Source organism: Hyperoodon ampullatus (assembly GCF_949752795.1).
Source record: "Hyperoodon ampullatus genome assembly, chromosome: 14".
NCBI classification, from domain to species: Eukaryota; Metazoa; Chordata; class Mammalia; order Artiodactyla; family Ziphiidae; genus Hyperoodon; species Hyperoodon ampullatus.
The window spans coordinates 70,127,294-70,195,732 of record NC_136927.1 but is presented as its reverse complement, the minus strand read 5'-3'; the positions used below and the strand labels follow the sequence as shown (position 1 = coordinate 70,195,732).

Below are 68,439 nucleotides of genomic sequence, written 5' to 3'. Positions count from 1 at the left end.
GGCTCAAGAAAACAGATCATGGACTGCCCTGGGTGCTAAACAGCCATGCTTTAACAACTCTGCACCTCTGTTTCCTTGGACGCAGAGCCTGAACACCTAAGCTAGTCTCTGGAACTCCCTAGCACCCTCAGGCCTCTCCCTGGATTGTCTTCCTCCCCTTCCGCCTTGGACCAGGTGGACTGGGGCTAAAATATTGAGGGGGCATTCATCCGCAAATGATGGCATGGGGCTGTGGTCGTTCCCTCTATGAGTGGACCTTGATCTAGCAATGAGGATGCTCTATAGGAAATGTCTGGCTAATATTTTCAAGTGGAAATTTTGTTTTTTTAATATTTTTTCCCCAATATTTTGTGATGAAAAATTTCAAACATACAGAAAAGTTGAAAGAACTGTACAATGAACACCCACATGAAACCACCACCTGGATTCTGCCGTTGTTAATGCACTGCTGTATCTTTCCATCTATTTACTCATCAGTCAATTCAAAAGCAATCTTCAGGTGCCACTATACTATTCCCCTAAACACTATGCTTGGGTATCATTAACTAGAGTTCAATATTTGTTTTTGGTTTTCTTTGAGGTGAAATTGACATTCAATGAAATGAACAAGTCTGAAGTGTAAGATTCCAGCAAGTCTGACAAACACAAATACCTGTGTGACCCAAACCCCTATTACCATAGACAATTCACCATCAGCCCCAGAACGTTCACCACGGCCCTTCCCAGTCAAGCCCCATGCATCACTCCTCCCAGAGGCAACCACTATGCGGGTTATTCTCACCGTAGCTTAGGTGTTATGGGCTGAACTGTGTTTTCCCAAAATTCATATGTTGAAGCCCTAGCCCCACGACCTCAGAATGTGGCTGTATTTGGGGTAGGACCTTTAAAGAGGTGATGAAGGTAAAATAAGGTCATATGGGTGGGCCCTGATCCAGTATAACTGGTGTCCTTAGAAGAAGACATCAAGACACACATATGCACATCAGTGGAAGAAAGACCACGTGAGGACACAGGGAGAAGATTGCCATCTACAAGCCAAGGAGAGAGGCCTCAGAAGGAACCAGCCCTGCCAACACCTTGATCTTGGACTTCTAGCCTCCAGAACTGTAAGAAAATAAATTTTCTGTTGTTTAAGCCTCCTAGCCTGTGGCAGTCCTAGCAAGCTAATACATCAGCTTTGCCTTTTCTAGAATTTCGTACACTATGTATTCTTTTGTGTCTGCCTTATTTTTTCTTTTTTTTTTTTTTTGCGGTATGCGGGCCTCTCACTGTTGTGGCCACTCCCGTTGCAGAGCACAGGCTCCGGACGCGCAGGCCCAGCGGCCATGGCTCACGGGCCCAGCCGCTCCGCGGCATGTGGGATCTTCCCAGACCGGGGCACGAACCCGTATCCCCTGCATCGGCAGGCGGACTCTCAACCACTGCGCCACCAGGGAAGCCCGTGTCTGCCTTATTTTACCCAGCATAAGGCCTTTGGGATTCATCTATGTTGCTACATGAGTCAGTACTGTTTTCCTTTTTGTTGCTGAGTAGTACTCCATTATATAAACATCCTAGTTTGTTTAGCCAGGGCAATTTATTTTTTAATGACAGAAGAATCGTTTTATAACGTTTCTCTCTACCGTATCTTCTTTATGTCATCCCAGCAACAGAGAAGACGTTGCACTGCCAGCCCTACTCAGCAGGGAGCTTTAGAACTATATGGGAAAGTCTAATCATCCTGAAATGTATATAAAACCCATTATACTTCCTGAAGTGAAAAGTTCTTGGAGATGAGGTTAAAGAAGTAGTGCATCATTTTTATCTCAGTGAATGCAGATGAGTCCATCCAGAATGCAGTTTACCTGTTTGGTTAATGAGACTGGTTTTGGTGTCGGGAGCTTCGGGTTTGAGTCTTACTTGCTGTGTGACCTTGGGCAGATCACTGACCCTCACTTTACTCACCCAAGAAATGAGGCTAATGATCTCATCCCTAAGGGTTGCTTGAAGACTGAATGAACTAATGAGTTCAGGGTGTTCCCAGTGGCTGGAAAGAGTAAGGACTTAGGAAGTGTTCCCTGTTGTGATTTGTCCCACTCAGCAGCCGTCAGAGCCAGAACTCTCTCATGATAGGGCAGCAAAAGTAGATTTCTAGGCCACAAAGGGTAGAAAATGAGCTTCCTGCACTGACACATATAATAGCTGAGACCCAGGAGAAGGGTGGTGAAGACCATGTCAATGTCAAATCAACAAGCTGCTGAGGTCGATTAGGCTGATGCAATCACCGCAGAAGTGATGCTTTCAGAGTTTCATAAAACACACTCTGAATTCTGGGATCCAAAAAGTGTTTCCAGTCTGCGCAAGTCTTACACATGTTTGGCCATTTCTATTTCTTATTTTGTTCTGTCTGAATGGGGCAGTTCAAAAATTTGTTTCACTTGGTCATGATTTTTTCTAGGGAAGTGGAAGTTTAAATCTGATAATCTAGAAACCCATCTTTTATAATAGATTTTAATTGAATATTTTCCTTCTGACCCAGCAGGAGAAATACATAATCCAAATGGCTGTCATTTTATTTTATTTCCGAAGTTCTTTTTCCTCCTGAAAAAAAATTTATTTTTCAACTTTAAAGTCCTTAGGAATTATTTTTTTGGCGTAATTTATCCACTCTGCCTCAAGTGGTTTTGAAATGTTCATAATTCCTCTCAGATGATCTTTTATGGCTTTTAAAGACAAAGAAAATATCTATAGTTTCACTTTGAAGCTCTTGAGAAAAAATTCCTGGGAGCTTACCATGTGGTAGAGGAAGTTAAAATAAAAAAGATACATTCGGATTTGGAAACAGGGCTGTCAGTTGGACCCACTGAATACCTGCAGGATGAGAAGGATCATTTACTACAACTTCCCAGGCCCTCACGGGATCTCAGCATTGTCCGTCACCCATCACCGCTGCAGGTGTGTTAAAGAAATCCTCTTCCGGGGCCTCCCTGGTGGCGCAGTGGTTGAGAGTCCGCCTGCCGATGCAGGGGATACGGGTTCGTGCCCCGGTCTGGGAGGATCCCATATGCCGCGGAGCGGCTGGGCCCGTGAGCCATGGCTGCTGAGCCTGCGCATCCGGAGCCTGTGCTCCGCAACGGGAGAGGCCACAGCAGTGAGAGGCCCGCGTACCACAAAAAAAAAAAAAAAAAGAAATCCTCTTCCTCCTGCACGTTTCATGAGCACCCTGCTTCCAAAGGTTTGCAAAACTCTTTTGGTAGGTACATCATGCTATGCCAGAAACAGAGCTGAGAGCATCTGACAGCCTTTCCTTTCCTCACAAAACTTCACTATCACCAGACCCCAAAGATGTACAGAAAACCCCCAAACTTTCTGCTACCAGCCAGGGTTCTTGGCCTTCCCCAATCAATAGAAATTGACTAGAGGCCAGACAAGAAATTCAGGCAAGGCTTTGTTGGGGCCCCTCCTGCAGCAGATGGGAGAGCAAGCTACAGGTTCCCTTGCTTGTTCTCCTCCTGAGGGGAGGCAAGCTTATTTCTTATATGGGGTGAGGGTAGGGGTGTGTCCAGGGGTCGGGCCAGAGGGGTGGCTTAGGTGTTTTGCCCACCCCTTAGAGGGTGGTGTGTGCAGGGGGCGTGCGCAGTCCGCTGCTTTTGCTCCTGACACGCTGTTTTTGCTCCCGGGCTCTTCAAAATTGGCAGTTGGGTTTTTTGGTCTCTTTGTATCTTTTAGGTCCAGAATTTGCCCCAGCTGCTCATGCACGCAGTTATTTTTAGTCCCTTACAGCTTCTTTGTATTTTGTTGCTGGAGGAGAGGTGTGTCCAGGTGCAAGCACTGCAGCAAAGTGGCACACGTCCCAGCAAAGGGGCCCAGGTCCCAGCCTTTCTCATTTCCATACCACTCAGTTTCCACACATTCAGATGTCCTCTCATAGACCTAGTAGTGCATTTTATTCAAGTCAATTCCATTTGGTTGCTTTTTCTTTTTCTGATATATTTTTGTAACGCTGCACAAGATGATTGATCCCAGTCATCTCTTCAACAGCCATGAAACCCGAGAACCTCTCTTTTTTTTTTTTTGAGAACCTCTCTTTAATTAAACCTCCTGGATTAGGACCGCCCTCCTTCCCAACTCCAAAAGTGCTACTACAGCAGAGCTCAAGGTCAGTCAGCAGCCAGGCCTGGCCAAGAGGGCTGGCTCCCTGCAGGCTGGACAGTAGGGACCCGCAGCAGAGACAGCCTTGGGTGAGAATCAGGTCTGCTTGGTTCCAGGAGAGGGCTTGGATCCACCAGAGAGCCGGGGCCGGCAGCTTTGGGTGCTCCTGGGAGGACCTGCGGAATCCCTCCCTGTCCCTGGGGACACAGAGCACTCCCTCCTGGGGCACCACAAGGCACAGCCAGCCTATCTGTTGGACCTGAGCCCTGGGGGTGATTAGAGCTGCAACAAGGCAAGAGGATCAACTTCCCTCTTGGTACTGCATTTGCAGCATCCCGTACGTTTTGGTATGTTGTGTTTTCATTTTTGTTTGTCTCAAGATATTTTTTAAGATTCCCTTTTGATTTCCTGTTTGACCCAATAGTTGTTCAAGAGTGTGGTGTTTAGTTTCCACGTATTAGTGAATTTTTGTTTTCTTACTGTTACTGATTTCTAATTTCATTCCATTACGGTCAGAAAAGATGCTTGGGATCATTTCAGATGAATGGATAAAGAAAATGAGGTCTGTTCATACCATGGAATATTATTCAGCCTTTAAAAAGAAGGAAGTCCTGCCATTTGAGACTTGGCTGGACCTGGCGGGTATTATGCTAAGTGACACGAGCCAGACAGAGAAGGACAAATACAGTATGATCTCACTTATATGTGGAATCTAAAAATGTTGAAGTCAGTAAAGCAGAGAATAGAATGGTGGTTGCCATGGGCTGGGGGGCAGGGGGGAGATGTTGGTGGAGGGGTGCAAAATTTCAGTTATACAGGATGAATCAGTTCTGGAGATCGAATGACAGTGTATGACTATAATGAATAATACTGTATTATGTACTTGAAATTCACTAAGAGAGTTGCTCTTAAGTATTCTCACCACCACCAAGAAAACTGTGTGAGGTGATGGATGTATTAATTAGCTTGATTGTGGTAATCATTTTACAGTGTATACATACATCAAAACGTCACGCTGTATACCTTAAGTATATATAGTTTCTATCTGTCAATTATATCTCAGTAAAGCTGGGGAAAATGTGGAACTTAATAAAATTTATATTGAAGTTTGGGGAAAAAAAACAAAGACAAAGGGAAAATAGGCACCCGAAGAAAACCAACAGCCAGGAGTAAGAGCCTGCAATTTGCTCAGAATCACAGGAGTCAAACCACAACCTGCACAACAACATGAAAAAGAAAAAACAATAAGAGCATTAAAAAAAATCGGATGTGAAAGAAAATACTTTCTTGAAGTAGGAAACATGATTTTAAATTTAAAACGCATTGGAGGAGAGGATGAAGACCTGGGAAACCAAATGGAAGAGAGAAGGCAACACACAAAGCAAAAATAGCAAACAGAAATCATGCAGGGAAAACCCAGAGCCTAGGAGGAGAGAAACCCAGGAGACATCATATGGGAATAATACAAAGCCTAGAAGGAAAAAAGCAACACATGGAGGAGAAACCATAATTTTAAAACGAGAAAGAAATTTTTCCATGGTTTGAAGACAGACTTGGGTTTGAAAGGGCTCGTGGAGTTCCAGGCAGGAATGATGGAAAAAATCAGACATCCAGGCACAGCCTGGGAAGATTCCTGAATGCCATGATTAAAGGGAAAACTCTTATGAGCTTCCCGAATGAGAGAACAAGTTAAGAGAATCGGCCTGAAACCACACATTTTAAAAGTTAGAAAAGAGAAAAGCATCCTGTGCCAGCCAAGGTGCCCTTTACATACCTGGGATAGAAGAAGCTCAAAGGTCCAGAGACTCTCCCTGGACCCCGTGGAAAATGCCTGGCAAAGGAATCTAATCAGGTAATAAAGGAGTCAGTTTGGAGACGAGGTGAAGAAAAGAGGAAGCCATCCATGGTAGCTGAGAACCTACCAATTTATGTAGAGTTAGCGCCAAATGGATAATGACAGATGAGATGGCATTTGTAATATAAGCACTAAATACGTTAAAAAACAAAACAAAACAGAAGAGAGATGCGATAAGACCCATTGCTAACCTACAACGGAAGGTGCTGAATTATCTTGACAAAAGGTAGGAGCTGAGGAGGGGGGAAAGGGCCAGCAAAAGCATTTAAAATATTTCTGATCGGGTGGGGGAGAAGGAAGAAGGAAAAAAGAGACCCTGGGTGGGAGGAATTGATCGGTACTTTGTTGACGTATAATAGAAAGTGTTTTTTTGTTGTTGGTTGGTTGGTTTGTATTTTATGAAAACCAGAAAAGGAAAGGTCAGTACCGTGGAAGGCAACATACAGTACAGCTTCCAAAATGAGAAAGCAAAAGAGGAAAGACCAGCATCTATTGTCAATTGTTCCATCTGTTCCTTTTTTTTTTAATTAAAAAAAAATATATTTTATTATGGAAACTTCTAAACACACAATACAAGAGAGAGAGAATAAGACAAGGACTCTCCATGGACCCACTCCAGGGTTCAATACTCATTTTTTTTTTAAGCTGGGGAAATTTGATTATCACAAACCCTGTACCATTTCAGTTTTTAATTTTCCCAGCAGTTTATTTAGAATTTGCACACTTTTGTAGAAACTGGCACTCCTCCTCACTGATCGAAAGATTTCTTCTCCTTTAGTTCTTATTCTGATCTCCAAGAACTCCAAAAATACACCGTCAGAAAAAGACAAGGGGGGCTTCCCTGGTGGCGCAGTGGTTGAGAGTCTGCCTGCCGATGCAGGGGACATGGGTTCGTGCCCCGGCCCGGGAAGATCCCACATGCCGCGGAGCGGCTGGGCCCGTGAGCCATGGCCGCTGAGCCTGCGCGTCCGGAGCCTGTGCTCCGCAACAGGAGAGGCCACAGCAGTGAGAGGCCCGCGTACCGCAAAAAAAAAAAAAAAAAAAAAAAAACGAAAAAGAAAAAGACAAGGCACGGTCTTTTCCTGGTAAACATTTTAGCTTCTTTAAGATTGACTTTTTTATGACAGAAAACTGGCAAACACAAAATGCTAAATCTTTCTGATTTCCAAGATTTAAAAATCCTGAAGTTTGCACAAAACTTGTGGATTTTTTTGACAGGCTATATTAACCAGCGTTTACCTTCACTAAGTAAGTGACACTTGGCTTGGAATGGTATCAGTCACTCGATTTTGGTGCTAGGTGTTAATGATTCTGGAAAACTCTGTACCGTCACTTAACTCCCTGGATAGCCTCTAGATCCTTGGTGGAAAATGACAACAGACTGCACTTAAAATAATTACAATTACTAAGAAAGAAACCACAGCCAACGTTGGTTAAGATGTCAAAAACTGAAGAAGAATGAAAAATGTTTGCAAGCACAGAGATAGGCAGGCCAGGCGGGTGGGCAGGCTGATGACACCAGCCAGGTAGCAAGGGCCACGGAAATGCCAGCACCAGTTGGGTTGTTCCCAAACATTCATATTTTCCTTTGTTTTTTCTTTTCTTTCAAGTTGAAAACCTGTGGGGTTTTTTTGTTTTATTTTACATTGTCACAAAACATATAGCAAAGCCGTGTTTAATAATTTACACACCTGGTTTCAGGTACTTTTTGAAGTCGCTGTCATGTTTCTGCTGATTCTAAATGTATTTTCCTCTGGGAACCTGGGTGAGGGAGCACCCAACCTTTAGGCCCTCAGGTCCCCCCTCCCCAGATCTGCACTCACAGCCTGGGATAAGCCCTATAAGCCTTGGTTTGGGCCCCGCCCTCCAGCTGTGGAGGGCTGTGGTCAGTGGAAAGTCACTGGGGCCTGGCGGCCACTGCACACCCTGTGATCCAGACTCTCCAGGGCCCTTTCCTTGCCACGCTTCCTCAAACCTGCACTTCTCGTTGGCCCTGCCTAAACATCCCTCTATCCTCACCCCAAATCCAGGGGGAGAACCTCACCTGCCATTTAAAACAAGGAGCCCCTCCGCCTCTCTCCGCTGCACCTGCAGGTGCCCTGCTTCCCGCACCCTCCTGGCCCTCCTCCTCTTCCATCCTCTTCCCTTGGGCCTGGGTCCTGTCCCTTTGGGGGCCTCGCTTCCCTTCCTCTGGGCCTCCAACCTCTCCCTCTCCCTGGCTCCTTCCCCTCACTAGAAACACGCCTAGTTCCTCCTGCTCAGAAGCCCCAGCGGCCTCTGGACCTTCTCTGGACTCATTCGTTCATCTGCCTTTGTCTCCCCGCACCCTCCTTCCCCCACAGGCACCGTCTCCACTCCTCACCCCTTCATCCTGTTTCAGCCCAGCTTGGTCCAGTCCAAGGGCCCCACTGCCCTCTCATTTGGTCAGGAAATCCAAGCCCTCACCTGCTGCTATTCTGAGTCTCCTGAAAATGTCTCCCCTCCTGGTCTCAGCTGGCATCTCTCCCCACTCCCCACTTCCAAGTTCCTTCTTCTCCTCTGACCTCATCTTTCTTATCTCCTTCACTGACTCTTGTTCCTCGGTTTTTACCGTAAACGTCCCAGCTTTCTTTTCACCCACACAGACTCCTGTGGAAAGCGATCTCTTCATTCCCATGGTCTTAACTTTTGCCAATAGTTAACTTCTCTCCAGTTTCGGACAAACCAGATCAGGCAGGTTATGAACCTTCAATTTGTTTTTGTTATGAAAACTTTTTCGTGGTGGCGGGGGGGGAGTCTTCATTTCCCCCTGTATTAGGAGCCATCAGCCCCTTCCGGGGAGGGTGCCCCTCCCCAGGACAGAGTGTAGCCATCTCCTACCTCCTCCTGGGAATGCCACCCGCCTGGACCTTGGGTGTCTAAAGTCAGAGCCCTCCAAGTGGGGGAAACCACTTTTTCTGTTGCTGACAATTTGGCTTCTGGATATGATGGGCAATCATGGCTCTTCCTTATTATGGGAAAAGGAGAAGGAAGTTTGGGGAGGAGAGAGGGAGGGAGAGACTGGAGGGAGGGGGGGAGAGGGGAAAGGATGGGGACACAGCGACCCGAAGCAGAAGGGGTGGCTGGTGATAGAGCCCTGGCCTGGGAGGTGCCAGCTCAGTGGAGCAAAGGGCGGCTCGGGGCCTCAGCCAGCTGCCCAGGTAGAAGGAACCCTCACGACCTCTGACCTGGTGCCCTCCCCCCCAGCATCTGGGAGGAGTGAGGTCCCCAGGACCACTAACTGGCCACCATCCGTGTGGGATGGTGTTCATGGGGGGGCAGCTCTGATCTTGCCCTAGGGGCACGCAGCCCCCCACCTCAGCTGGGAAGGAGCAATGGACAGACAGGACACCCAATTCCTCCAGGGCACCTGCAGGCACCTCCAAGCCAACGTGACTGCCCTCCACACTTCTGTCTCCTCTCTTCCCTTGTCCCGGCAAAACAGACCCCCAAGCTGGAAAACTGGAGCCCTCCTGGAGCCCCTCAGAAGTCACTGAGGCTCCCTGTCCTCCTCATCCTCCCGGACGCCTTCCACTCCCCTCCATCCCTTTTTTTTTTTTTTTTTTTAATTTATTTTTTTGCGTTGGGTCTTCATTGCTGTGCGTGGGCTTTCTCTAGTTGTGGCGAGCGGGGGCGACTCTTCATTGAGGTGCGCGGGCTTCTCGTTGCGGTGGCTTCTCGTTACAGAGCACGGGCTTTAGGCGCGCGGGCTCAGTAGCTGTGGCTCGCGGGCTCTCAAGCGCAGACTCAGTAGTTGTGGCTCACAGGCTTAGCTGCTCCGCGGCATGTGGGATCTTCCCCGACCGGGGATTGAACCCGTGTCCCCTGCATTGGCAGGCGGATTCTTAACCACGGCGCCACCAGGGAGGTCCCTCCCTTCCACCCTTGACTGCATGCAGCAGTTCCGGCCTGCCCCCTCCCTCCCATCACCCACCCGGGGACTCCCTGGCCGGTAGCTGAGGGGGACAGAGGGAGGCATGGGAGGAGGAGGTGTGAGGGAAGGGGCCTGCCGTTGCAGACGCCCTCAGTAGTGGTTGGACCACATGGGCAGTGATGAGACGCAGCAGGGGAGGAGGGTGCCCTAATCCCAGCACAGCCCCCGGGCGGGGGAGGGGAGGGAGGGATAAAGTCCCACCGTGGGAGCCTCCTGCCTGGCCTTTCCCAAAGGAACTGGGGCTGCCGGCCAACAGCAGTGCAGCCAGGAATGTGGGAGCCCCTGGCTGCGGAGGCTCAACCTGGGGAAGGCCCCATTGTCACATGGTGGGTGGCAAGAGCAGGTGTGTGGGCCGCTCTGGCTGGGGGTCAGAGAGGTCAGACCCTGGCTGGAAGCCCTTTGAATAGTTGCCAGATGTACTGTCTAGCACTAAGTGTGAAACGGGCAGGGAGACAGAGCCTGGGACCTCGCAGGGGTGCTGGCCCATGACTCTGACCTTGGCCCTGACCCAGCTCTCCAGCCAGCTCTTGGAAGCCTGGTAACTCTCCCTCCAAATGCCTGTCCTCTCTTATCCTCAGCATCTCTTGCCTGGACCACCACCTTCCCCAGTGTACCCTCCTCATGGCTACAGGGGGACCCACAGTTCATCCACTCAGCAAACACAGGCAGGAGGTGGCGCCTGCATCATGGACTGTCTCTTGGGAGGGCAGCTCGATGCAGAAAGACAATGACCGTGGCACACGGGAAGTGGCAGGCGAGTTGGATTCACAGGGTGAAGACCAAGCATCTCTGTGCACCACCCCCAAGTCCTCAGCCTGAAAACGGCCCTCCCCATCCCAGAAACATCCCCTCCAGAGAGCCCCACTCTCACTGGAGCCCACGCCCCACCAGGGATTCTCTTGCCCCTCCCCCTCCCCAGGTCCCTCTCCTGACCTCCCCGCCAACCCCAGGCTTCTCCCGACTCTGAGCCACCTCTGCCTCTCAATCCCAGGTGCCTTGAGCACAGAGCCTGGGGCCCACCTGTCTGTGCTTGCAGCAGGGAGCCGGTGCGCAGCAGAGGTCCCCGAGCATTAGGAATTAAGGCAGAGCAGGTCTGAGATCAGGGCAGTGTCTGGGTAGAGGTCAGGTTCTGCCTACCCAAGCGTGAGTCTTCCATGGCAACGACCACCCCTTCCTCCCCGGCCTGGCTCAGCTGCTCTGCACCCGCCCATGCCATGCCTGCCTCCTCTGTAAGCAGTGGTAATCCCGTGTGGTTTTTACTCTGGTGTCCATGAATAGGAGAGAGAGGAAAGCAGGCGAGTCTTCCCAGGGCCTTGCATCCGCCCCTCCAGCGGGAGCAGCTCCCGGGCCGCCTGCTGGAAGCAGGCCAGCTTGCCATCCACTCCCATCGGCGTCCGCCTTCACCGAGGCCTCCTGCTTCGGACGGCCTGGCCGTGGCTGCCCTGTGGCCGCACGGGGAATGCAGACCCCTGCCCCGTACGGCTCAGGACACCCTCCTCTCTCCCCACGCTTGACCACACGTGGTCACCCAGCCCCACCCTAATGTGCTGTCTGACGTTTGGTCTGCCTGGCACCTTCCAGAATCCTCCCCACACCCACAGACTGCTACCAAGGCCTGTCAGCTCTCTGTCCTGAAAGCCTTTGGGATTCACCCCGTTCCCCCCGCCCAATCCCCCTCCCCATCCCTGTCAGCCTGGTGGTTGAATGTTGCAGGCGCTGCCCTGGCACCCTGCCTGCTCAGAGCAGTGGTAGCCAAGGGACATTTTTGGAGGCAGTTCTGTATGTGTCGTTCCCCTGCCGTAAAGTCCAGACTCTTCAGGGGGGATTCAAGGCCCCTCTTTTCTGGCGCCTGCCAGTCTCTCTTGGGGCCAGGCCCCCCCACTGGAGCTCTGCCAGGCTCCCCAAACCCACAGGCTGTCTCCTGCCGCCAGGCCTTGCACATGCTGCGCCCGCCACCTGGATGCTTTCTCCCCACAGTTGATCTCTAGTGGTGGCTGTCTGTGGAGAGGTCTCTGATCCTTTCTCCCAACTCTGGTCACTTCTTCCTCTGCGATCCCATACCTCCCTGTGGTCCTTGACATAATGAGTATCACATTCGTTATCCCCCTCTGATTGCAGGGCTGTCTCCCTGTCTTGGGTTGGGTTTCCCAGAAGCACAGCTGGAAATAGGGTTTCAGGAACAGGAGATTTATGAAGGGAGGCCTCCCAGGAGAAACGCATATGGGAGGGAGGGAGGGAGGGAGGGAAGCAGGAGAGGGAAGGGGCGGAGCGAGAATGGGATCCCAGGTGGAGTCTAGATGTGGCCTGATGGGGGGGCAGGGGTGCTCTGGGATATAACCACACGGCTGGACTGTCCCCTTGAGGTGAGGAGGCCAGCCCGTCATATCCCTGTATCAGCCAGTCGCTGGCCGTGGGATGGGAGGGTCTGGAACTTCCCAGGGGAGGCAGCTCTCATTAGCCAACAGCAATCCACAGGAGGGGCAGCTGTGGGCATTAGGCGTTAGCAGTGGGGGTGGGGGGTGGGGATCGTGAGTGCTCTGGCCAGGGACAGGGGGTCTGGCAGGGTACCACCAGCATCCACCACCACCCCTGTCAAGTGGGACCTCTGACAGATTCTGAATGAACGAGGAGTATGTGGATTCTTGACCCGTCCAACCCTGACCTTCCCCAAGCCCACAGCTGCGATGTTGTCCTTGGAGGTCCTGCATTTCAGTGAGTGAAAGGTGTCTCTTATGTGCCTGGCTGTGCAGATGGGGCCTTTAGCCAATGTTCTCAATTAGTCCTCGTAGTCGACCATTTTACAGATGAGAAGACAGAGGCTCAGAGGGGTGAAGTGCCTCCGTGAAGGTCACGGGGCCTGCGATTGGAGGTCTGATCGACTCCCCGTCTGGTTCCTTCCGTAAGTGTGTGAAAGGCCTCAGAGCTGAGCCCCTGTTGCCCACCGTAAGAGACTAGTCCTGGGTCATCTCTCAGCCCCACAGCCTGGCTCAGCTAAACCCAGGATCCCCAAGGGCCACATCTGGCATTTGCAATGGTCGGGAGGCCCACACATGTATTTTGCATATTATTTGCATAATGATCGCATCTGGTTTGCATGTGTCCATGCTGAGGACCCGTCAGCGCTGCACAATGTTTTTTTTTTTTAAAAGAAGATGTTGGGGGTAGGAGTTTAGTAATGTATGTATTTATTTTTGCTGTGTTGGGTCTTCGTTTCTGTGCGAGGGCTTTCTCTAGTTGTGGCAAGCGGGGACCACTCTTCACTATCGCGGCCTCTCTAGTTGCGGAGCACAGGCTCCAGACGTGCAGGCTCAGTAGTTGTGGCTCACGGGCCTAGTTGCTCCGCGGCATATGGGATCCTCCCAGACCAGGGCTCGAACCCGTGTCCCCTGCAGTAGCAGGCAGATTCTCAACCACTGCGCCACCAGGGAAGCCCAGCTGCACAATTTTTAAGTTGCTTCTAAGCAACTCTTATAAGTCCATCACCCGGGCTTTACCGAGTCCAATTTCCCTGATTTCTGGACTCTCTCTCAGGCCCTCACCTTGGGGCTGCGTAACTACCCACTCCAGGTCCCAGAGAGGCCATGCTTCTGCCCAGCTGGAAGGGGCCACTCCAAACCCCTGCTCTGAAACGCATGTGGATTTGACAGTAACCTCTTTTGAAGGTGTGGGTGTAATCAAAATGCCAGCTGGGCTTTGAGCACGCTAATGTTTATGTTGAGGAGAGAGTGGGCCCGGGTAGAGCCTTGCTACACAGCACTTGCAAAGGTGCCTCAGGTGCAGGAAGGCTGAGCTGCACAGGTGGCTTGGGGAAGGAGGAGGTGTGCTTCTCCCAGTGGCAGGGGCTCATCTGCGATGGGAAGGGCTTGTGCCAGAAAGTCAGCAGTTGCAGTGCTATTTCTGTCTCTTTCAGGGGAGCTACATTCCAGAAAATTTTGTGAGGCTCTCAGTGATCTTCTGTGGTGGGGCCTCAGTGAAAAAGGAGAGCACATCCTGGAGCAGGTGGATGGAGCCCGGAGAGGGGAGAGGAACCGCCTCGGATTCTGAGAAGTGCGTGGAGGCAGGCAATGGGATGCCAGGCTCCACAGGAGCTATGTGTGAACTCACCATCTGTCTCACTGCAGCTTCCTGGGATCCAGTCTCTCGTCTTCTCTGCTCTTAGGACACAGTTCTTCCTTCTGCCCCAGGGAGCCTGTGGAAAAAGGAAGGAAGCTCCAGAGTCTGGCAGAGGTGCCCACTTATGATCCCCCCCACGAAGCCTAAATGCAAGACTACACTCATTCCTGTCCAGGTTTATCTTGTCATCCTGATGGCATCCTCCATTTTTTCCTGAAGAGAGAGGTGGCACATCTGTCACCGGTGGCTAATGAAAGTTGGGAAAATCTGCTTCTGCACGTGTCTGGAAGTGGACTGGGGTAGACAGGATGTGTCTGGATATGGCTGTGCACATCCTTGGGAACAGCCTGATCCTGTGTGTGGCCCCTCAGCCCACCTCCATCCAGGTGCGGAAACTCCAGCCCGAGTGACCATCTGTCTTCCTCCCTTGCCTCTGGCCTCCCTAGGTTTCCTGTCTGGCAGATGCAATGTAGCCTCATCATCTGTGGGGGGGTGGGGGGGGACCTCAGCCGCCGGCTGGATACAGCCAAGACCCCGAGTATCTCCTCCACACATGTCCTCCTCCCCTACCAGGATGTGGCCCCAGTGCTGGCTCCCAAAACTGTTCCAGTTAGAGAGGGAGCATGGTGTTTGATGTCAACCACCTGGGGAAGGGGGAAGCAGGGTCCATCTGTCCTTTCGGCCCTTTATTATGTGGGCTTTTCCAAGTTCAGACAAGGCCCAGCCTCCTCCCTCTGAGTTGTGGGTCCCACATCTGGGTTGAGGAAGGGAGTGAGAGGAAGGGGTGGGACCCCTTGGAGAAGGATCAGAGCTCTGGAGCAGGGAGGTGGGGAGTTTTTTCCAGAGCCGGATGGGCAGTGCTGCCAGGCAGTCAGAACCCAGCCTAGGGGGAAGAGCCAGGCTCCGCTCATCTTCCACTCAGATGTCTCTCACTTTCTGAGAAGTAGAAATTCAGTGGCTACAAGATCAAGATCATGTTATGGATACTGTGTATCTTGCCCAGTGAGATGGACATCTTTGTTAAAGTCTGGAGCACATTGGGTGGATTTGTGGTGGAGGATGAAGGCTGTCTTAGGCATCATTTGCTGGGATCAGAAACCCACTGGAGCTGGCTCAAGTGAAGTGGGTTATTGGAAGCAGACAGAGGAAGCCAGTCACTAAATGGCAACTCACTGTACTTCTCCCTGAGTACATAGCCCCTCCACTCTGCCCTGTTCTCCTCCTGCGAGCTCTCTTCCTCAGCTTCCCCATAACTCCCGCGGAGCTATGGCTACAGGGTGCCCTGGCTTGTCCTCTCACTACCCCTCAGGGACCCTGTAGTGGGTTGAATGGCGTTCCCGCAAAATTCATGTCCACCTAGAGCCTTAGAATAGGACCTTATTTGGAAATAGGGTCTCTGAAGATGTAATTACTTAAGATGAGGTCAAACTGGATTAGACTGGGACCTAAATTCAATGACAGGTGACCTCGTAGGAGGAGAGGGCCCAGAGACACAGAGAGACGAGGGCCTTGTGAAGAAGACCATGTAGAGACAAGAGAGAAGGCCACGTAAAGACAGAAACAGACACTGGGAGATGCAGCTACAAGCCAAAGAGTGCCAAGGATGCCAGAAGCCACCAGAAGCTGCAAGAGGCCAGGAAGGAATCTTCCCTGTGGCCCTGCTGACACCTTGATTTCAGACTTCTAACCTCTAGGATTGTGGAAGAATAAATTTCTGTTGTTTGAAGCCACTGTATTTGTAGTAATTTGTTACAGCAGCCCTAGGAAACAAATAGAGTCTCCACCTGGAAGCCGGATCGCCCTCAGCCTCTGCGTTTCAATTTCAAAACCCAGGAGAGAGAACAATTGGCCTGCTTGGCTCAGGTGTGTGCCGGCTCCACCCCTGCTCCAAGACCCGCAAGCCAGCATGGCTGGGAGAGGGCAGGGGTGCAGATGTGGGCTTCAGACCTGCCCTAGTCCAGCACCTCTGATAGCATCACTTTCCCCAAAGGGTGTGAATTCACATCTCAAAGTCCGGTTGGAGAGAGGCCTCTCCAGGTGTGCCTCAGAGTTCTCTGCCTTCTGCACACCTGTCTTTACTTGGGGCAAGACACAGGTGGCTGTGATCACCTGTGTGGATGAGATCACGCCAGGAAGAAGCGGCTATCTGTTGGAGGACAAAGCAGGATTCAAAAGGCTTTTTGCAGCTTAGAAAGCCAACAAGATGACATTGAATGAGGATGGCTGTAAAGGTCAACTCTTGGGTTCCAAGAGTCAGTTTCACAAGGGAAATACGGAGGAAGCCCGACTTAACAGCAACTCCTTGTGAGAAAGACCTAAAGGTTTTCTTTGACCAGACACTGAAAATGGGCCAGTGCTGCAGTCCAGCCTGCTAAGAGCTTTAGTTGCACAAAGAGAGGCAGAGCATCTTTGGCTGGGCTGGAGGGGCGACGGGCGTTCAGGACTCCGTGCAGCCAGAGACCTGAGAGAGGCAGAGGTAAGACGCACTCCACCAGGAAACCAGGACAGCCTGGCCACCAGACTGGGTTGCGGAGGGTTCGCGAGCAGAGAGGGGTTAAGTTGTCCGGGGAGGCGTAGGCAGAGTTATCAGATGTCCTGGGCACCCCGGGACAATGACGCTGCGGGGAGGCAGAGCTAGCCAACAGGGACCATCTGGGGCCTATTCCAAGGAAGTGACTGCGAAGGTGTTGCTGGCGCGTCCCCAAACACGGTCATCTCAGCTTCAGAGCCCTGGACCGCGGTCCCCGGGCACACACGGGTTTTTAAGAGCAGCGTGTCCCGCGGGTGGGCGTTCTTAGACGGCCCCGCGTCCAGGCCGGCCCCAGGGTTCTGGCTCTGCTTCTCGTCCGGGTGCACGCGGGAGACAGTGGCGGATGGGTGATGGGTGTGTTTGGGGGGCCTCCCGGGGCGCGACGGCCTGCGCCCCTGCCACCCCGGGGCTGCTGTCTTCTTAACCTCTCGCTCGCGGGAGGCCCCTCGGGCGTCAGCTCGGAGCTGGGGCGGGGGGCCGGCGGCGGAGAGGGGGCCGGCGGAGGAGAGCGACGCGGCCCCAAGTTTATGCTAATCCGCGCAGAGCCCGCCTCCCGCCTCCCCTCGGCGGCCCCAGGCGCGAGCAGCGCCGGCCACTCGGCGGGACGCAGCCGCCGCGAAGCGCCAGGCGGCCGGGCCAGCGAGCTCCGGGGGCCGCGACCGGCGGCGGGACCCGGGCGGGCGAGCGGCGGGGCGGCGGGCGCACACCCGGCGGGGACCCGCGCGGGGCCAGGTGGAGACCCGGGGGCCGCGATGGGTCGCCGCCGCCTGCCGGTTTGGCTGTGCGCCGTCGCGGCGCTTCTCTCTGGGGCGCAGGCCAAGGGCACCCCGCTCCTCGCGCGGCCCGCGCCGCCCGGTGCCTCCCGCTACAGCCTCTACACGACGGGATGGCGCCCGCGGCTGCGCCCGGGGCCGCACAAGTAAGCGCGGGCCGCGCCGCGGGCGGGAAGCGGGAGGGATGGGCCCGGGCGGTGCTCCCACCTGCCCCGGGCGCGCGCGGGGGCCCCGGGCACCCCAGGATGAGCCCCCGCCCGGGCGGGCGCCCCACGCTCCGGGGGGCTGCGGGGCTGGCGAAGGAAAAGAAGCCGAGGGGGCCTGGCGCGGCGGCTGGGGTACTGGCAGTGCCCGCGGAAACCTTTCCAGCGAAGTAACATTTTCCAGCTGCGCTGTGTGCAGACTCCGGGCGCAGTGGACCAGGTGGAGGGAGAGGAGGGAGGGCGGGCGGTCCGCGACGCGGAGCACGCGGGGCCACCCCCATCCCGTGCCAGGGCCTCTCATCTCTCCCCTGCCCCGCCAGGTAGGAGATGGAGGCCGTGCGCCCGGCGGCTCGACCCCTCCCATGCTCAGCCTGGACCCCTGCGACCCTTTGGGAGGCCCAACGTGGCTGGGCCGCAGAGCTGGTGGGGGCTTCTGGGTCCTGGGCCCGTGTTGTGGCTCCAGAGCCCAATAGCAGTCCACAGGTGGTCGGCTTATGCCAGGCAGCAGCCTCCCTAGCCCTTGTGTCCTCCCCTGCCTCAGCTTCTGGTCTTTAGTAGCTTCAGGTGAGTTAGGGCCTCTGCCTGGGGTGCTAGCTGAATGTGAACTCTAGCTGAGTTTGAGAGGTATTATAGGAGGAGTGTACCCAGCCCATGGCTGACACTCAATAGGCCTGGGCACATCAGAGCAGGCTTCCTGGAGGAGGTGGTACAAAAAGTGATCTGAGAGGGAGGAACCAGAAGCAAAAGCAGGGGTCGGAAAACTGCAGGGTGGGATGTATTTCCCCAGGAGTCAGTCGGGAGGAAAGATGAGAAGTGTGGTCTCAAAGGCAGTATGTTGGGATCTCAGAAGCTTCAATGCCGAGACGAGGAGTTGAAAGCCAGTGAAGGAGTTGGAGGAGGGTGGGGAGTGTGGCAGGGCTCTTGAGGGGGATCCAGGGTGGGCCTCTTCCCCAGGCAGGGAGGCAGCCGCACTGGGCTCCTGGTTTAGCACAGCACTTACTTAGCCCAGTGACCAGCCCACCGGCGAGGCTGGGATTGGAGAGACCCGCAGTGGGGCAGGACCCCAGGCCAAGGGCCCTGGATCCCAGGAACAAGAAGGGGCAGGGGAGAGATGGGAGTCTGGTCTCCTTCCTAGGCCCGCAGCTGGGCGAGGGGAGGAGTAGAAGCCTCAGTGGGCCTGGCACAGGCCAGATGTTCCAAGGATGCCATTTCCCCCTGCAGGGCCCTCTGTGCCTACATTGTACACAGGAATGTGACCTGTGTCCTACAGGAGGGAGCGGATAACTACATAAAGGCTGAATACCGGCAGTGTGGATGGGGGCCCAAGTGCCCCGGGACAGTCACGTGAGTGCACCCCCATCCCACCGACTCAGGATCCCTGGGCATAAGCCCCAGGCCTGCCTTCAGCTGAGGGTAGCAGCCAGCTCCACAGGGTTATAACTCCTTGGACTCCAAAGAGCCTACCCCTGCCCCAACACAGGCCATTTGGAGGGGGCCGGGGGTGGGGGAGCCAGGTCAGGCTTGGTTGGAGCCCCCAAGGGGACCCAGGGGAGGGCTCCCAGGGGAGAAGCAGTGCAAGGCAAGGAAGAAGCAGCAGAGGCAAAGGGGGGTGGCCGGGGACAGGGGAGAGCAGAGGGTAACACCAGCAATGGTTGATCCCTGGGTAGACCCAGGGGGGGTTGTGGTGACCGTGGAGAAGGCAGGCCAAGGGTGAGAGGAGGGAGGCCAGATTTCTGGGGCTTCAGCCAGACAGGTGGGCTGTGAGGACGTGTTGCATGCAGGTGTGATGCACAGGTCTGTACTTGGAGACGTTCAAACATGTGTCTGAAAACAGACCTGTTTATTCCCATGTGTCAGTGGGTAAACAGGTACACGGCTGAACAGGGGAGAGAGTACACATGGCGAGCTCTGCCCTGCACCCCTGAGCGTTCCCCGCTGTGCTCAAAATCAGAGGTGCCATTCCGCCAGCTTCCAGGACCAGAGCTGAATTCCCAGAGTAGGTTAGGAAGGAGGGGAAAGAACTAAGTGGCCCCCAGGTAGGGAGTGGCCCCCAGGCAGTGTGAAGGGCTGCCTGCCCCAGCTCCAGTGCTGTACCCCTCATCCACCCAGAGGGAGGGGCTGGGGTTTTGTCAAAAGTTTTCAAGGTACCCCCAAAGCCAGAGTGGAATTTCTGATGGCAGTATGAGCCACAGGGTGTCCAAGTGGTCTTGGGGGTCTTGAGGCTAAATTCCCACTAGCCTTTCCCCAAGCAAACAAGATGGGGCAGGGCTGCTACCCGCCCCCTCCCCTAACGCATCTCTGAGCCTCTGCAAGGCCTGCTTCCACCCCACCGCCTGTCACCTTAAGCACAGAAGAAGGAAAAATGCTGGTGTTGTAGTGAAGCTGGGAGACATCTAGACCTTCTGCCAGTGTCTGGAGTGGCCCTGGACCCCAGCCAGGGGGCAAGGTCACTAGCCAGGAGGCAGGAGCCTCAACCCACAGGTACAGAGCCCTGCCCTCTGCCCACCCCTGGCCCAGGTACCGCACAGTGCTCAGACCCAAATACAAGGTGGGCTACAAGACAGTGACGGACCTCGCCTGGCGTTGCTGCCCCGGCCTCGCTGGAGAAGGCTGCCCCGAGCATCTCACGGACCACGCGGCCACCCCACCTCAGCCGGAGCCTGAGCCCCAGGTTCCCTCGGGGCAGGTGGGCCCAGGCCCCAGGCCCCTTCCTTCTAGCAGAGCAGCCTCCAGCCCCCACGGTGAGTCTGCCCATGGAGACCCTCGCCAAGGTGATTGGTTTCTGGGGACTGACACAAGCTGGCTGAGCCCGATCAGGGCTGGGGAGGGTGCATCTCGTGCTGGATGTGAGGGTGAGCCCCCAGAGCCCCCTCCCACAGCTGGGGGAACCATACCCAGCAAGGTTGGCTCAGACCAGAAAACCTCTCGGGTGGCCCGGCAACAGGACAAGCTGAGAGAGCCAGGCCAGTGACGACCCTGGGGTTCTCTCCTCCTCTTTCCCAGGAAGGATAGGCCCAGGGCTGTTTGGTGAACGGCTGGAACGCCTGGAGGGTGATGTCCAGCGCCTGGCACAAGCATATGGTACCCTCAGTGGCCTGGTGGCCAGCCACGAAGACCCCAACAGGGTGACTGGTGGCCCCAACGCTCCTGCTGCCCCTGTGGGCTTCGGGGTCATCCCCGAGGGGTTTGTGAACCCCAGAGACAGAGCTGGAGGACCACTCACTCCTCCTCTGGATGAGATCCTGAGCAAGGTGACAGAGGTGAGCAACACACTCCGGACCAAGGTGCAACTGCTGGACGAGGTGCATGGACTGGCCCTCGGCCACGAGGCTCACCTGCAGCGGCTACGGGAGGCCCCCCCATCCCCGCTCACCTCCCTGGCGCTGCTGGACGAGTATGTGGACCGACGGCTGCACCGACTCTGGGGGAGCCTGCTGGATGGCTTCGAGCAGAAGCTGCAGGGTGTCCAGAATGCGTGCGACCTACGGGTGCAGGAGGTGCAGCAGCAGTTTGAGGAGGGCCAGGCGGCCAGCCGGAGGCTGCACCAGAGCCTGGATGGCCGGGAGCTGGCCCTGCGCCGGGAGCTCTCACAGCTGGGTACCCAGCTGCAGGGCTTGGGCGTGGCTGGCAGGGGCAGCTGCTGTGGCCAGCTGGCCTTGATCAGTACCCGCGTGGACAGCCTTGAGAGGAAGCTGCAGTCATTGACCGAAGCCCCAAGGGGCCACAGCCCCCCCGATGGGAATGACCTCACGCGGCTCTCTGCTGCCATGCTCGAGGGGGGCGTGGATGGGCTGCTGGAGGGCTTGGAGACCGTCAACGGCACAGAGGGTGGAGCCAGGGGCTGCTGTCTGGGGATGGAGGAGGGGGGCTGGGGTGTGCGTGGCTTCCACACCACGCTGGAAGAGCGCGTGCAGAGGCTGGAGGAACGCCTGCTGACGCTGGCTGGGGAGCCGAGCCACGATAGCGCTCCTGCAGGCAGATCGGCTCGGCCCCTCGTGCAGACGGAGCTGGCCGTGCTGGAACAACGGCTGGTTTCACTGGAGGCCTCGTGTACCCCTAGGACCACCTTAGCCATCCTGGACAATCTTGTAGCCGAAGTGAAGGCCTGGCAGAGCCGGAGCGAGGCCCTCCTACGCCAGGTTGCCAGCCATGCGGCCCTGCTCCAGCAGCTCAATGGCACCGTGGCTGAGGTCCAGGGGCAGCTGGCAGAAGCAACGGGCAGCTCCCTCCAAGGCGAGATCACCCTGCTCAAGGTCAATCTGAACTCTGTGAGCAAGTCGCTCACGGGCCTCAGTGACTCTGTCAGCGAGTATTCTGATGCCCTCTTGGCCGCCAACACGTCCCTGGATGAGCGGGAACGCAAGGTGGAGGCTCAGGTCCACGCCATCCAGGAGCAGGTCAGCAGCCAAGGCTCGTGGCTTCGGGCCGGCCACAGGCAGGTCCTGAGCCTGCGGGGGCAGCTGGAGCAACTCAAGGCCGGCGTGGCCAGTGTGGCTGGCGGGCTGAGCCGCTGCCAGGACACAGCCCAGGAACTGCAGCTCGCGGTGGGTCACTTCGACCAGAGGGTGGCGCAAGTGGAAGGTACCTGTGGGAGGCTGGGCCTGTTGGCTGCGGGCCTGGACAGCTTGGCGGCTGAGTCCCTTGGGCCCAGGGAGGGCCTGTGGGACCACATGGACCAGCTGAACCGCACGCTGGCCCAGCACGCAAAGGACATTGCCCGCCTCCGGGATGACCTGCTGGACTGCCGGGCCCAGCTGGCCGAGCAGGTCCAGGCAGGGCAGGCCGACTAGGTGGGCTGGACAGGCCAACCCCCAGATCCCGCCAGCCCTGGGGACCCTCCCCCAGAGCCCAGCCTTGCCTAGCAGTGCCTCCCAGCCTCCCCTGGCCAGCGTGGATGCCATTTCAGAGGGCCCTGAAGGAACAGTGTTGGTCCAGCTCCACCTGACTGCCCAGGCACCAATATCCACGCTTGGTGCTGCACCAACTGGGCAATTCAGGACGGCGGTCAAGGCCAGTACGTCATGCCTGAAGGCCGGGGTGGCCCCAAGAGACCACCATCCACGGCCTGCAAATTGCTCTTCTGCAGACACACCAGTTAGCATCTGCGCAGACCTTCAGGTCCCTTCTCAGACAGCAGTCTCTCCGCATCTCCCTTTGACCATGGACAACAGCTCCAAGCCCTTAGAGGCTTCTGGTCCCCCTGTCCCCTTGGCTTCTCAGCCACCTGGGCTTGGTTTCTTCGGGAAGGTAGTGCCCACTGGCACTGTCCTCCCACCTGGCAGCTTCAAGGATGCTGTTTCTGAACTAAGGACCAGAGGTTTCCACCACCCTACAGGTCCTTCAGGACAGAACGGAAACACAAGGACTCAGTGGAGAGCTCTCTTTATTCCTTTTGATTCCCTCCCAAGGTGAGGGTTTAGGCAGCCGTGGATTCCCGGAGGAAAGGATGGGGTCCAAGTGATCTGTTTGGAGACGCCTCCCACTGTAATTTATCCTTTTCCTTCCCCTCCCCAAAGATGTTTTTGGGGGTACTCTGGTCCCCACATGATCCTCTCCTTCCCACTTGGGGGAGAATCTCCCCCCACCCCAGGTTAGGGCCTCTCTCCAAAGGGCGGCCCTCAGATACATCATGGCCTGAATGAGGCCAGACCCTGGGCAGGAGGCCACAGCTGGAGGGAAAGGGCGCCAGGCCTAGTTTCCAACATCCTTGGAAAACCCCAGCCCTGCCCGGATGTTCACCAGGTGGTGAGAAATTCAGGTATGAAAACACGAGGACACGAGCGTTCGTCTGGCCTGCGTACGCCCCAGAGGCCCATCCCTCCTGAGGCTCCCAGCCTCAGTTTCCCCACAGCAGCTCGGGCCCTTCCGTGCTGTTTTGCAGGTCCCTGCAGCCCCACCTTCTGGGTTCCTGATATTTCGTGTTCTGCCCCCCACTTTGGTGCTGTTGGGGGAGGGCAGGCCTGGATTAAAGCTTTTAGCCTGTCTAAAGGAGCTTTCTTCCCCAAAGGCAGTAGGCGGGAAGGCTGCAGTCGGGTGTCAGCCCTGCTGCCCACAGCTCCTTGGGCAGGAGCTCACTCAGCAGCTGTGCGGGCAGTGAAATGACTGGCAAAGGCTGGGGGAGGCCAGGCACCTGCCCTGGCAGGGTTTGGGGCTGTGTCCTCAGCAGAGGTGTGGGGAGGGGCAGGGATGGCAGCTGGGTGTGTACTAAGCCAGGTGGGAGCCACACCCCCTCAGCCCTGGCACTGCCCTGGGATCCCCCCTTCCCAGATGTTGGAGGGGCCCTAGAGTATCTGGGGTTGGGATGTGCTGAGATAATCAGGGCACCAGTGTGGGAGAGCAGTGATGTCTGGCTCCAGAGCTATGGGAAGGGGCCAGGGCTATGTAGGGTCTAGCTTCAGAGGGTACAGTCCAGGCTCCCCGAAGTGGGTCGGGGGAAAATTTCTTCCCTGATTGTTGGCTGCCACCAACCCTTTCCTGGGCTTACAGGTCTCAAGCCTCATAGGGGCTTCCCCCTCGTCTCTGTCCTATCAGGAGTTGAGGCAGGGTCCCAGGGTGACAGGGACAGATATCAAGGGTATGGAGAACGCTGCAAGGACCCAGTCACTTAATGGCTACAGGGCAGGGCCACGCCGAGGCCTGTGGCACGGCTCAGCTGGCAAAGGCAGGGGACAGGAGAGGCCACAACTAGCCCGCAGCCCCCTTCTTCCCTTCCGTGGGTTGGCCCTGCAGCATCCAACTTCCAACCCCATGCCCTGGGACACACAGTTCTGGGGAGCAGCCAGGGCTCGTTCAGGCCAAGGTGTCGAGGTCCAAAGGGGCCAGTGGCTCCCGCCAGTAGCAGAAGTTGCTGTATTCAGGGCTGGCCAAGTCTGTGCTGGGGCCACGGGCCACAGGTGGGAAGAGGAGTTCAGCCACCTCACCGAGCCGTTCGTACCTACGGGCAGGACGCGCTGGAGTGAGCCTCAGCTGCTGCCGGGCTTTGGCCCCATCACAGCAGGTGGAGACCTTGCATCCTGCCCGGGAGCCCTGGACCGGGGCGGGGGTCCCTGGCAGGGGCGGGGTGGCGTGGCACTGGGTCCCAGGGAGAGGCTGGGCTGTGGAGGCACGTGGCAGCGTTTGGACTCACGTGGACTTGTGATTCTTCATGAGCTCCTGGCTGAGCTCTCCCCGGGGGTTGACTGTGAAGATGCGGGATGTAGGCAGGCCGACCTGCCGGTACGCAGTGACATCCTACAGGAGACAAGGAGGGGTCGGTGGGCTGGGAGGTGTGGAGAAGGTGGCTCAGGCCCCCCGCCCCCGCCGTGGAGGGGACACTCACATTGGGCCTGTTCCCAAAGGCGGCATAGAAGGGCTGTTTCTGGGGCAGAAAGAGCTGCTGGATGTCACTCAGGCAGGCAATCTTGAACACCTCCGGCTTCTTCTCAATCACCTCCCTGTGGCAGTCGGGGCCATGGGCAGGGAAGGGGTTAGCGACCAGAGGATGGCAGGGTGAGGTGACAGTGCTGGTGACAGGGTCTGACCCAGTGGACACCTGAGCGATGTCTGATGCTGGGCAGGGCTGGCAGTGGGCCTGTGCAACCCGCTGCTGGGCTGTGGGCTCACATCCCGTGGTGGGGGGTTACCTGTGCAGGGCGGTTACCTGTGCAGGGCGGAGAAGAGGCTGCTGGGAGACAGCAGGATGGGGCCCTCAGGGAGGCCACAGCCCCGCTCGCTCACCCACTGCAGGTACCCCTTGGTGAGGTCAGCCATGCCGATGGCCCGTGCCGAGCAGTACAGGAACTTGTACCCATTTCTGGGGGCGGGACAAAGGGGTAGCACAGAGCTGTCAGAGACCAGCCATCCTCATCTCACCTTCTGGGCTTCGGCCAGCTCAGCCCAACCCTGGAGCCTCTGCAAGGAGGGAACTTAAGAGCTGAGCCAGGGCTGAGAGGTAGAAGAAGCGTGCAGAGTCCTGAGGCCCAGGTGGACCAGGGTAGGTGAGGACTCGGGCAAGTCTGTAGGCTTTGCCTACGGCAGGGAGGCCAGCAGGTAGACTCAGAGCCCGACCACAGCCCCAAGAGACAAGTCTTTCGCAGGAGAACTGAGGACCAGTAGGTCTCAGCATGCCAGGGACCTGCCCTGGTCTCCCTCCCTGTGGGTCCCCAAGCCTGGCTTCCCGGGGCTGAGGCCAGGCCATTCTAAGACATCTTGTCACTCCCTCCCTCCCTGGGGTCCCACCCCAGCCCAGTCCAGGCACTCACAGGTGGATTTTGTGGTAGAGACTAGTGATGCCCTGATGTGTCCAGTCTTTCCCCAGGTGGGGCAGAATGTGGCCCAGGGCATCCGACCTAGACCCACAGAGTGATGGTCACGCCAAGGCAGCCCCACGGGGCCCTCCTGCTCTGTGGGTGTGGCCCCGCCCCCGTCCCAGGATGGCCCATTGGGAGGCGAGGGCCTCTCTCCCTGTCTCCCCTCCCCCAGCACAGAGGGAGGCGAGTCCCCAGGCCCTCCCTCTCCCCGTCCACAGCCGACCGGGTCTCACTTGGTGATGGTGCCATCAATGTCTGAGATGATCACCCTGTCGTCCCATTTCCACAGGTAGATGGTGGCCCTACAGCGGCAGGTGCCCTGGTACTGGGTGGTCACGCTGAAGACCACCTTGTTGGCACCTTCTTGCAGGTTCAGGCGCCGCTGAGGCCAGGCAAGGGGGGAACTGTGAGCTGCCGCAGCTGGACGCTGTCCGCCCACCGCTGCCACTCCCCCCAGAACTGTGGCCTTCCACCTCCACGGGCCTCTCTTTCTCCTGTTCCTCCCAACTCAAGAACCTTCCTGAGTTCATCAGAGACAGAGACAGCCATGTGGGCAGAAGGTGGCTGCAAGGAGGAAGTGAGGGGTGCTGGTGGGGCCTGCAAAGCTCCAGGCACAGGAGCTTTGAGATGAGGCTCACGGACCAAGCCTGGCCCATGACCCCGTCCAGGTTTCTCAGGTCAGCCTTGGGGCCAGCACTGCTCTGGGCAGAGGGACACCCCACTCCACAGAGGGGGCCCTGTGGGGATCTTCACAGGCAGCCTCCTGCCTGGGGCTAGGATACCTGGGACATCCCCCCCAAAGAGAGACCTAGCCCTGTCCTTGGTCCAAAGATAAGGATCAGGGCAGCTCTTAGCCACAGCCTGTGACCTGGCTGACCCCGAGTCGGGTGTGAGCCCCAGGGAACCACACAGAGGGCAGCCACTCTGTACCAGGTGCGCCAGACTCTCCTGGGCACCTCTCTGACCACAGAGTTCCACTCAGGAAGAAGACATGACAGGAGCCACAGTTACTCAAAGGTGTGACTTGGGGGCCTGGGGTTGCCAGAATCTGAGAGGCTGTCATCGGCCGTTTGGTTCCTGTAGCTCCCAAAGGCAGGCCCAGAGCCAGCCAACCCACAGCAGGTAGGTTGTTTTTTTTTTTTTTTTTGCGGTATGCGGGCCTCTCACTGTTGTGGCCTCTCCCGTTGCGGAGCACAGGCTCCGGACGCGCAGGCTCAGCGGCCATGGCTCAAGGGCCTAGCCGCTCCGCGGCATGTGGGATCTTCCCGGACCAGGGCATGAACCCGCGTCCCCTGCATCGGCAGGCGGCCTCTCAACCACTGCACCACCAGGGAAGTCCCGCAGGTAGGTATTTTAAGATGACATAAGAGGGGGCTTTTCTAGCGAGAACATCCAACAGAGAATGGGCTGGCACGTGAAGAAGCGGCACAGAAAGCTGTCCCCGGATGACGCAAGCAGAGGCCGGCAGGCGGCTGCCACAGGGATGGATTCTGGGCTTTGCTGAACACAAGCCGTTCCTCAGCCGGGCCCTGAGGGCCTCGGGAACACCATCATCTCAGGCCCGCCACTCCCACACCTGCACACACTTACAATCTGATTGGAGGAGAGGCGGAGGGACTTCCTGTAGGTAGGAGTGCGGGCTGGAGGCGAGCGGGGCGGGGAGGGGGCATCGTCCTCACTGCTCGGGGCTTCGGTCTTCTCCCTGCGGGCCGCCCGGCGCTTGAGCCACTGCCCCCAGCCAAGGCCTTCAAGGAGCCCCATGCCCACCCCTTACCCAGGCCGCAAGGAGCCTGCTGCTCGTCCCTGCCCCTCTAAGGACCCCTCCCTCTCGGTGCCACCCATTTTGGGGGTGGCAGCAGACATCAGGATACAGGCCAGTAGTCTATACCCAGAACGGTGACTGCAGAGCTGGAGCAGAGACCTGGGGCGCCCAGGCCCCAGGCCGCTCTCCACAGCCAGGATGCTGGTACCTGCTTTGGGGATGTGTACCAGAAAAATCTAGAATTGCATCGTGGCCAATCCCACCTGCTGTGGGAGGCAGTCAGCCCGTCCTTGATCACCCCCCACCCAGCCTTGGACATTCTGGGTCACTTCAGACGTGAAAAAAGGAAGCAAGGTCAGCTGGCCCCTGGTGGAGAGAGGAAGCCCTTCTCCGCCTTCGTATGGTAGCCCTTTGTCTGGGCCGGGAGTCTGGGTACCCATTCCAGCCCTGCCACTTCCCGGCTGCGAGAACTTTGGTGTATCTAGGCTTTCCCATCTGTGACATGGGGACATGTCCCAGGAGAAAGAAGAGGTGTAGAAGTGATTGCAGAGTGACAAAGACATGCCATGGCAGGGGAGGGGTTCTGGCTCCACCCCCGTTCCCACAGTGATCTTTCCCAGGCTGAGCTCCAGCTGCAGAGCCCCAGGCAGGAGATCCAGCTCACCCCAGCTGCTGCTGCCGCTCTGTGGTTTTCTCCCTCTGGGCACTGCACTGTGGGGAGAATATCCAACTAGTGAACCCCGCCTCCTCCCTGTGCCCCGCACTGTGGACATGACTACCTACCTCCTTGGCCGGAAAGTCCCTGCATCGCCAGGAAAACCACCACCGCCCTCCCTTCCGGGGCATCTTTTCCTTCTCCAGCTTGTCCACGGTGCTCTGTGGGCAGACGAAGGCCATGGCATTTTTTCCTGTACCACACAAACCCACCTTACGTTGCCCTTGGGGCCCCCATGGGCCCAGAGTCGGGGGCTGACCCTACAGCAAGGTGCTACCAACGTCTGGAGGCTAAAGAAGCATACTCACCCCCATCTTGGGATTCCGAGCACTGATTCAAGGAGGTAAGCATGCGAGAACAAGGGCCACTTCTGCCTGCCTCCACTCCACCCCAGCCCTGACCCACCCCCCAGCTCTAGCCCAGCCTTGGCCTGGCCTCCACATCTTGTGGATCAGTCTCCCTACTCCAGGAGCTAAAGGCAGCGCTTTGGGAGATGATCTCAAGATCTGGGTCTCCCTGCAAGATGCCACCAACTGGTGGCAGGGACAGTCTCTAGTCAGTACCACCCTCAACCTCCAAGACCAACATGGGCAATTCCTAAGGTCAGTGATCTATCCCATGAACAGCCTCCCTCTCTGCTTGTTACCGTCATTGTCTGGTGGGGACAACCTGACCCTGTGAAAAATTCTGATTAGGTTTGTGCTAGATAAATCCAGGGAGGGCCCAGGCCCACCTAGGAGACATATCAGCTTCCTGCAAACACAGAATGGAGCACCCAAGTCGAGGAAAACAGCCTGGGTGTCCACTGGGGCTGGGAACAGGCTGGGAGAATTTCCCCTAGGTGGTGGGTCTCTCTGGGTAAGGTGAGGAAAGCCAAGCATGGGGGGGACCCTCTCTCTTCCCACAAGCTCTGGGTCCTTGCTCAAACCCAGAGCCAGCCAGAGGACAGAGCTGAGCATCACCAAAGGGAGGCACCGGCTGTCAACATCAGGTGAGTGATGTTCTTTGGGCAAGCCAAGCCAATAATGATGGGCCAGACCGGGGTGGGGCACTGGATGGCTCCCAGAGGGGCAGAAGGGGCAGGTGCAGGCCAGCCCTGCACAGGATGGAGGTTCTGGGAGGGACTATAGAGGCTGGGCCTTCCCGCCTCTGAGCATCTGCACATGCTGTTCCCCACCCCTTGCCTACTCATCTTTCAGACCTCTACCCGGTGGGCACTTGCTCAGCAAACCCCCTGTTGGAGGCTCTCAAAGCACCCCAGACCTCTCCTTCCCAGTACTCACAGTTGAATTTGATATTCATTTGGCTGAGTCTTTGATTAACTTGTCTTCCTATGAGGGCATGACTTTCCCCAGTCTGGGCCTGGCACACAGTAGGTACTCAACAACTGTGTGCTGATAAAGCAAGCCCCTGCAGCCCAGCCTGGAGAGGGTCTCAGAGGAAAGTGAGGGGTAGGACCTCCATCTCCCAAGACTTGTCTCGCAGATCCAAAAACCTCCTATTGAAGGCATGTCCCTGTCGCCTCTGGTTTGTCCTGAATTCCTTTGAAGTAAAGTCTAAATCCAATCCAAATGGATTCAGCCATGCCAGGAAACCAGGGAAGCGGGGGGTGCTTCCTCCACACAGCCTGGGGCAAGGCTTCAGAGGGCCTGGGTCTCTTCTCTCAGAGTGGGTCCTGCAGCCCCAGGCCCATCTCTGCCCACCCTCCACTTCCTTGCCAAGGGCCCCCGACCCCAAGGCTATGGCCACGTCCCCCAGGAGGCCCAGGGGTGCTATAACCATTACCTTGGGCAAGTTTTTCTGGAAGGCTTGCAGGGAGAGGATCATGGAGGCAGCTACAGCCCAGTTATAATGCCTGGAGAGACAGATAGGGTGTTAGGGCCGTGGAGGGCAGGGCGATCCAGCAGCCCAGCCCCGGTACCCACTTCTCGTTGATCTTCACCACCAGGTTCGGGTCGTCCAGGAGGCCGGGGTTTTGGGCGAGGTCCTGGTAGGAGACGATGTGCTGGTTGAACTTCTCTGGGCACAGAGGCAGAGAGCGAGGGGTGAGGCCAGCACGTCCCATGTGACCCGTTGCCCCCGCCCCTCCCGGCTGCCCCACCTATGCTGCTCAGGCCTCCTGCAACTTGGGTCTTCGACCTAGCAGGGCTTCTTGCTACCTGGGGTTTTGGCACCTGATGGTCCCACCCCAGGCACTTGCCATCCTGGATTCACAGGATAAGTCACAGCTTAGCATGACTTAGCATTTGCTTCACGGGGTCTTGGAGATGCCCAGCGCTTGCTGGCCAAGGGTGGGCTCCACAAACCCCAGAGTCGTGCACACCTCTGCTACCCCCCCACCCCGGGGTCTTCCCTCTCTTCTCCCGTCCCCTGGGCTCAGTGACAGTCCTTGGAGGGGTGGGGGGCCACAGTTCAGCATACCCACAGAGATGTCTCCGCTGTCAGCCAGCCCCCCAGAGAGGGACAGCACTACTGTGTCCGTGGTGTCCGGAGTGGGCTCTGGCTCCTGCTTAGGGTTGCAGTCCCCCAGAGACTTTTGGCTTCCGGCTTCACTCCACTTCCTGGCCCCCAGCCCACAGTCGCTGGGGACAAAGGGGCCAATAGTGACATGAATACAAGGAGGCTGGGAGGAGGGGCTGGAGCCCTCCCAGGCCCCTGATAGTCGACTCCTAGCCCCACAGGCCCCAATCCCAGGACACCCTGGCGTCCAGAACCCAGGCACCTCTGGGGGAAGTAAAGGGCTGCATTCTCAGAATCCAGGGAGGGCAAGTCATCCAGGTAGATTTCACTGGGGCCCAGGTGCTGGCTTCTCTTCAGGGGGCCTGAGAGCAGAGGAGGGGACATCTGTAGACCTAACCCGTGAGGACTACTATTGTGATCAGTGTGCGTCCCCCGCCTTTGAATGCCTTAAGGTGGCACTGTCCAGTAGAACTTTCTGCAATGCTAGAAAAGTCCTATGTCTGCACTGTCCAGTGGGGTAGCTGCTGGCCATAGAAGGCTATTGGGCATACTTAAAATGTGGTGTGATGGAAAAATAGAATTTTAAGTGTTATTTAATTCTTTTTTTTCTTTTCGCCATGCCGTGTGGCATATGGGATCTTAGTTCCCCAGCAAGGAATCACACCCACATCCCTTGCAGTGGAGGTACGGAGTCTTAACCACTGGACCGCCAGGGAAGTCCTCCAAGTATTATTTAATTTTAATTAATTTAAGTTTAATTTTAAATAGCCACATATAGCCAGTAACTACCCATCTGGATAGCACAGGTGCCAGCTTCCCCTCCCAACCCTCTCCCTGGCCTCGCTCAAGACACATCAGCTGCCTCAGTTCCTAGACACGAAACCTCTCTCCCTCCTCATGGCCTTGATGTTCTCTCTGCCTAGAATTCTCTTTCCCTGGTCCTCACTTGGCTGGATCTTTATGGCCCACGTCTCAGCTCAGGCATCACCCACGCAGAGAGGCCATCCCTGGCCACATGATTTAAATAGTCCCCGTCCCAACCAATGATTCTGTCCTGCGTCCTGCCCCCCCGCAACATCATGCTCTTCCTGTTATGCGTCTGTCATCTGTCTGCCCCTCTGGACTGTGAGTCCCATGAGGGCCGGGGCCAGAAACTGCTCGGAACACAGTAGGTGCTCAAACATGCTTGAAATTCCAGAGTCCACCCAGGGGATAACGTGAGGCCAGGGAAGCAGTGGGAGGGGTCCAGCTATCACTCACCGTTCCTCCTGGAGATCCCCTCCGGCTGCCCTGTGCAAGCGGGGGCCTCCAAAGCAGCACAGCTCCACGGCTTAGAGGGAGGAGGGAGGCCCACATCCCCGGAACTCTGAGTCTTGGTTTCCTCTCTCTCAGGGGGTTGGAGAGGGGGACCCACCAGAGCAGGCACCTCCGTGTCAGGGTGAAGAAGGTGGGTGCCAGGCCCTGTTTGCAGGATTGGAATTCCCGAAGGGTCCACGCCAACCACAGAGGCAGAGGGGGTGCTGGGCGCCCCCTGAGGCGGAGAGGCTGTCTTGGAGCTGCCATCAGGGACCACTGAGGGCGCGGGCCACTCAGCTTTGCCCACCTTCAATCAAACAAATGGGGGAAGACAGGGGCGGTGCAGGGCCCGCCCCCCACACCCCACAAGGCCTCAGGGAGGTGGCCCAAGTCTCAAGTCACTCCAGTCCTGACACGCAGGGGCCACGGAGCCGCTGAAAGGTAAGGATGGAGGGTTGACACAGGGGAACTCACCTTAGGCAGCCTCCCCCAGGCCCACTGCATATGGGACTCAGCTCTCAGGGGGGTGGGTTCGGGGGTCCGCAGCTCTAGCTCCGAGTCACTCTTGGGGGATGTTAGCTCACCCTTTGAGAGGCTGCAGGAAGCAAGAACTCAGAGGCGCTCAAGCCAGCCTGCCACCCCCTGCCGCCCTCCTTGGCCTGGGAAAATTTTTTCTGCAACACGTATTTATGCCTGTGTAAGGAACTCCTATAAATCAACAATAAGAAGGCAATCCAGTAGAAAAAGCAAAACAAAACAAAACGAAACAATGGGCAAGGCTGTGACTTCTTAATGGGTGTAGGGTTTCCACTAAGGGTGGTGAAAAAGTGGTGGAGTTGGATAAGGGGTGATGGTTGTACAACATTGTGAATAGACTGAATGCCACTGAATGGTGCCCTTTCAAATGGTAAATTTTATGTTATGTGTATTCTACCACATTAAAAAAAATGGGCAAAAGACTTGAATGTCAACACTTTACTGAAAAGACATACAAATGGCTGGTAAACACAATAAATACGTTCTATGTCATTATTCATCAGAAAAATGTAAATGGAGAGCCCTCTGAGACCTTGGCTTTGAGTCTCTGCCTGTAGCCCACCTGGACTCTCACCTGGCCTGGGGGGGCCACTCCCCATCGGAGTAGGGGTAGATGTCTTTCCGCTGCGGTGAGGACTCTCCTTCTGGCTGGACACTGCTGCGGGACCACAGGGAAATAAATGGTCACTGATAGGACAGGCAACCTGGGCAGGGCATGGAAGCCTGGACATCAGGGGCTTGATGAAGCAAAGCAACTAAAGGCCAGAGAGGTCAAGGACCTTGCCCAGGGTCACACAGCATCAGCAGAGGACACTGTGCTTGAACCCCAAGTGGCATTCCTACACCCTCAACCCCCTACATACCCCGGGGGCTCCGGCCTCGGCTTTTCCAGCAGGGATAGCTCACTCCCAGTGCCTGCCTCCAGCTCCTCCGAACTAGAATCGGCTGCCACCGTGTCCTCCTTCCGCCTGGGTTTCCTCCTGCGACGCTTCTTCTTCCAACCCGTAGAGGCTGTGCCCGCGATGCTGGCCTCAGGCTCGCTGGCTGTGCCCAGCTGGGAGTCCGAAGGGAACCCAGACAGGCCCCCCCAAGGGATGGGTGATGTGCACAGGCTGGGAGGCATGTCTTCCTGTGGAGCAGATCAGGGGCAGGGTTGAGGGGTCTGCAGCTTGGGGGCAGGGGGCAGGAAAACAGGCCTGGAGGCTGGACAGAGCCAGTGGTAGCATGGCCTTGTAACTGTTGCTGGCCTCAAAGTTCCCTAACAGAGATAAAGCGGCCCCAAACCCAGGGATGCCTACACCTCTGGCAGCCTACAGCAACCACACGGTCCAGACAGAAACCTGGGCATCAGCCTCTCATCTCCCCTGCCCACATCTACCACAGCAGACACCTACTTCCCCTTTTAAGACTCAGCCAGGTGTCACCTCCTCCAGGAAGCTTGCCCTGACTTTTTTCAGCCTCAGTTCCAACCCCCTTCGCTGCAATAACCAAATAGTTCTTTCATCTGTTGTTTACATGTCTGTCTCCCAGGCTAGTCTGGGAACCTTCTTTTTTGGCAGGGGTCACCCCTCATCCAGGTCTACTGCGGTTTCTGGCCTACAGTACAGTAGGGGCTCAATTAAAGTTTGTCAAAACTTTAAACACCTCTGCTGGCTTCTGCTGGGCCCTGCCTCCCTTCTGCAAACACCCCTCTGCTCCTCCCCCGCTCCCACACTCCCATGTTCCAGCTGCCCTGAGCCGGCACCAGATCCACAACAAGCCATCTTATGCTTCCAGTCCCGGCCATTGCTCGGCACCCTCCTCCTCTCCACGCTGCCCAGGGAGGGCCTCCTTTTCCCCCTTCAGGGGCTCAGCTCAAGTGTCCTCTTCTGAGAAAACTTCCCCAAAAGAAGCGCCAGCCCGTCCTGCCCCCATCCCCCCCATCCCTCCCCAGGGTCCACCAGCACATCCTGATGCCTCTGCCTCAGACCCTCGCCGATGGGGTCCTCCCCACGGTGGGGACGGTGACAAATCCCCAGGCCCCGCCTGGAGGGAGCACTAGTGAAGAGACAGGGCCAGGCAGGCCCAGAGGCACTTACCACATCGCTCTCCAGCTCCTGGATGAAGAAGGCCTCCCCGCTGTCCCCCAGCTTCATGTGCAAGTCCACTGGCTCCCCATTGATCTCGATGTCTACCTGTAATGGGGCGGGGTGGGATGGGGGTCCCCTCCGTCGGATCTTACTCCCATGCTTCAGTTCTCTGGACTCCCAGCTGGTCCTGGAGACACAGGCTCCCTGCTGCCCCAGAGCACTGCACTTTCTGGAACTCTCTCCCCCTAGACCTCGGGGAGCCCCCCGCTCCCCACTCTGAGGGTCTCTACTCACCATCTCAGTATTCTTGTTTATGCCTTGGTTTCTGTGTTCCTCTCTCCCACAGCCCATAAGAACAAGAACACGATCCACTCTTGTCACTGTGTGTCCCCAACCCGCAGAAGAGTGCCCGAACATTCGTGGGTAACGCAAACAACAGTAAGAATGACCCTTTCCTGGGCACTTCGTCCAGTGTGTTACATAGACCATCTTATTTAGTCTTCACAGCAACCCCTGGCAGTACCTTCCATCATTATCCCCACTTTATAGACGAGGAAACTGAGGCTCAGAGGGGTTAAGTAGTTCTCTGGGAATTACTATGAACCCAGAAGGTCTGCATCCACAACGCAAGCTCTTAACCACTTAGCTATACTGTCTCCCTCAAGGTTACACTCTCCCATTAGGGTTCTGGAAGATTCACAGTCACCCCAGCGTGAAGGGGGTTTGGGCCCACCAAACCTCTATTCACACACCAGAACTCAGTGCTAACAAAAATTTGTCACGTTCACCTGAGCCCCATGAAGATGGTGCCGGTCTCCTAAGAGTGAGGAGGTAATTTTTGAGTATCACCCCCATGCCTCGCCCTGGGACAGTGTTATCACCTCTTATTTAATCACCAGGTAATGAGAGTGTATCAGTTCGTTCAGGTGAGGTGACTTACCAGGAATACACAGGTAAGGTCTCAGGAAGCTGGAGCCAGGTCTGATGGCCCCAGTACAGAAGGCTGCCCCGCTGTGCTGCTTCCAGGGGAAAATAGGGGCCCTCCTGGACCAAATCCCCAAAACCAACCCAAAACCTTCCAAGAAAATACAAAAGAAGGGAAGCCTGTCCAGAGGACACATCCCTGCCCCCAGGGAGGTTTGGTTCGCGACCTGGGACTGCAGTGACTACCCCGGCTTCCTGAGCGCGCCCTGCAGAGGTCCCCCTACCGCCATCACTCACCACCTTCTCCCGAGAGCGCAGGACGCCCAGCTTGCCGAAGCGCACGTGGAAGGGTGAGCACCGGAAGGAGCCGTCCGCCTGCCTCACCACCAGCACATCGATGCCCCCGCTCAGCGTGGCCGGGTTCAGGCCCCGGTACAGCCCCTTCACCGTCCCAAACACCGTCTCCGCCAGCTGCCCCACGTAGTTCATGGCTGTGCTGGTAAAGGGAGGTGGCGCTGGGACCAAGGCCTGGCCCACCGGCCTCCGTACGGGGCTCCGCAGCCTGACCCCTGGGACCCCAGGCTTACAGCTCGTGGCCCTCGGGGCGCCTCTGCAGGTGAGCAGCAGTGATGGGGTGGGAGGTGCGCCTGAAGACGTGGGCTCTAATCCCCACCGGCCGTGGGGCTCTTGGATGGCCACCTCCCTTCTCCAAGGGCTGCTGCACACATCTGTCAAATCAGGGCACCGGGCAAGGCCATCCGGGGCGCTGTGAGCCTCAAATGCCATGAGTAATGATAATGACCGCAGCTCATTTCATCTTTACACCAACCTGCCAGGCTGGCCGAGCAGGTTTCATTATACCTGTTTACAGACAGGCCAGCCCAGGCTCAGAGAGGTGGAGTGACTTGCCCACGGCCTCACCACTAGTCAGGAGAGGAGCCAGGGTTCGCATACAGGCCTGTGTGATTGCAGAGCCCTCGGTGTGAACCACTGGGATGGCCCAACTGTGGGGACAGGCACCCTCCCTGGGGTGCAAAAAGGGGGAGCCTCATGATAGATCAGGCCCAGGGCCCTGCTGGGTAACAGGTGACAGTCCTGAAGGCTGATCTCTTTCCAGGAAGTGGGGAGGAGGGAGCCTGAGTTTTCCCATCTGAGAAATGGGTTCAGCTGTCTTGCTGCCTCCTGGTCCTAGGAGTTGGAAGGGACCTTGCTGGGCTATTGTGGCTAATTTGTGGGGGACCAGGGGTGGGGGTACCCCAGGTACCTAAGGCTCTGCCCAGTTCTCAGATGCTTGCAGTAGGGTACCCCCTGTAGCTGGGCCCAAACTACAAAATTTAAGGCCCAAGCTCCAAAATTCTTCCCAGTCTCCCTGGGACATGTGGGAAGCCCGTCCATGGCCAGAACCTGACCCCAGTGTCTCTAGGACATAGTTCTCAGCACTCGACCCCTACTCCTCAGACCCACATTCAGGCCTTGGGCTGGCCCCTGGCCCACCAAAGCTGTTCCTTCTTCCCCCAGCCAGACTGGTCCCTCCAGCTCTCCCACACCAGGCAGAGCTGGGTGAGCCAGAGGCAGGAGCTGTAGCAGCTGTGGAGAAGAGCCAGGGCCATGATGAAAGCCACCTCTACCCTGGCATGGTGCCCGCCCCGCCAGCTTCAGCTCGTCGCCCCTTCCCTGCTGGCCTCGCCAGTGGCCTATGCCCTTCTGGCTGCCAGGACCCCAAACCATCCCAGCTCCACAGGGCACTTCCCTCTGACCTTGCATCAGAACCCCGGGAGCTCCGCCTGCCACGCAAGATCACCCTTCAAAAAAGTCAAGTGACTTATCCAAACCTTATGAAGCTAATAGGCCATAGATGGGGGGAGGGAGTGATGACTCATATCCTTGTTTCCTGATTCCATACCATGGTTCCTTCCCCTCCATGGTCCCCAAACCACACCACCATTGTCTGCAGAGAGGGCCGCCCAGCCCCCAGCCCACCTCTGCACAGCCCTATGATGCCTCGCCACTCAGAATGTGGTCCAGGGCCCAGCATCACCTAGGAGCTGGTTAGAAACGGAGAGCTTCACAAACATAAGGTCCTGTGAGATTTGCTAAAGTGAAAATTTGGGATAAAAAAATGAAACTTTTTGGACCCGAAAACGTCGCTCAAATTGAATACATCTTTTTTTTTTGCGGTACGCGGGTCTCTCACTGTTGTGGCCTCTCCCGTTGCAGAGCACAGGCTCTGGACGCGCAGGCCCAGCGGCCAGGGCTCACGGGCCCAGCCGGTCCGCGGCATGTGGGATCCTCCCAGACCGGGGCACGAACCCGTATCCCCTGCATTGGCAGGCGGACTCTCAACCACTGCGCCATCAGGGAAGCCCTGAATACATCTTTTATCTGCAAGGCACCCGCTATGTGATAGGTGAACACTCCCACTTTGGTTTCTCTGTCCCTAACACCAAAGTCTGAATATGGGTCTGGGGAGACATACTGTCTGACAAGGAGAGACATGTGGTAGGCAGGGCTCTAGACCACTGTGCCCAGGAAAAGCAGAGAAGACTCCAGAAGCTTCTAGGAATATAAAGAAGCGCGCATGGGAGGGGCACACTGGGAGTGGGGGCAAAGTTCTGCCCAGCTGGCAGCCCAAGTCTGAGCTATCTGCTCTGCGGGGAGCCAAAGAGCAGGCGGTGGGTGGGTGGATGGGGAGGGGGCAGAGGAGACAGGCTCGGCTCCACCTACTACTGAGCTGCTCAACTTCGCCACCCCTGATGCTTGGGGCTGGGTCCTTCTTTTTTTTTTTTGTGCGGTACGCGGGTCTCTCACTGCTGTGGCCTCTCCCGTTGCGGAGCACAGGCTCCGGAGGCGCAGGCTCAGCGGCCATGGCTCACGGGCCCAGCCGCTCCGCAGCATGTGGGATCTTCCCGGACCGGGGCACGAACCCGTGTCCCCTGCATCGACAGGCGGACTCTCCACCACTGCGCCACCAGGGAAGCCCTGGATCATTGTTTGTTGCAGGGTTGGCGGGAGTGTTGTAAGATGTTTAGCAGCATTCCTAGTCTGCCCGCTAGATGCCAGGTAGCACCCTACCTCCAGCTGTGACAACCAAATTGTCTCTAAACTTTGTCCAATGTCCCCTGCTGGACAAATTTGCCCCCAGTTGAGAGCCACTGAAATAGCAGAAGGAGCTGAGTGGCAAAGGGGGCACCTGGGGGCACCTGGGGGCACCTGGGTCCTACTCTGATCCACCCACGGAGTATTCTCGGGCAAGTAACTTGCTGGCCTCAGTTTGCCCTTCTATGAAACGAGGCCTGGATTTCTTAGACCTTCTCAGCTCTAATGTCATGGGAGCCTAGAAGTCATTCCTCTCCTGTTCCTCCCGCCCCCACGAGTGGATGCCTCCATCTCTGCCTGCTTAGCATTGTGGAGAGTGAGGGGACTCCTGTGAGCCAGGCCCCGGGCTCCTCTCTGCTACCTGCACCCATCCCTGAAGGCATGTCCTGCCCCCAGGACCAGCTCTGCCTCCTTGGTCTGCTCCAGGTGGAGGAGAGCTCCTCTTGGCTCCCCTATACCACCCTTCACCCCCAAACTAACATGTCTAAAACCAAACACTTCATCTTCCCCTGGGGAACCTGGTCAGCTGAATTCCTCTCAGGACTCATGGGTACCCCTCCCTCCCAAGCCCTCTGAGTCCTACTCCCCAATTTCCTGCTCATCTGGACCCTCCTTCCTCCCCCAGGTGCCTAGGTCAAGGCTTTATGACCAATGCCCAGATCCTGGGTGACAGCAGGCACTGTGGTTAAGGCATGAGACTGTCTGGATTCTAATCCCCTCCCTGACGCTTACTAGTTGTGACCTTGTGCAAGTCACTTCACCTCTCTGAGCCTCATGTTCAGCCTCTGGAATGGGGATAACATAAGGGATGCATGAGGAATTAATGACATAATTCGTTTAAAGCAGTAGCATGCAGTAAATGCCCACCCACGCCACCTAGCAGCAGAAGCATCGTTTTTGGAATCGTGACAGCCCCACTCACCCGGGCTGGTCCCGAGGGCACGACAGGTCAGACTCCAAGCACTGCCCCTGCCCTGAGTTGAGAGTTTAGTCTTCTTAACTTGGCATTCAAGGCCCTGCATGATGGTGGCCCCGCTGTTTGCTCCAGGAGGGCCTCAAGGGGTGCCCAGGCCTCTGAGCCTACTCTGGGAACATCCACATGCCTCCCAGGCCTGCACACAATCCCACCACAGGAAAGCCAGAACAAGGTGCCCTGGCTGTCAGCCCTCAGCCATTCTGGGCTCCCAGATTCAGGGAGGGGTGGGGATGTGGCTCTCTGTGTAGGAGCAGACGCAGCAGGAGAATCAGCACTGCTATTGCCCTGGAAGGGAGACAGCTCCGCCCAGGATCCCCAGTAGGCTTCACAGCTACTTCATCTGACCTGCCCAGTCTCAGGGCAGGTGGGCAAGGGTCAGATCCTGTTTTGCAACTGAGGACACTCAGTACCAGAGAGGGTGGGTGTCTTCCCCAAGGTGACACAGTTAGTCTGGAGTGAAGTTGGGGTGAAACTTTTCCCCTGAGAGGTTTTTACATCTCATTCTCTCTCGATCCCACATTCTGGATGTCCGGGGGGGCCCCGCAGCCCCTGGATCGGGGAGAGGGATGAAGTGAAGCCGGCCCCTCAGGCCCGGGAACGGGAAGGAATGAGGGTCAGATGGCAGGACAGATGGGCGGGGCAGGGTGGGGCAGGGGAGGGGTACCTCATCTCTGGCTCTAGTTGGGCCCTACCTGAGGAGCTGCCCACTGGACTCCGGGCCCCGGAGCTGCCGCTTCTACCTGAGTGCACAGATCAGCAGGTGTCTTCGGCCCGCACTCACTAGGCACTTCCGGCTCCTCTAGGAGTGGGTGAGATCCCGGTTCCGCCCCTTCCACGAGCCAAGGGCGGCCTCTGCAAGTCCCAATCCGTCTAGACTCCACCCCCCAAAGAGACCCCGCCCCCGCCCAGTCCCCACGCCCAAGGGCGTTCTTTCACCTTATAGAGTGCGGGGCTAGGCCGGGCTCCAGGCTCCGCCCACTCCGGCTCCAGCCCGTCCTGCCCCGCGCCCTAGCGTTCCTCGAAGGAACATCCCAGTGGCGCGCCACCAGCCCCACCTCCAGGAGCGGCGGAAAAGCAGACTTTCCAATCGAGCCGACCTAAACCTTCCTGGCTTTGCTCCTAGCTCGCTGTGTGACTTTGGTAAATTCTTTCCCCAATCTGACTCCATTTTTCTACTTTGTCAAAGGGGGTGGTAGCCACCTTGCAGGATTTTCGAGATTACCTGAAATGACCTTGTGAGGCACCTGGCGCTCAAAAGTCCCCTCTCGGGGGCAGCTTTGACTCCCACCCCCACCCCCACCCCCAAGGCTGGACCGGACCCTCGTATTATACACTCACAGAGACCACAGCTGTAATTTCATATTCGCTTGAATAACTATTTGTGTCAGCCCCTGAATTTGAATTCCGTGAGAACAGGTCGCGTTCATCCTTACACCCCAGTGTCCAGTTTAGTCCTGCCATACAGCAGGAGCTCAATAAATGCCCACTCTCCATTCCATCCAGTTGATGCCCTGGTGGAGCGGAAGCGGGGTCAATACCTCCATTGGCCAGCAGAGGACAGGCGATGACCAGCCTTCTCGCCCAGTTGCGCATCCTCTCCGCCCGCAGGCGCCACGAGGGAAACAGGTAAGCCCGGGTGCGCGAAGATTTGAAGGATCGAGGCTTGGGCCAGGGAATGGTTTTATCCTTTGGATCTGTGGTTGGTGGCTTGTCCTTTCCAAAGACGTCTCCCACAACCTGTGAGGAGGGACGGCCCCTGCTAAGAAGGTGCTCCGAGAAAGGTCAGGAGGTGAGGGAGTTTGCTATAAAGAGGGCGGGAACCCAGGAAAAGCTCGGAGGGGTGGGGCACAATGGCAGAGTCAGGCTTAGAAAGTAGTGGGCGGTGGGGAGTGAGAAGTGTCCGCTATTGTTCTGACTCAAGATGACACGACCTTTCTGGAAGTGACTGGCCTCAGTTGTCCTTGCTTTAGCAAGTCATTTGGTGTCAGTCCTGAAACCAGGCTGTGTCTGGCTGGTATCTCAGAAGAGCTCTGAGGGGTGCAGAGCTATTTTAAGGTGGCCAGAGGGCAGAGCCATGCCACAAGCATGTCTGTGGAAGCATTGTATATAGCTACTGTATTCAACAGTGAAAAACTGGAAACATCAGGAATCCTTCAAGGGAGGCTGGGAGGGAAGGAAGGACAGATCAGGGGTTATGGCTACAGATGCCACAGTAATGCTACCTCTTTGAGCCTCAATTTCCTCATCTGCAAGATGGAGACAACATCTACCTTGCAGGATTGTGTTGTGGGGATTAAACAGGATGAACTAAATCAGTGGTTCTCCACCTTGGCTGCACACTGAAGTCACTAGGCCCTTGTCAAATACTGATGCCTGGGGTGTGGAAATTAAAAAAAAAACAAACAAACTCTCCAGGTGATTGTAATGTGCAGCCAAGGCTGAGAACTACAGAGCTAAATAAAATGCTGCACACAGCGCAGGGCAAACACTAGGTGTTCAACAGTGTTTATCACATTTAAAAAAAAAAAAAAGGAGTACACATTGTTTTCATTGTTCCTTCTTAGAGAAAAAAAAAAAGTTGACTTAAAGGTCGTTGCAGAAATTGGATTTCCGACAGGCTTGTTTCCAGAACAATGAATCATCTGGGATTTGATGCTTACGGTGGTGGGGAAGACAGGTAGCCTCTAGTATGACTTGTCCTAACACCCAACTGAAATGTACGAGGCAGGGACCACCCTGTTCTAGCCTGCGGTTTACATCACCATTTCCAAGGCGTCCTTGGAGCGTGCAAGCAGCATGAGCGCTTGTGTATGCCCATTTCTTGTGTTAAGGATAGAGGCAATTTTCTCCTCTCCCTCACCGGTTGTGGGCAGGGCGGTGGGGCTTACACCACTGTTTTGTTTTTTGAGTAACCCATCAGTGTAGGGGGCATTGCCTTCTTCATAGAACTTGGTGGCCCTATGTTCTTTAAGTCTCAGACCCAATGATTATGTATTGAGCCCCACTGCTTTCTTGCTGGGTGAACCTGGCATGAAGTGGGAGGACACATTCACTCAGGCGTGCAGCTGTGGCCACTTGTCATGGGCAGCAAGACTGGCTGCAGGAGTGTCTCCTCAACCACTCCTGGTGGCCCCGTTGAAGGTGGGAAGGGAACCTGCACGGGCTCCCTGCAGGAGGCAGACTCGTAGGTTGGGCGGCAGGCAGTTGATGTCTGGCCAGGATGGTCAGATTTAACAAATAAAAATAAAGGATGCCCAGTTAACTTTGAATTTCAGATAAATAACAAAAGATTTTTTAGTGTAAGTATGTCCCATGCAATATTTGGGACATACTTATACTAAAAAAATATTCATTGGCATCTGAAATTCAAATTTCATGGGATAGCCTTTATTTTTACTGGTTGAATCTGGCACCCCTATGACTGGTCAAACAGCCAAGGAGTACTCGGCACATGGGGTTTGCAACGGCCTCCTGCTTAATGTTGCCACATACAGCTTCCACCTGTCACTGCCCTGCTCCAGAACTATGTGTGGCTCCCAGCTGCTTCCACAGAGCAACCAGGGCTCCCTGGCTGCTATGCTGGGCCTTGCGCTCTGCCAGGCCAGCTGCCCTGCTTGGGCCCTTTCCCACCTCTGCTCCTTCTCATGGTTTCCCTGCCTGGCGTTTCTCCTGCCCATTCCCTGTAGTAATTGCAAACACTTATTGAGCACCTACTGGGTGCAGGCAACATGCTGAGTTTTTCATTTGCATTGTCTCATTTGATTGTCACAAAACCTAGTACAGGAGGGACAGTAGTTATCCTATTTTGCCAGTGAAGAAACTGATGCTCTAAAATGTGATTCTTTTTATTTTATTTTATTTTATTTTAATTTTTATTTTTTTATTAGTTTCTGCTTTATAACAAAGTGAATCAGTCATGCATATACATCTGTTCCCACATCCCTTCCCTCATGCATCTCCCTCCCTCCCACCCATTCTTTTTTTTTTAAATTGAAGTATAGTTGATTTACAATATTGTGTGAGTTTCAAGTGTACGGCAAAGTGATTTGGTTTTATATATATATATATATATATATATATATATATATATTCTTTTTCAGATTCTTTTCCATTACAAGTTCTTACAAGATATTGAATATAGTTCCGTGTGCTATACAGTAATCCTTGTTGCTTATCTATTATATATGTAGTCGTGTGTATCTGTTAATCCTATACGCCTAATTTATCCCTCTCCTCCTTTCCCCTTTGGTAATCATAAGTTTGTTTTCTATGTCTGTGAGTCTGTTTCTGTTTTGTAAATAACTTCATTTGTATTATTTTTTAGATTCCACATATAAGTGATATATAATATTTGTCCTTCTCTGTCTGACTAACTTCACTTAGCATGATAATCTCTAGGTCCATCCATGTTGCTGCAATTGGCAATATTTCATTCTTTTTTATGGCTGAGTATACCACTTCTTTATCCATTCATCTGTTAATGGACAGTTAGGTTGGTTCCATGTCTTGGCTATTGTAAATAGTGCTGCTGTGAACATTGGGGTGCCTGTATCTTTTTGAATTAGAGTTTTCATCTTTTCTAGATATATGCACAGGAGTGGAATTGCAGGATCATATGGTAGCTCTATTTTTAGTTTTTTAAGGAACCTCTATACTGTTTTTCATAGTGGCGGCATGAATTTACATTCCCACCAACAGTGTAGGAGGGTTCCCTTTTCTCCAACCCTCACCAGCATTTATTTGGCCATCTGTATGATTCTTTGAAGAAATGTCTATTTAGGTCTTTGGCCCATTTTTTGATTGGGTTGTTTGTTTTTTTGATATTGAGTTGTATGAGCTGTTTCTATACTTTGGAAATTAAGCCCTGTGTCATTTGCAAATAACTTCTCCTAGTCTGTAGGTCGTAAGACGTGATTCTTTTTTCTTTTTTTAAAAATAAATTTATTTATTTTATTTATTTTATTTCTGGCTGTGTTGGGTCTTTGTTGTTGCGTGCGGGCTTTCTCTAGTTGTGGCGAGCAGGGTTGTTGCAGTGCGCAGGGTTCTCATTGTGGTGGCTTCTCTTGTTGCGGAGCATGGGCTCTAGGCACGTGGGCTCAGTAGTTGCGGTGCGTAGGCTCAGTAGTTGTGGCGCACAGGCTTAATTGCTCCGCGGCATGTGCGATCTTCCCAGACCAGGGCTCGAACCTGTGACCCCTGCATTGGCAGGCAGATTCTTTTTTTTTTTTTTTTTTATAAATTTATTTATTTATTTATTTTTGGCTGTGTTGGGTCTTCGTTTCTGTGCGAGGGCTTTCTCTAGTTGTGGCAAGCGGGGGCCACTCTTCATCGCGGTGCGCGGGCCTCTCACTGTTGCGGCCTCTCTTGTTGAGGAGCACAGGCTCCAGACGCGCAGGCTCAGTAGTTGTGGCTCACGGGCCTAGTTGCTCCGCGGCATGTGGGATCCTCCCAGACCAGGGCTCGAACCCGTGTCCCCTGCATTAGCAGGCAGATTCTCAACCACTGCGCCACCAGGGAAGCCCTGGCAGGCAGATTCTTAACCACTGTACCACCACTGAAGTCCCAGACATGATTCTTAAAGTGTGGTCCCTGGGCCAGCAGCTGCAACACCACCTGGGAACTTGTTAGAAATGCATACTCTCAGGCCCTACTCCAGACCTACTGAATCAGAAACTCTGAGGGTGGGGCCCAGCAATCTGTATTTGAATAAACTCCCTTCCCCCACACCAAAGGGTTTCTAGTTTGCGACCTGCTGTTCTAAGACATGAAGTAACTGCAGGAACCTCCCATCCAGGCAGAGGTATAGAGGGTATAGAGGTGCAGAGGACCGCCAGGCAGGGCATTTATGATCATTCTGAGCTCCATGCCTGGGTGAGGCACTGGAGATGCTGCAGCGACGGCACAGTCTTGGTGGGGGGGAGGGAGAAGGGAAAGAAGAAGAACAGACAGGCAGTCAGGCAATTGTGATGTAAGGTAGCAGGATGGGAGGGTCCAGGAAAGCTTTCCCGAGTAGATATCTATCTAAGCCTGAAAAATACATTGGAATTAGTTAGATGAGGAAGGGTGGGAACGGTGTTACAAGTGTACTGACTAGTTTGTACAGAGGCCGGGCAGAGCTACCTGGGGATAGTTCAGTCTTTTTTAAAAAAATTATTATTTATTTATTTTTTGGCTGCGTTGGGTCTTCGTTGCTGCGCGCAGGCTTTGTCTAGTTGCGGTGAGCGGGGACTGCTCTTCGGTGCGGTGCACAGGCTTCTCATTGCGGTGGCTTCTCTTGTTGTGGAGCACGGGCTCTAGGCCCGCGGGCTTCAGTAGTTGTGGCCCTCGGACTCAGTAGTTGTGGCTCACGGGCTCTAGGGCGCAGGCTCAGTAGTTGTGGCGCACGGGCTTAGTTGCTCCGCGGCATGTGGGATCTTCCCGGACCAGGGATCAAACCCGTGTCCCCTGCATTGGCAAGCGGATTCTTAACCACTGGACCACCAGGGAAGTCCCAGTAGTTCATGACGGAAGCTGTGACAGTGTGAGTAGGGGGCGGGGGGAGGAATCAGATAGCGTGTTTGTTGGGGGAGGGAGTGCGGGGTCCTCTGCCCTCAAAGCAAAGGAAGAAGCTTTAATGGGTATTGAGAAAAAGCCCTCCGGCTTCCATGTGGAGCGGGCACTAGGGAAGATAGTAGGGGAGGGGAGGGCGGCGAGGAGAGACCCAGGGGGTGTCAGGCCTTCCGTCGCCCCTAGATCCAGCCTGCTTCTGACCTCCAAGGCAGCTGCAGAGACTCAGCCCCCAATAACAGCTTTGGGCAGGTGGAGTTGCAGCAACCAAGGCCGGCTCCTTCCGGGGCTACGGGGTGGGGCTGGGGAAGCAGCCCCACCAGACCCCGCCCACCACTACCGGCCCGCCCCCCATGGTCCGCCCCCACCGCCGGCCTCGCCCCCAGACTCAGCCCCTCCTGCAGCTGCTGGCTGGAGGAAGCCAGATTCTGGGCTGCAATCTGGGTTGCTTTTCCCTTCCTTGTTCTCTTTCCCTGCCGATGTGGCTAAGGCTGCGGTGCCACTGGGGCCTCTTCTCCCAGGCCCTTCAGGGACAGGCTGTGGGTGCGGTCAGGGATCCCTAGGCTGGAGGGCAGGGGACTTCCGTTGCTGTCCTTTACTCCTGCCAACCAAGCCGTTGGTGCCAGCCGAGGACTGGCCCGGCCTGGCCAGGTTACCTGGCAGTGTGGGCTGCGGCTGGGCAGTTCCCCGCTCCAACTGTCCTTCCCGGAAAAACGTCAGTTTGACCGAACTCTTTTGTAATCCATTTGTGATTTCTAGCCTAGGGAAGAAAACGAAAAGATCATTAGCCATTCTATGAAGTGGAGCTTTCTGTGTGTTCTAAAATCCCTGCAGGACTTACCAGCTGTCCCATGGGCTGGACCTTCAGCAAGGGGACCTCTTATTTTTCCTCTTTTTATTTAGATATACTTTCTGGCCCCATTCCCCTCCATCTGGCATCCAGAATCATGTCTCAGTATGCTTTTCAATTCAAGGAGGGTCTAGCATGGATGTTCAAAAGATTTAAATTTTGTTCATAAATAGAATGATAATAGATGTTCAAAAATACTGTTTAGAGATCAGTTGATGCTGGGCCTTGAATTATATATAGATGGAGTATGTACAGGAGGGTCAGGCGCAGTGTAAGTGGTGAGTGAAGCCGTGGAAGTGGTGAGTGAAACCATGAAAGTGAGTGCAAGGAGATGGCCTGTCTGACCTTGAATATGGGGCAAAACCATCGGCATTGAGGAGCCACTGATGGTTGCTCAGCAGGAGAGTGACACGGTATTGGTAGTCACTGTGCTAGATCCTTTGTAAATGGTCTATGCACTGTCCTGCCCACATTGTTCTCTCTACCTGGGCAGTGGTTCCCTCTCCTGTCCATATAGTTAACTCACTTTTTAGATTCCGGCTCCATTTTTCCTTCCTCAGGAAAGCTTTCAGTGGCAGAGAGACCCTAAGGCCACCCCCTGTATTCCCACCTCCTGGTGTTCATGCCTTTGTGTAATCCCTTCCTTTTGAGTGTGAGTGGGGCCTGTGACTTGCTTTTAACCAGTAGAATATAGCAAAGGTAATGGGATGTCACCTCCCTTGGTACATTACATCATATAAGAGTCTTGGACTTCCCTGGTGGCACAGTGGTTAAGAATCCGCCTGCCAATACAGGGGACACGGGTTTGAGCCCTGGTCCAGGATGATCCCACATGCCGTGGAGCAACTAAGCCCGCGTGGCACAACTACTGAAGCCCGCGCGCCTAGAGCCCTTGCTCCACGACAAGAGAAGCCACCGCGATGAGAAGCCCATGCACCGCAACGAAGAATAGCCCCCGCTTGCCTCAACTAGAGAAAGCCTGCGTGCAGCAACGAGGCCCAGTGCAGCCCAAAATAAGTAAATAAATAAATTTACTAAAAAAAAGAGTCTTGCTAGCAGACTAGCCCTGGAGACTCTCCTTGCTCACTTGATGAAGTAAACAGCCATGTAGAGGAAACAAACATGTCAAGGAGCTCTGGGTGGCCTCTAGAAGCTGACAGTCAGGGAGAAGCCAGTGTTCTCAGTTCTACAGCCACAGGGAAATGAATCCTGCCAACAACCTGAGGGGGCTTGGAAGCAATTCCTGCCCAGCTGAGTCTCCAGATGAGAATGCAGCCCAGCTGTCACCTTGATTACAGCCCTGTGAGTCCCTAAGGCAGAGACTCAGCTAAGCCATGCTCAGATTCTCGACTCTCACAGAAACTGAGATAATAAATGTATGTCGTTTAAAGCCCTAAGGTGGTAGTGATTTGTTACAGCAATAGCTAACTAATACACCTTCTGGCTAGGTTAAATTTCCCTTACATAGGCTCTCATAACATCATGTGCCTTTTCATCTTACTCTTTTATGTGAACTTTATTTATATATACCATTTGATGAATGCTATGTCTTCATGAGGGTACTTTCTGTTCATCACTGTACCCTAGAGCCTCACTTGGTGCCTGTCACTTAGAATAAGACCTGTAATAAGTATTAGTTGCATGTGTTAGTGAGTGAATGCTCTTATTTAATCTTTACTCAATCTAGTAAAGTGGGAAGCATTGTTACGTATGAAGGAAAGGAAACCAGTTATTAATATGTACTCAAAAGTATACTGAACAAAATGTTATTATCTTATACTTAATAAAATTCTGGTTGTGCATACCACTCTAGCCTAATTTTTATTATGACTAAAGAATAAATGATTTGGGAGCAGGGTATAGATTACATGGTATGACATCCTTCATGGAGCATTGCATTTGCTGAAAAAGCACAACTATCAAAAATTGCTTCTGGGCTCCTTTGGTTTCCCCAAAGCCTTCTCATAACCCTTACTTATTCTTCTGAAATTCCTGCCCTGTTAACAATGACAGGCCGTCATCTTCTAATGCTTTGTATGATTCTACCTATATTCAACATCACTCTCCTCAACTTCATAAACTCTACAACTTCGGCAAGATTGGCACTTTCATTTGCACTCTGCTTGCGTTGGACTCTCAGTGGTCAAAGCCATCTGACAGTGGGATGTCAGTTTGGGTTAGATCTCTGCTCAGGACCCTCCAATGGCTCCCGCCCTCACACCTCCCGCCTCTCTGCTGTGCCCTCCCACTACACTCCCCCCAAGCACTTACTCTGCAGCCACCAGGGTTACCACCTCATGGATGTTTAAGCACACAGGCACACTCCCCCTTGCCCTGGAGGTTTCCTCTGTTCAGAAGGCTCTTTCCCCAGACATCCACGTGACTCACTCCCTCACCCGCTTAGGAGCACTCAGATGTCACCTTTCTACCGGGACCACTCCCGTGCATCTTTCCCTGTTCTGATCTTTTAAAGTCGCACTAACCACCCATGCACATGCTATATAATTGACTTATTTCTGATATTTGATGTTTATCTGTCTCCCCCTTTGAGAATATAGGCCCTATGAAGATAAGACTCTGGACCTGTCTTCACTGATACATCCCAAGAATGGGGTCTGGCACATAGTAGGTATCCAATAAAGAAGCCTGGGTGAGAGTCCACATCTTCGATGGTCTTGCCTCCACCTTGGAGTCTCCATCCCTTGCTTCTGGCCTGTCTCCCTCTGGCCTCTCTCACCGTGCTCTGGACCTTGTGCAGGTGATATGACTTGTTGCCAGTATCTGCCTGACACAGTAGGGCCTTCCTAGGGAGTCAGTGTTTGGATCTTGCTGTATCTCTGCCAAGTCTCCCACTGAATACTAAATTCCATATCTTAAATTTTCTTTAAGGACAAGAGAATTCAAGAGGAAGGAGCAAGGAGAAAAGAGATGATGCAGGAAGCAGTAGGAGAGGGTGGAAGGGAGAAGACAGCCACGGATTTTCCTGGGGTCCCCACCCAGTCAGCTTTCCAAGCGGCTTGAGGAGCAGCCAGCAGTGAGTAAGGGCTGCGTGCCACATATTCTGAGCTGGGTGCCACGTGTCATGAGCTGGGGGCCACATATCGTGGGCTGGAGGGCCACGTGGCAGAAGCAGTCCCATTAAGTCACGGGACACACAGCCACACTGCTTTGTAAAGCTTGGTGTGTGGAGTATTTTTGTTTTTTACAACCCAGCTGTCTGTGTAATGACTTCCTTCCCTCTGCCTTGTTCACAGAGGTGTCCCTGGATGACCAGCTGAGTCACCACATTCCTTGCAGCTTAAAACACTGGCCTAAGCACAGGGGCCCAGTTCCTTCATGTAGGTGGGACCTTTGAAGGCTGCCAGGGAGTGCCTTGGAAAGATGGGCTACAGAGCTCCCATCTCTCACCTGCACCTCTCCCCAAAAACAGGATTTAAAAAACAAGTCAATATAGAAATTCCATCTGTTAAACACTAGGGAATGGCCAAAGCCATGTGTCACACACTGAACAATTATTTGTCAGCAACCATGAAGTCTATACCAAAATGAGTGTGGGGAGGGGCGGGGGCCTGGCCACCAAGAATGACATCCATGCCTTCTGTGCTGTTGCTGCTTGAAGGGTCAGAAATCCAGGTGAAGAGGCTGGGAACTCTCATGCTCAGCTGGCAGAAATGGAAACTTGCTCAGTCCTTCCATAAAATAAGCAAAATAAACAGGCAGTTTTCAGCAAAAGTAAGTATGCATGGGGCAGAGAATTCAGCAATCTTACTCCTTGAAACATGTTTTAAAGAAAGTTTGCTCAGATACATAAGAAGACAAGGTAGGTGAGCAGGAGGCAGAAGTGAGTTAGTAAACCATGGTGGAGGCAGACCTTGGAATTCTATACAGCACTGAGAAATGATGAGTTAGATGTACATCCAACAGCATGGATGAAACGTAAAGTGTTAAGTAGGGAAGACAGCAAAAGAGATTTAAAGTACAGTGCTTTTCCAGTTTTACTGAGTTATGACTGATATACAATAAACCCCATATATTTAAAGCATACAATTTGAGTTTTGACATGTGTAGATACCTATGAAACCATCACCACTATCAAGCTACTGAATATATCCATCTCCCCATAAAGTATGAAGATCAACAGATGTTGAACACCTATTAAGTTAGAAAAAAAAAGGTCAGCAGTGTGTGTAATATAATCCCATAGTTATAATAACAAAAAATGTTTAGGTACCCTGAAAAAATCTGGAAGAACGTATACCAAACTAAATTGTATTTGTTATTGGGAATCTTGCAAATGCTGCGTGGCCCCATTGCACCTTGCACCTAAGAAACTATCCATACCTGTTAGCCCAGGTTTCCAGTGAAGGTTTAACACCCTAGAAATTTGTCATTATGGTCCCCTAACTTTGAGTGACTTTATTAAAATGTCACTGAGGCCATCACAATGGACCCTGACAGAAGGGTGCCTGGCTCTATCATTCTCCACCTTGACATCAGAGAGCTGTGTCAGTAATTTCCTTCAGGTCACCTCCCAGTCATTTTCTCTTATCATCCCTCCAAACAGGAGATATTCCAGCAGTGGGCTGATTGTGGCTGAGGACAAAAGAATGATTCCTCAACTTGTTTTCAAATTCGTCTTTTGTTACTGCTCTTCTCATATCTCATAAGTACAGGAGTGGAGGAAGTCTGTGGGGGCAGGGGCATATTTAGTTTTGTCTGGTTATGGGTTTTATATAAAGGCCATCATTAAGTGTGTGTTCTTTTCTGTCTGGCTTCTTTCACTCCACATTATTTGTTAGAGTCTTCCATGTTGTTGTGTGCAGCTGTAGTTCATTCACTTTTAGTGCAGCATATAGCATTCCATTGGGTGAATATACCACAATTTATTTATCCCGTCAACTACTAATTGACATTGGGGTTGTTTCCAACTTGGGACTATTATAAATAATGCTGCTGTGAACATTTTGGTACGTGTCTACTGCTCTACCTGAGCATGTTTTTCTCTTAGGTATATACTTTGGAGCAGAATTGCTGGGTTATAAGTATGCCTTACGCTTAATTCTGAAAAATAATGCCAAACTGTTTTCCAAAATGATTATACACGTACAGTCTGCCCCAGCAATATATACGAGCTCGCCTTGTACATTCACCAACAGTTCTCACCAGCTGTTGGTACTGTCAGAGTCTGTACTTTTAGCCATCTGGTGGGTCTGTAGTAGTTGCTCACTGTGGTTCATTTTCTTGATTACTAAGGAGGCTAAACACCTTTCATGTTGTTGGCCATTTGGATTTTCTTGATGTGAAGTGAAGAGCCTGTTCTTGCCCACTTTTCTATTGGGCTATCTTTTCATTATTTATTTATAGTAGGTTTTTTTTTTTTGTATATTCTGGATATAAACCCTTTGTCAGTTATATGCATTGCAAATCTTTCTCCTCTGTAGCTTCCCTCTTCACTCTGCTAATAATGTTTCTTGATGAACAGAAACTCTTAACTGTAAAAAAAACAAGTCCAATTTATCAGTCTCTCCTTTGTGATTAGTGCTTTTTCTGTCTTGTTTAAGAAAACCTTTTCTACCTTGAGGTCATGAAAATATTATTGTATGTTATCTTCTAAAGCTGTGTTGTTTTACCTTACATATTTAAGTCCATAATCCAACAGAAATTGGTTTTTTGTTTATTGAATAAATGAAGTTAAATTGGAATAATGCATCCCATATATACACCCATTCATTTATTGAGTTTCTTCTGTGTGTCAGGCCATGTTTATTGTTTTACTTTTCATATTTAGGTCCATAATCCATCAGAAGTTGGCTTTTGAGTATGGTGTGAGATAGGGTTCCAATGTCATTTTTCCCATATGGATATTAAATTGACTCAACACTATTTATTCAAAAGATCATTACCCCACACTGTTCTGCAGTGCTATCTTTATTATTAATCTGGGGTTTTTTTTTGGGGGGGTGTCTCTCTTCTGTCCATTAGTTTTCATCTACTCTTGTGCCAATACCATACTGTCGTAGTTATTAGAGCTTTATTATAAGTCTTAGTAGCTGATAGAGTAAATCTTCCCACCTTGTACTTCTTCAAGAGTATCTTAGCTGTTCTTGGCTTTCTGCTGTTTCACATAAATTTTACATTAGAATCATCTTGTCGTGTTCCATATGAAAATCAACTGGGATTGCTTTGACTCTATAGACCAACTGGAGAGAATGATAGCTTTACATTATTGGGTCTTTTCATCTAATTAACATGGTGTTTTTCTCCATTATTCATTTATTCTTTAATATCTATTAAAATGTTCGTGGTTTCCACCATAGAGGTCTTACATGTTTTTTGTAAGATCCACCTATAGGTACTTGGGTTTTTTTTTTTTTTTTTTTTTTTTGCTATTTCAAAACTATTTTGACTATTCTTTTTAAAAACTCTTTTCTGATTCTTGCTGGAGTATAGAAATAAGGTTGATTTTGGTATATTGATTTTGCAACCGAGAAGAGAGCCTTCATCAGAACCTGACCATGGTGGCACCCTAATCTCAGACTTCCAGCCTCCAGAACTGTGAGAAATAAATTTCTATTGTTTACAAGCTACCGAGTGCTATTTTGTTATAGCAGCCAGACTAAGACAGTCATTTTTTAGTTCTAAAAGTTTGTTTGAGATTCCTTAGGATTTTCTAGCTACACAATCATGTCATCTTTTTTTTTTTTTTTTTTTTTTTTGCGGTACGCGGGCCTCTCACTGTTGTGGCCTCTCCCGTTGCGGAGCACAGGCTCCGGACGCGTAGGCTCAGCAGCCATGGCTCACGGGCCCAGCCGCTCCGCGGCATGTGGGATCTTCCCGGACGGGGACACGAACCCGTGTCCCCTGTATCGGCAGGCGGACTCTCAACCACTGCGCCACCAGGGAAGCCCCAATCGTGTCATCTTTGAATAAAGATAGTTTTATTTTATTCTTTCCTGTCTTTATGACTTTTTCTTTTTTGCCTTACTGCCCTGGCTAGGACATCTAGTAAAATGTTGATTAGATGTGGTATTAGCTGGTATCCTTGCTCTGTTCCTGACTTTAGGGAGGAAAATGTTCAATATTTTACCATTAAGGATGGTGTTAACTCTAGAGTTTTTACATACCCTATATCAGATTGAGAAGTTCTTTCCTATTCCTAGGTTGCTGAGAGGTTTTATTGTGAGTAGATGTTGAATTTTATCAGATGCTTTTTCAGCATCTATTCAGATGATCAAATTATTTTTCCCTTTTATGCTGTTAATGTGGTTGGTAGTTTTTAAATGTTAAACCAATTTGCGTTCCTGGGATAAAATCCACTTAGTTGTGATTTATTACCGTTTTTATTTATTGCTGGATTTGATTTGGCTAACATTTTATTAAGAGTTGTTGCATTTATGGTCATGAGAGATGTTGGTCTGTGATATTTTCTTTTTGTCATGTTCATACCAGGTTTTGGTAGTAGGATTATGCTGACCTTGTAAAATAAGTTGGGAAGTGTTTCCTCTATTTTCTGAGAGAATTTGTATAAGTATTATTTCTTATTTAAATATTAGCTAGAATATTTCCATTCTTTTATCTTTTAAACCTATATGTCCTTATAATAAAGTGTGTCTCTTATTAACATCAGATAGTTGAGTCTTGTTTTTTGTTTGTTTGTTTAAATTCAGCCTGTCAATTTTTTTCTTTTTATTCGAATATTTAGTCCACTTACATTTAACATACTTACAGGTATGGTTCCAAATCTTTTACCTCTATAATCTTGTTGTTTCTCTTCTATTTGTCCTGCCTGGGTTTTGTTCCTGTTTTCCTCTTTTTTTTCCTTCTTTTTTTTTTTTTTTTTTTTTTTGCAGTACGCGGGCCTCTCAATGTTGTGGCCTCTCCCGCTGCGAAGCACAGGCTCCGGACTCGCAGGCTTAGCGGCCATGGCTCACGGGCCCAGCCACTCCACGGCATGTGGGATCTTCCCAGACCGGGGCACGAACCCGTGTCCCCTGCATCGGCAGGCGGACTCTCAACCACTGCGCCACCAGGGAAGCCCTTTTCCTTCTTTTGGATCAGCCAAATGCTTTTTGTTATTCCATTTTATCTTCTCTATTAGATTTTAAAAATTGTGGTAAAATGTACATAGCACAGAATTTAACATTATAACCATTTATAAATGTACAGTTCACCAGTTTTAAGTACATTCACATTTTTGTGCAACCAATCTCCAGAACCATTTTCATCTTGCAAAACTGAAATGATATATCCATTAAACAATAAATTCCCATTCATCCGTCCCCGGAATCCATGGCAACCATCATTCTACTTTCTATCAGTATGAATTTGACCATTCTACATATTTCATATAAATGGAGTCATACAGTGTTTGTCTTTTTGTGACTGGTTTATTTTCAATTAGCATTATATCCTCAAAGTTCATCTATGTTGTAGCATTTGTCAGAATTTAATTTTCTTTCTTTTTAAGACTAAATAATATTCCACTGTATGTATATACTACATTTTGTTTTTCCATTAATCTGTCAATGAACATTTGGGTTCCTTCTACCTTTTGGCTATTGTATGCCTTTTGGCTAATGCTGCTATGAATATGAGTGTACAAATATCTCTTTGAGACCGTGCTTTCAATTCCTTTCCCATTGGATTTTAGATAAACCATTTTTAATACATATCTTAAGTGCTTGCTTTAGAGATTGTAATATACATTCTTAACTTATTGCATAATAATTTGAATTAGTATTTTACAATATTCCACACAATGTAAGAACCTTATAACAGTGCAATTCCCTTTACTGCTCCTATCTTGTATGGTATTTTTGTCATATGTTTTACTTCTTCATGTTACAAATCCACAGTACATTGTTGTTGTTGCATTAAATAGTAATTTATTTTAAATTTAGAGTTTTTATATTTATCCACATATATACCCTTTCCTATGATCTTCATTTTGTCTTATAGATCTATGCTTCTACCTAGAATTGTTTTTCTTTCACTTGAAAAAGTTTTAGTTCTTGTAGTATAGGCTTGTGGCATTGAATTCTCCAAGTTGCTTTTATTTATTTATTTTTTTTGTGGTACGCGGGCCTCTCACTGCTGTGGCCTCTCCCATTGCAGAGCACAGGCTCCGGACGCGCAGGCTCAGCGGCCATGGCTTACGGGCCCAGCAGCTCCGCGGCACGTGGGATCTTTCCACCGGGGCACGAACCCGTGTCCCCTGCATCGGCGGGCGGACTCTCAACCACTGCGCCACCAGGGAAGCCCTATTTCATTTAATTTTTGAAAGCTATTTTCAGTGAGTACAAAATTCCTTGGTTTGCAGTTTTCTTCCCCCTGTAAACTTTAAAGATATCATTTTAGTCTTCTGTCTTCTTTTTGATGAGAAGCAGGTTGTCATTCTAATTGTTGTTTCTCTGAAATATGTCTTACTTTTTCTTCTGCCTACATTTAGTAGTTTGACTATGTTGTTGGTTTTTAGTAGTTTGACTATGTTGTGTCTAAGATGTGGTTTTCTTTATACAGTATTCAATGTATTATTTATTTGCTGAGCCTCTTGAACCTGTGAATATCTTTCATTAATTTTGAAACATTCTTAACTATCATCTCTTCAAATATTTTTTCTTTCCACTCTCTCTTCTCCTTCTGTGACTCAAATTACTTTTGTTTCTATTTAATTGGAAGTTTATTGGCAATAACTCTAATAAACATGTATGGTTTGTGATTTTACTATGAAATATCAGTTTGATTCAAATATATTAGCAATATTTGGCCTGTAGAGTATCTATGACATTAAAAAAATCCACAAAGTGTTAATTTTGGGCAACCACTTTAAAGAAAGAAAAAAAAATGTAAAAATTCTAAAGCCATAGAAAATCAGACTGGATGTATTTTTTTTAAATTAATTAATTTATTTATTTTTAGCTGTGTTGGGTCTTCGTTGCTGTGCGTGGGCTTTTCTCCAGTTGCGGTGACGGGGGGCTACTCTTCACTGCAGTGCACTTCTCTTGTTGCGAGCATAAACTCTAGGCACGCAGGCTTCAGTAGTTGTGGCACACAGGCTCCGTATTTGTGGCTCGCAGGCCCTAGAGTGCTGGCTCAGTAGTTCTGGCTCACGGGCTTAGTTGCTCCGTGGCATGTGGGATCCTCCCAGGCCAGGGCTCGAACTCATGTCCCCTGCATTGGCAGGTGGATTCTTAACAACTGCATCACCGGGGAAGTCCTGATATGATATGGTGTTTGTCTTTCTCTTTCTAACTTACACCACTTAGTATGATAATCTCTAGTTGCATCCATGTTGGTGCAAATGGCTTTATTTCGTTCTTTTTTTATGACTGAGTAGTATTCCATTGTATATATGCACCACATCTTCTTTATCCGTTCGTCTGTCGATGGTCATTTAGGTTGTTTCCATGTCTTGGCTATTGTGAATACTGCTGCTATGAACATAGGGGTGCATGTATCTTTTTGAATTATAGTTTTGTCTGGATATATGCCCAGGAGTGGGATTGCTGGATCATATGGTAATTCTATTTTTAGTTTTCTGAGGAACCTCCATACTTGTTTTCCACAGTGGCTGCACCAACTTACATTAGAAGGCAGCATGTTGAATCTTAGTCCTGTGGTCCAATGTGGGAAAAGGAGGAAGGCAGGCTGGGCCAGACTAGGGCTAGGGAAACAGAACCAGCCACAGAGATGGGCTGTCCTGACTGAGGTGGTATAAGGCACAGGGTCTAGAAGGTGGAAGAGGGGAGGGGAGAAGCCAGGACTGTAGAGAAGCTGAGAATGTGACTGGGGATGACTCTGTAGTCCAAGGCCTCTGTCCACCTGGAACAGAAGCAAGTTCTTTTTCCTGGTCCTGGGCAGCTTGGCTGGCCAGTATCTCCTCCAGGCCAACCAGTGCCCATTTGTATAACCTGGGCTGAATCTGGACACTCTGGACAACTTCATTATTTTTCTCCCTGCATCCATTCTGAGCCCTCCATTCTGATATGCACCCAGCACGTTGTCCCTACACCTTTACTGAAGGGCTCTTAGGGTACAACTCAACTTATTACCACTACCTTCAAGGCCCTGCATGATCTGGCCACTGTCCACCTCTCCAGCCTGATCTCCTCCCATTATCTGCCTCATTGTCCGTGAGCCTTCTCCCTCTTCGTTTAAATCACCATGTACCCTTGACAGCCACAGGGGCTATGCATGTGCTGTTCCCTCTACAGGGAGCACTCTTCTTTCCCGTATTTTCCTAGTGTTATGGACTAAACATATGTGTACCCAAAAAATTCATATGTCGAAGCCCTAACTTCCAGTGTGGCTATATTTGGAGTAAGGAAGTCATTAAAGTTAAATAAGGTCATGAGAGTGAGCCCCTGATCCCATAGGATTAGTGTCCTTATAAGAAGAGATACCAGAATGTTTACTCTTCTTCTCTCCCCATGCACACATATGAGGACACAGTGAGAAAGCAGCCATGTGCAAGCCAGGAAGAGAGTCTTCACCAAAACTGAATTGGCTGGAAGCTTGATCTTGGACTTCCAGCCTCAAGAATTGTGAGAATATTAATTTCTGCTGTTTAAGCCCCCTGGTCTATGGTATTTTGTTATGGCAGCCCAAGCACACCAATACATCCAGTTTAGCCCCTATTTTCCCCTTTAGATCTCACACCAACTATTTCCCTAAACATCTTTGACCCAAAGCCTCCTATTTCTGGGTCTCATGGTACCATGCACCATGTAAGATTTATGTTTTTGATTATTTGACCAATATCTGCCCGACATACTAGACTGTAAATTCCATGAAGGTCTTTGGTTTTATTCAAGGCCGCATACCCAGAACCTAACACACAGCCAGGTACATAGTAGGTGCACAATACATATTTACTGGGAAAAAGAGTGGTGGGTGGGGAAAGACAGTGCCTTGAGCTGGGAGGATTTTATGGACATTATCTCTGGTCTAGCAGCATCCCTCTAGCACTCTCTACTGACAAAGCCAAACATTGTGCCACTGACAAAAAAGAAATTTTGACAGAATTCAACTCCAGGATCACAAAGCAAGGCAAGGAAGGGTGGACTTAGAGCAGAGAGGCAATAAGTTGGCATAACTGGATTCAGAACTTTTCTTAAGAAGACTAATGGGACTTCCTTTTTAACTTTCGAGTTCTCATCACGCATCAGACACCGTGGTAACAGCAACATGTGGATTATCTCACTCAATTCTCACAACATTAGGGGGTTAAGTCAGTTTACTCAAGCTCACACAGCAAGTAAGTGGGGAAGACAGGATTCAAACTCAGGAGTTCTGGATTTAAATCCTACTTACTTACATACTATATTAAACTAACTGCCTCCGGGATTCTTTCACTCCAGACTTTATAAAGGCAACATAAGGATTCATGGAGAGCGATATGACCCTCGCTCTGAAATGAACTATGTACTGTTGATTAAGCTAAGGAGTCTGTCACTATCCTGGTCCTATAGAATAGAGGTTGGGTTGTAATTCTATTGCATCAACTATACTTCTGGCAGTTTCTTTTCTGCTTGAGAAAGCTCCTCAGAATGTGAGTGAGTGCAGGTGACATTATTATATGGATCACCTCAAATTCGTTTAAAATGCTTTTTAAAGGAAAATGATTTGCCTCCCTGGATAAACATTATTTGCCACATACCTCCCAACACTGGTATCAAGTGCATGCTGTTTCCTCTGCCTGGCATCCTCTTCTCATCTACTCTTTAGACCCAGCCCCATTGTCACCTCCTCTGGGAAGCCTTTCCATGCTCTCCTATGTAGTACGAATGATGTCCTTCTCTCTGCTTCCGAAAGCAGTTGACACATACACCTAGTGTTACATATTTTCTTCCAGAACTCTTTCTTTCCATGTCTGGCTCCTCTGAAATACTGAGTACTTAGTGGTTGGGAGAGTGCATTGTTTATCTCTGTATCCCACAGTGCTGGATCAGAATAGATGCTCGAAAAAGTTTGTTGAATAAATGAAATTTTAAACGGGAGTAACATATCCTATATACAGCTGTCCCTCAGTATCTGTGGGGGGTTGTTTCCAGGATCTGCTGCAGATACCAACATCCATGGATGCTCAAGCCCCATAGTTGGCCCTCTGTACCCCTGCTTCCACATCCTCAGATTCAACCAACCATGGATCGTGTAGTACAGTGGTATGTCTTTATTGAAAAAGATTCGTGACATGTGCAGTTCAAACCTGTGTTGTTCAAGGGTCAACTGTATATATACTTACTCATTCAACAAATATTTATTGAACAGCTAAGCACATCAGGCCATGTTCCAGATGCTGCAGGTGGATAACACAAAGTTCCTGCTCTCAGAACATTACAGATGCTATTGAGCTCATAAGGGCTATGAGGAAAAAGTAAAGCAAGATGATGGGAGAGAATGATGGGGCTTGGGACTTGATGTTTTAGGAGAGTGTTCTGGGAATGTCTTTCTGGGAAGGTGACTTCTGAATAGAAATTTGGATTAAGGGCATATGTGTTTCTGAAATCTTGGGGGAAGAAACACTCAGTGCAAAGGTCCTGGGGTAGGAGTGAGCCTGCACATTCCAGGATCAAGAAAGAGGCTAGTGTGACTGGAGGGTAGTGAGGGGCTTGAGTGGACAGAGATGCAGTTAGAGAGGTGGGAGAGTGTAAGGAGGGGAGGGGGGGAGATCAAATAGGATCTTGGAGGCCCTTGAAAAAAATTTTTTGGTTTTTTGCTCTGAGATGGGAAGCCATTGGAGGCTTTAGAGGAGGGAAATAGGTTTTGACTTACGATTTAAAAGAATCTCTCTGGCTGCTTGAGAACAAGCTCTATGAGAGCAGAGTGGAATCAGGGAGAGCAGTTTGGAAGTTATTGCAATATTCCAGGACAGAGAAGATGAGGGCTCAAGTGAGGGTATTTTAAAGGTAGAGCTGACAGACTTTGCTATTGGATTACATGTGGGATATAACAGGAAGAGAGGAGTCAAGGATGACTTAAAGATTTGGCGGAAGCCACTGAAGGATGGAATTGACCTTAACTGAGGTGGGGAAGACTGTGAAAGGAGCAAGTTGAGGGGCAAGTTCCACAGTTTGGCTTTGGACATGTCAAGTTGGACATATTGCTCAGCGCTTGTTTGTGTTCACTGGTTTTCAGGATCTGAAGGTTATAATGCAACCTGAAGTTAAAGTCAGTGTTGTTTATTGAACGCCAGGCACTGTGCAGAAAGCTGCACGTGTGCTGTTATTTAATCCTTTCTGTCATTCCTATTGGCTTCATTACTGGTATTTTCATTGCTCTTTTTTTTATTAATTTATTTATTTATTTTTGGCTGTGTTGTGTCTTCGTTTCTGTGCGAGGGCTTTCTCTAGTTGTGGCAAGCGGGGGCCACTCTTCATCGCGGTGCATGGACCTCTCACTATCATGGCCTCTCGTTGCAGACAACAGGCTCCAGACACGCAGGCTCAGTAGTTGTGGCTCACGGGCCTAGTTGCTCCGTGGCATGTGGGATCTTCCCAGACCAGGGCTCGAACCCGTGTCCCCTGCATTAGCAGGCAGATTCTCAACAACTGCGCCACCAGGGAAGCCCCTTCATTGCTCTTTTATGGATGAGAGATTAAATAGCACGTCCTAAGTCACTCAGCCAATTATTAACCTGCTAGTATAATGCAGACCCGGGATTCCAACCTAGGTGTGTCAGACTAGAGAGATGCTAAAGGTGGGGACCGCTTTCTGGGCATATTTGCTACAGACATGGACTCCATAACAAAAAAGGTGCCTGAAACATGTGACAAAAACTCAGAAAAGGGTCACCCTCACCTCAGGCGATACAGGTTCCACAACAGAAGCTGTGAAAAAACAGCATTATTGTACCTGAGGGGGCTAACTGATGCTTGAAAGTTCTCAAGTACCTGAAGACTTAATGTTAAGAAAGCAGTCATCGGAAGTCGTCGTTGTGTTAAGAAACAGAAGAGACAAAAAATTGCGGTGCTGTGCTAGTGGGATAAAAGAAAAACCAAATCCCAGGCGATGCTCGTTGGGAAACACGGGAGTGGGAGGAGAGGGGCCGGGAAAGGGCCAGGGTCCCTGCCCTGCCTGCATCTTTTTGAAAGTACAGCCTGGCGTGGTTTTCCTCAGGTGGTCCTCTAGAAGGACCAGGATACGGAGTACAAAAGCTGGGAACCTCCAGAGCCGCAGCATCCGCCCCCGGTCCCCTCCTTCTCCGCCCCCTTCAGCCTCCACGCGGGGAGAAGCGGGAGCAGCGCCTGCGCATGCGCCCGGGGTAAGGTCCGCTCTCTGCGACGTCAGGGGGCTTGCGCCCGCACGAAAGCCCCGCCCCCCGGGCTCCAGAGGCGACCTGGGCGGGGGGCCTCGGGCCACGCCCCCAGCCGAGCCGAGCGGGGCCGAGCGGAACCGAGCGCCTCCGAGTGCGGCCGAGCCGAGCCGAGCGGCCCGGAGTCGGTTGGTGCAGCTGCGTCCCCGCCGCCCAGCAGTCCGCGGCTCCGGCGTCGCCGCCGCCGCCGCCGCCTCCGCCGCCTCCGCCGCCGCCGCCTCCGCGGGGCCTGCGCCGGCCGGCCGCCCGCCCGCCCGCCGGGAGGGAGGCCCGGAGCGCGGGGAGAGCAGCCCGGCCGCGGGCGCCCCCGCCGCTGCCGCTGCCAGGTGAGCGCTCGCCGCGGCCCGCCGGCCCCGTGTGCCCCCGCGACTGTCAGTCCCCGTGTGTGTGTGTGTCTCCTCTTGTCAGCCCCCTGTGTCTGCGCGAGCTCCTCCCACCACACCTGGCCCCCGGCCCTGCCCGCAGTGTCCGCCACCCCCTCCCGCCGGCTGCCCCGGGTCTTTCTGTCAGCCGCCAGCACCCCCTGGCTGGGACGCTCCGCCCCTTCCCCCCGAAGCCCCTCCCTCCGCCCCATCTGTCATCAAACCCCCCCCCCCCCCGAACTCACTGCTGGCTCGGGCACCCTGGAGGCGTGAGGGTGCCGCCGTCGCCGCTCCCGGGGGTCCGAGTAGCCCCCGCGGGCCACACGGCTGCAACGAGGGGGTTGTGGCGGGGCAGCGGGGGTGTCCGCAGATGCCCGCCGGACCATGTGAGGGTGCGTGTCCCCGTGTGCGCCGGCTGTGAGCACCGCGTGTGTGCCCGAGCGCCGGGAGGGGAGCGCGGGGGGCGGCCTGACCAACGTGGGGCGGAGGTGCCGGGCGGCCGAGAGCCACTTGCTCCAAGTCCCTCGGGCCGGCTTCGTCCTGCGGGGATGGGGGCAGCCCCAGCCTCTGGTCCGCTCGGCCAGGGAGGCAGCTGAGCCGGGACTCGAGCCACTCTGGGTGCAGTAGACTCCTCCATCCTGAGACCGGTGTTTGCCCTCGAAAAGGCAGCGAAGCTGGGCTCTGGCTCCCCGGATGCCGCAGGTGGCATGTGAGCAGAGTTTGGGGGCTTGCTAAACCTTCCCAGTTTGGGATTTCAATTCAGAGAAGCCTGTCGGAAGTGATTGAGGAGTGGGTGGGATGAGGAGCTCAGGTGGAAAGTGTTTTGAGAGCTTGAGTCATTTTGAGTTGCGTGGTTTGCATTTCTGAGCAGTGATTGCCCTGGGCTTTTGCCATGCGAGAAAATGTTATGTGGTGGTGGGGGGGGAGGGGGTGTAGAGGAGGAGGGAGGGCACACTCCTTTCCGTCTTTATCTGTGTCATGTGGACGTATAGTATGTTTATTCATGAGACCTCCACACATCCTCAATTTTAAGAAGGATTACAGTAGTTTCCATTTATACATGCTCTTGTATGCTGTTATCTTGATGTTCTTTATTTGCAGTAACTTCGTATTGCATATTTCAAAACTAAAAGAAAATGCGTCCTAAAACAATTGGTATTTTGCCGGATAATTCTCAACCACGGGGAAAGAGCCAAAAGCGCACTTCATTAGCTGGAACAACTTATTCGGGCTTAATTTGTTTCTAAGAGACATACAGTGGAAAAATCCAGAAGCGGCATAGTAGTAGCTAAGAGTGTTAGGAAATTAATGAAAAGGGCCCTTCTATTGCTGCCTTGGAAAGATGGTATCAAAGTTGCTGTAGAGCACAGGGCTGCTATGTAATGATAAACATATTAACCAAGTTGGTTTTGTGACCTTGATACATTGCGTGGCTCTTGATTTGTACAGTGCTTCGTAACAGGAAAACATTGCATGGGAAGCAGGGTAATTTGGGGAGAAAATGGTCCCCATTTTTTATTTTTGGTCATATTTAAATAAGATTTCAGACTAGGGCAGTCTCATGTGGGAGTGGGTTTTTTTCTTAGATAACATCAAAAATTACAAAATAACTCATGTTTAAGGCAGAAAACTAGGAAAAAAAAAAACCTAAGAAAAGCATAAGAAAAACCCCACCATCCCACAAACCATAGTAAACCATAGTTTGGTATTTATCCCGTTAGTCTTTTGTTCCCATGTGTAAGTATTTTTTTTTCTTACAGAAATGCTGCTGTACCATAAGATTGTTTTATTGTCTGCTTTTTTACACTTACAGATTGTGAGAGGTATGTCTTGGTTTAATAAGAACTTGTTCCTTTTTCGAGCCTTTTAAAAAGATTAGGTCCTTTGCTGAGAGAGCTCCAACAACTTCACATCTTAAAGTAAAATCTGAAGTCCTTGCCTTGGTCTACGAGGCTACCTCTCTGTTCTCACTTCCAGCCTTGCCAGGCAGATCTTTTTGCTATTCCTTAAAAACCTCAAGCATGCGCCAGCCTCAGTGCCTTTGCATTTGCTGTTGCGTCGGCTTGGAACTCTGTTCCCTGGACACCATGGTTCTTCCCTCAGGCTCTGCTTCCACGTAACCTTTCAAGGCCTTTCCCTGACCACTCTGTGGAGGATACACCCCATTCCCCTGTCCTCCTTAACCGACCTTACTTTTCTCCATGGCACTTACCACCACTTGGCAAATACCTATTTATTTGTTGGTTTATTGTCTCTTTCCCTCGGTTAATCTGGAAGTGTGAGGCTTTTTTCACTGGTGTATCTTCAGGGCCCGGAAGAGGACCTGACCCATTTTGGTGCTTAATCAATATTTGTTGAATGAATGAATGCTTATTACCCATCCATGCATGTAACCTTCCTGGTAGCCTCCTAGGCTTTAATTAAATTAATTAATTAATTGATTGATTAATTTATTAATTAACATCTTTATTGGAGTATAATTGCTTTACAATGTTGTGTTAGTTTCTGCTGTATAACGAAGTGAATCAGCTATACATATACATGTATCCCCATATCTCCTCCCTCTTGCATCTCCGTCCCACCCTCCCTATCCCACCGCTCTAGGTGGTCACAAAGCACCGAGCTGATCTCCCTGTGCTATGCGGCTGCTTCCCACTAGCTAGCTATTTTACATTTGGTAGTGTATATATGTCCATGCCGCTCTCTCACTTCGTCCCAGCTTACCCTGCCCCCTCCCTGTGTCCTCAAATCCATTCTCTACGTCTGCGTCTTTATTCCTGTCCTGCCTGTAGGTTCATCAGAACCATTTATTTTTTTCCTCCTAGGCTTTTAGATTGCTATATCATGAAGTGGGATAACAATCCTTTAAAAGTCAGGATAGTCCTCTCCTTTACATATCTGAGGAGAAGAATTTTACAAAATGAGGCTTATGATCTTAAAAAGAATTACGATCTTGATTTAACTTGAACAGTTGAGGGAAGGAACAGTTTTGGCAAATGTTACTGGCTCTCCTTCTTATGCATTATACCTGTGTTACATTGGAAATCTTTGAAACGTATAAAGTATCTCAGTTGTGTTTACTGCTGTGATTTCAGTGTGGTAGTTCTTAGTGATAGTATTAGCCTCAAGAGGATAGTGAGTTTTCTGTGTCAACAGATACCCAGAGATATAATTACAGCTTTAATGCATTTTCATCTGAGGAGTAGCTGTTATATTTACTTATTTTCCTGGCAGTTTTATCCTTTTCAGTTCCCTGGTTATCAGTTTTTGGATGGCCTAGCAGGTAACTTAAGTTTTTTTTAACATTTTAAAATAAATCCTTGATCTCTTGAGCATTTTACAACTCTCACGTGACTCTTGAACTGTTTGAAAGTACCAGCTTCATCTTTCAGGATGAAATGACATCTGTAGTAGAACATATAATTGCATTTTCATTATAAGGAAGGGAAAAATTGTATATTGGGGTAGAGTTTTTACAGAGAGAATATAGTGTGAGTGTAAGCTTTCTAAAAGCTTAAATTTCAAGTAGGCAATCTTTAATTTCAGTGAGTTTTTGAAAAGAATCCTTGCTTTTTGCTCTAAAGGGAAAGAATTCCTTTGAACACAATCCAAACCTTCAAAATCTTTTTTCTTATGCCTCAAACATATGAGAACTTGGGGGAAAAAATCCTAAATGAAAAATTTTATTCTTTTAAGGCCTAAAGGGAGTGTGTTAAGAATTAATTTTTCTTTGTTCCACGGGCATTTATCAAGCACATAGTCGGGGCAGTTCTGTGTGGTTTTGTACGGGCTACATTACCACGCTTCGTTTTAGATTACCGACCCGATTTGGTATTACTACTTCTCTTTTCTCGCTTGGCTACCTCCCTTCTCTCATCATAGTCTCTTCCTAAGTGATCTCATCCATTCCCAGGGCTTGATTACCCTCTGGATGCAGATGACTACCTCAGTAACACCTCCCGCCTGGACCCTTCTTTGGTTCTAGACTTACATTTTTACCTACCGCCCCGCTTCTCTCTCTCCTGGCAGCCTCGCAGTGATCTCAAACTTCACGTGTCCAAAATCGATTGCTCAATCTCCCTCTCAAACTTCCAAATTTGTATTCCTCATTCTTGACCCCTCTCCCCTCTCTTATCCAGCTTTCCCCTGCCCTGAGCCTTCCCTGTCTCAATGTCATTACTGTCCATTCATCGTTTCGCCAGAGACCTGAAAGTTGACCTGGATTTTTCCCGATTCCTCACCCTACCTCCAGTCCGTCAGCGTGGCCTGTTGGCCTAGCTTCCAGGTACTTCAGATCCTCCCTTCCCTCCGTCCTCCTAATCCAGCCACCGTCTTCTCTCAGCTGGATGACTGTCCCTGCCTGTCACCTGGTCTCCCAGCATCCACTCCTGCCTTCTCTAACCTGTTCTCCTGCCAGCAGCCAGTGAGCCTAGCAGCCCCTGTCACCCCGCTCACCCCCTGCCCACTTCGACGCTTCCCACCGCCCTCAGACCCACGTGCACACTTACTCAGGTGCCGGCCTCTGTCTCCTTTCTGCCCTGCTCCTGGCTCGCTGCGCTCCTGTCAGGTGGGAGCATCATCGGTTCTTCTCAATGCCAAGTTCTTCTCCTCTTCTGTACAGCCCTTCTCTCTGCCCGGCACTGTTCCCCCGACTCTTCTCGTGGAAGGTCCTTCTCCAACATCTGGGCTCAGCAGAAATGTCCCTCCTCAGAGGAGCCTCTTCTCTGATCACCCCTTTACAGTAGCTTCCTCCCCATTGTCTCCCTCTCAGTACGCGTACATTTCCTGCTAGCATTTCACTAAAATTCCAAGTATTTCGTTCGTATGTTTGTTTCCTTCTTTATTGTCTACTCCAGTAGACTGCAAGACCAAGAGGGCAGGGACAGCCTTGGCCTGTTTATGGTCCAGTCTGGGCACCGTGCTCTGCCTAGACTCCACCAGCTGCAGGTCCCCAGTACCTTCTGAATGATAAGAATTATTATAACAGCTAACCTTTCTTGAGACTATGTGCCAGGTCCGTGGCTAAGTGTGTTCGTGCATTATCTCTAAATCTCTGGGAGAACCTACTAATGTGGTGATGGTTATTATGTTATCATTATATTATTATATTACCATCATTATATTATTATATTACCATCATTATTATATTATCATTTGGGGTTTTTTTTTGTTTTGAGAAAACTGAGCTTAGAGAAGTAATTTTTAAAATATGGCAGCTAAGAAAGCTAGAATTTGGATCTGTATGATCTGACTGTAGAATTCATTGCTTCCCTTTGATTCATTGCTGCCTTCTGATATGAGTGTAGGAATGAGTGAATGAATGTGGAATATGCAGTGATATTAATATTGGGTGGTTCCTCATGTTTGTGTTTCTGAGCATATATTGGAGTATAAAAAAAATGCTTGGGTTAGGGTGGTGCATTTCCTGGGAAGTTTCTGTTGATAACCACTGTGCCAAAGCACAGAGATTAGTTTGTGTTTGGGCTCTGTGTTTTACTTTTACCTTTGCCACTTTCTAGCTGCAAGCTCTTGGGCAAATTCCTTAACATGTCTGTTTTTTTCAGCTGGAAATGGAGAAAAATAATAGCTCTTATCTCACAGGGTCATTGTGAGTAGCATAATTATACACAAAAAACAGTCAATGTTAGCTATCAATATTAATATTATAAGGAGGAAAAAAAAGTTAGG

General features: G+C 52.0%; 2 protein-coding genes across 4 annotated transcripts; one reads left to right on the top strand and one right to left on the bottom strand.

The window, feature by feature from the left end:
- Positions 1 to 16,931: 16,931 nt before the first annotated feature.
- On the top strand, positions 16,932 to 22,347 carry EMILIN3 (elastin microfibril interfacer 3; the record flags this gene model as incomplete). Of its 2 annotated transcripts, none has more annotated exons than XM_079719971.1 (4): positions 16,932 to 17,500; positions 18,779 to 18,901; positions 20,075 to 20,298; positions 20,561 to 22,347. In XM_079719971.1, the coding sequence occupies 4 exons, from the start codon at positions 16,932 to 16,934 to the stop codon at positions 22,345 to 22,347; spliced, it is 2,703 nt and encodes a 900-aa protein (XP_079576097.1). The 2 variants fall into 2 exon arrangements, with proteins under 2 accessions (XP_079576097.1, XP_079576098.1); XM_079719972.1 differs by having other exon boundaries at positions 17,334 to 17,500; positions 20,720 to 22,347.
- Positions 22,348 to 24,202: 1,855 nt separating this feature from the next.
- LPIN3 (lipin 3) lies at positions 24,203 to 36,112 on the bottom strand (the record flags this gene model as incomplete). Of its 2 annotated transcripts, none has more annotated exons than XM_079719824.1 (19): positions 24,203 to 24,491; positions 24,684 to 24,787; positions 24,876 to 24,990; positions 25,197 to 25,349; positions 25,798 to 25,884; positions 26,079 to 26,227; positions 27,436 to 27,547; positions 28,272 to 28,318; positions 28,391 to 28,483; positions 30,108 to 30,177; positions 30,248 to 30,341; positions 30,744 to 30,904; positions 31,045 to 31,144; positions 32,043 to 32,385; positions 32,553 to 32,673; positions 33,190 to 33,273; positions 33,479 to 33,744; positions 34,694 to 34,789; positions 35,906 to 36,112. In XM_079719824.1, 19 exons carry the CDS (start codon positions 36,095 to 36,097, stop codon positions 24,347 to 24,349), a joined length of 2,532 nt encoding a protein of 843 aa, XP_079575950.1. In that variant the 3' UTR covers positions 24,203 to 24,346. The 2 variants fall into 2 exon arrangements, with proteins under 2 accessions (XP_079575950.1, XP_079575951.1); XM_079719825.1 differs by having other exon boundaries at positions 33,190 to 33,270; positions 35,906 to 36,097.
- Positions 36,113 to 68,439: the final 32,327 nt, after the last annotated feature.